The following is a 72,089-nucleotide window of genomic DNA, read 5'->3' as shown; positions in this document are numbered from 1 at the left end:
AATTTCTTTGGATGGTTTTTGTGAAAACCGTGGGGGTGGTAAAGGGTGTAATTTTTTTTGTTTCCCTTGGTGAGTTATAGTGTATGTATTATGGTATCCATCATGAAATGATTTTCTATCCGTTTGCCATGGCCTACCAAGCAGAATATGATAAGCATCCATTGACACAACATCACACAATTGACTATCATGATAGGAACCAATAGAAAAACTAACCATGCATTGCTTTCTAACCCCCGTACTAGAATTTGAATCTAACCAACTCAACTTGTAAGGACTGGAATTTTCGGACTATTCGACCCTTTTGGAAGTGTATGGAAAAACTCCCCCTACCTGGCGCGCCAAATGATGTGTAAACAAGATGGAAAACTTGTTCACAATAAGTATAAAATAAGGGGTCCTTGGGTTTTGTTTAACTTAGGAAAAATGTTTAAATTAATCAAGATAGTTAAGGGGAACTCTCACCCTAAACTTCAGGATATAACAAGGAGGAACACTCACTCACTTATTTGGGTGTAGCTTAGATTAGGGAACTCTCACCAAATCGTCAAATACAAGCTCTAGTTTTAGGAACTCTCACTAAAACTCTAACTCTTCAAATTTGGAACACTCAAATTTGGACAATTAAAATTGACTAAACACAAGTCAAGTTCAATAAACAAACACACGTTTTTCTTTGGCAAATTTCTGGATATCTTTTTCATTCATCAAAGTATGCTATATATAGCATTCTTACATCAAATAATTACAACCTTTCACTTGCCTAAATAAATTCAACAAAAGAAAATAAAAAGACAACAAAATAAAAGAGGATTAAGTGGCTAATCAATGTCCACATTAATCTCCATTACACACACTTAAGACTAATTAAACAAAGCTTAAAACTAGGGAAGAAACGGCCAGCAATTAAACTCTTCACATGGCTCCTTCAAGTGTGCAAAGTAACGTCCAAAACAGCCCATACATTTGTGCCTTGTAACGTCCCATTTACTCCTCCATTCAAGCCTTTTTTATTCTTGCAATAACTCCTAAATTAATCACTTGTAACCCCCAATTAAAGAGGTTAAATATTCAGTCAACTTAAGCCTTAAAAGACGCCCAACATTAAGCTCATTTCAATGCTTCAAACTGCTAGCACTTGTGAAGGAATAACCGTGTAACCGCCACCTTTATTGCTGCACATTTATTGCTTGTATTGCTGCACATTTATTGCTTGTAACCGTCACTCATTCACACGTGTATTGAAGCTTGAAAAACCCCCAATTACTTGATGCTTTCAACAAGGTTAATTACACTAAGTGAAGTGCAACCCCTTGTAAAAACTATTGGACCAAAACCGTGCATAGGATTAAAGAAGGACTTGGAAAAAAATAATTCCCTTGCATTGTTTTGGACTTGGACCTCACCTTGACCACTTGGACCATCTTGAACATTAGGACTTTGACCATATTGGTCATCCTCCTCTTCTTCAAAAGGAATTGCCCTCAATTCGTCATCATCAAAGTAAGGAGCAAGGTCACCAATGTTGAATGTACTTGAGACACCATATTGGCCTCCCAAATCAACCTTGTATGCATTGTCATTGACCTTTCCCACGATCTCAAATGGACTCTTGGCTCTTGGCATTAACTTGTTCTTTCTTTTGCTAGGAAACCTCTCTTTTCTCATGTAAATCCACACTAAGTCACCAACATCAAACTGCTTCACGTTTTTCACTCTTTTGTTGGCTTGCTTTTTGCAGACTTCATTTGCTTTCTCAATATTCTTCCTAACTTCCTTGTGAACCTTTAACATGAACTCGGCTTGTTCCTTAGCACCTCCATGCACAAACTTATCTTGAGGTAGAGCAATAAGATCAATAGGAACATAGGGATTAACCCTGTAGACTACTTCAAAAGGTGAATACTTTGTAGTAGCTTTAGGAGTCCTATTGTAAGCAAACTCGGCATGAGCAAGCTTAACATCCCAATCCTTGGTGCTCTTACTAACCAATGTTCTAAGTAAAGAACCAAGAACTCTATTCACCACCTCGGTTTGACCGTCCGTTTGTGGATGATGTGATGTAGAAAACAGCAACTTAGTTCCCATGAGACGCCATAATGACTTCCAAAAATGACTTAGGAACTTAGTATCACGATCGAACACAATGGTGCGTGGCACCCCATGAAAACGAACCACTTCTTCAAAGTACAACTTAGCCACTTTCATGGCATCTTCAGTTTTATGACATGGAATGAAGTGAGCCATTTTTGAGAACCTATCAACAACCACCATTATTGAATCTTTAACCCTTTGAGTTCTAGGTAAAGCTACAATAAAATCCATACTAATATCTTCCCAAGGTCTCTCGGGAACTAGTAAAGGCTTGTAAAGACCCTTATGGAACACCATCTTTGCCCTTTGACAAGTAGAGCAACGACTAACCACATGATGAACCGTGGCTAACATCTTTGGCCAATAAAAGTGAGCTTGAAGAAGCTCCATTGTCTTTTGAATCCCAAGTGACCAGCTAGACCTCCTCCATGAACTTCATGAATCAACAAACTTCTAATTGGACACTTAGGAATGCATAATTTATTTCCCTTGAAAAGAAAACCATCATGTAAGGAAAATAAATCATAAACTCCATGAACACATTTCTCCATGACGTCATTAAAATCACCATCTTCCTTGTAGTACTCTTTGATCAAATCAAAACCAAGGACCTTTGCTTCAACAACTCCAAGAAAATTATGCCTCCTAGATAAGGCATCCGCAACAACATTAGCCTTTCCACTTTTGTACTTAGAGGAAAAGTTAAAGGTTTGCAGAAATTCAACCCACTTAGCATGTCTTGAATTCAACTTCTTTTGTCCATGAATGAATCTCAAGGACTCATGATCAGAATGCAAGATAAACGGCTGTGGCCTCAAATAATGTGACCAATGATCTAGAGCTCTTACCATGGCATAGAACTCTTTATCATAGGTGGAATAATTCAACTTTCCTTGACTCAACTTTTCACTAAAATATGCAATTGGACGCCCTTCTTGAATCAACACTGCTCCAATTCCCTTCCTACTTGCATCACATAATTGATTATCATGATAAGAACCAATAGAGAAATTAACCATGCATTGCTTTCTAACCCCCGTACTAGAATTAGAATCTAACCAACTCAAATTGTAAGGGTGTGGATGATTAATGGTGGTAAGACCAAGTCTAGACACTTAAGTCTTTGACACAGCATTAGCCTCACTACCCCCGTCAATAATTAAATCACATACCTCGTCACCAATTTTACATTTGGTGATGAAAATGTGTTGTCTTTGTGGCGCCAAAGGCTCCTCCACACGTGCTTGCAATGCCCTTCTAACCACTAAATTGGTTTTGTCCTCCATCTCCGGAAAGCAATCATCTTCCCCATCCTCTTCCTTAGGACTTTCAGTCTTCTCTTCTTCAGTTTCAAATTCCTCCCAATTTATGTTTTGCGTGGCCATAAGCTTAACCTCTTGCATGGTTAAAGCTTTTGAGTTAGGACAATCCTTCTTAAAATGTCCCCTTCCTCCACAGTTGTAACACACAATGTCACTTAGCTTGAAATCCTTCTTGTCCTTCTTAGGTGGGTCATTGGGCTTGTTAAAGGAAGAACCATCCTTCAAAGAGAAAGGTGGTTTGCACACCACTGGAGTAGTGGTAGGCGTTTTCTTCATTTTCCTCCTAGCATCAAACTTGGTCACAAGTTTGCAAGCTTCCACAAACGTGAGGTTAGTGTAACCTTCAAGCTTGTCTTGTAATTCTTGATCCAACCTAGCTACAAAACGCCCCATTTTGAGTTCTTCATTTTCCGTAACCTCACACACAATAGCAAGCCTATCAAACTCCTTGATGTAATCTTCTACTGAATCTCCATTTTGTTGCAAAGTACTCCACTTCACATATTGGCTTTGCTTATAATTGTGAGGAATGAAACTGTCTCTCATCCGTTTCCTCAACTTGTTCCAAGTTGATATGGGAGCTTTACCTCTAAGGGTACGTGCCCTTTGTTCTCCTTGCAACCAACGGTCACCATAGCCCTTCAGTTTCACCTTGGCTATTTTATATTTCTGCACTTCTTCTTGAATATCCTTGTACTCAAAGTACCTTTCCAAGGATTTCTCCCATTCCAAGTACTTCTCTGGATCAAGTGACCCATCAAAGGAAGGGACGTCTACTTTGAGACTCCTATCCTCCCTCCTAGGTGGAGGTTCTTCATCTTGATCTCTCCTATCTTGCTCGCTCAAGAGTCTTGCCATTAAGGCAGCAAGATTCCCTTGTAGATTGGCATTAGTTTCGGCCAACCTTTCTTGACTAGCAATGGAACGATTTAGAGCTTCCAAAGCTACCCTCAAATCTTGATTCTCTCCCATGATATGTAGGTATTCGACCCCTTTGGAAGTATATGGAAAAACTCCCCCTACCTGACGCGCCAAATGATGAGTAAACAAGATGGAAAACTTGTTCACAATAAGTATAAAATAAGGGGTCCTTGGGTTTTGTTTAACTTAGGAAAAAGGTTTAAATTAATCAAGATAATTAAGGGGAACTCTCACCCTAAACTTCAGGATATAACAAGGAGGAACACTCACTCACTTGTTTGGGTGTAGCTTAGATTAGGGAACTCTCACCAAATCGTCAACTACAAGCTCTAGTTTTAGGAACTCTCACTAAAACTCTAACTCTTCAAATTTGGAACACTCAAATTTGGACAATTAAAATTGACTAAACACAAGTCAAGTTCAATAAACAAACACACGTTTTTCTTTGGAAAATTTCTGGATATCTTTTTCATTCATCAAAGTATGCTATATATAGCATTCTTACATCAAATAATTACAACCTTTCACTTGCCTAAATAAATTCAACAAAAGAAAATTAAAAGACAAGAAAATAAAAAAGGATTAAGTGGCTAATCAATGTCCACATTAATCTCCATTACACACACTTAAGACTAATTAAACAAAGCTTAAAACTAGGGAAGAAACGGCCAGCAATTAAACTCTTCACATGGCTCCTTCAAGTGTGCAAAGTAACGTCTAAAACAGCCCATACATTTGTGCCTTGTAACGTCCCATTTACTCCTCCATTCAAGCCTTTTTTATTCTTGCAATAACTCCTAAATTAATCACTTGTAACCCCCTATTAAAGAGGTTAAATATTCAGTCAACATAAGCCTTAAAACACGCCCAACATTCAGCTCATTTCAATGCTTCAAACTGCTAGAACTCGTGAAGGAATAACCGTGTAACCGCCACCTTTATTGCTGCACATTTATTGCTTGTATTGCTGCACATTTATTGCTTGTAACCGCCACTCATTCACACGTGTATTGAAGCTTGAAAAACCCCCAATTACTTGATGCTTTCAACAAGGTTAATTACACTAAGTGAAGTGCAACCCCTTGTAAAAATTATTGGACCAAAACCGTGCATAGGATTAAAGAAGGACTTGGAAAAAAATAATTCCCTTGCATTGTTTTGGACTTGGACCTCACCTTGACCACTTGGACCATCTTGAACATTAGGACTTTGACCATATTGGTCATCTATTGAAAACGATCGCCAAAGATTTACGATGCTAAGAACGAACAACAACGAACAAAACAAAGTTTGACAATGTAACTAAAAAGGACACAAAGATATAAGGAGGTTCACCCAATGATGGCTACGTCCTCCGTGGTGTGTAGTTTCTGTTTATATTATATCAAAAGAATACAAACAACACTTCTTAATGAAGAATTACAATTGAGATAGAGATAACAAACAAAAGGCTATGTGTTTGGCTTAGGGGTTGTGTTTGATGTATTTGATGTGTGAGTATGAGAGCCCTATTTATAGTACTAGGTACATGAAGATGAATAGCTCACTTGAATACATAGTTAATATTGAGTAATGAATACTATGAAATAACTCTAAGGATTTGAAAGGTCGAAAACAAGCATCCCACGCATATCAGAGGATCCGCTCGACCGGATCAGAGAGCTCGCTCGGTCGAGCGGCTCGGTCGAGCGAATATCAGCCAAAACTGGGGTATTCTATCTGACCGCTCGACCCACCAAAATGGCTCGCTCGGTCGAGCGAATGGGTCGAGCGACCTTACAGATTATTTTGTCAAAATCTTGATCGAGCATACATAAATCAAACCCTTTCATTTTCTTCATTAATCTTCATTAACACCCATAATTCTTCATGAATACTCCACACATAATTACACCCATTTAGTTACCACCATCCAAGAGTCACACTCATGAATTCAACCCTTTAATGTGCACTCAAGTCACACACTACCATTCATAACAATCTCCACCTTGACTTGAGTTCACCCAAGTCAAAACATTCATCAATCCACTTCATAATCAAAAACATACACACCTCAAAATGCCCAAGAGGGCATTATTTCAAGCAAGGAGCTAAACCTACCAAGTCAACACATAATTCAAACTTGGTAATGGGTAATGACTTTGTCATCATGTCGGTCGGATTTTCCGTAGTGTCAATCTTCTTCAATAACACCCTTTTGTACTCAACTTCATCCCGGCTGAAATTATACTTAATATCATTGTGCTTGGACCTTCTATGAAATGTATTTTGATTTCTAGCCAAATGAATTGCACTTTGACTATCACAATGCACACTTACCTAACACACCTTATTGCACATTTCACCAACAAGACCTTTAAGCCACTTTGCCTCTTTGAATGACTCGGCCACGGCTATGTACTCCGCTTCGGTTGTAGAGAGAGCAACCACATCTTGCAGCGATGATTGCCAACTTATCGCCGAACCACCCAAAGTAAACACGAACCCACTTGTGGACTTTCTATTATCTAGATCACCACCATAATCCGAGTCACAAAACCCGGTTAACTTGCTTGCATTCTTCCCATACATGAGACAAACATTAGAAGTATCTTTCAAATACCTCAATAACCACTTTAGCGCCTCCCAATGTCCCTTCCCCGGATTAGACATATATCTACTCACCAAACTCACCGCATGAGCAATGTCGGGTCTAGAACATACCATAGCATACATAACGCAACCAACGACACTAGTGTACGGAATTCTTACCATTTCCTCTTCTTTCGCCTTTGTTTGTGGACACAAATTCTTGGATAATTTGAAATGAGAAGCAAGAGGAGTAGACACACCTTTAGCATCATCCATAGAGAAACGTTGCACAACTTTCTCAATGTATTTACTTTGACTAAGGTATAGGATACCTTTAGCCCGATCTCTCAAAATCTCCATCCCAAGAATCTTCTTGGCTTCACCAAGATCTTTCATATCAAATTCACTTGAAAGCAACCCTTTCAAGTTCTCCACCTTAAACAAAGAACTACATGCTATTAGCATGTCATTAACATATAAGAGCAAATATAATAAAGAACCATCTTCAAACTTCTTAAAATATACACAACTATCATAAGAACTTCTAATAAAATCATGTGAAATCATAAAGGAATCAAACCTTTTGTACCATTGCCTTTGAGATTGCTTCAATCCATACAATGACCTCTTCAATCTACACACATGATTCTCCTTACCGGCTACCTCAAAACCTTCCGGTTGCTTCATAAAGATTTCTTCTTCAAGCTCATCGTGAAGAAAAGCCGTTTTTACATCCAATTGATGTAACTCCAAATCCTCCATCGCCACCAAAGCAAGCAATGCCCTTATAGAAGAGTGTTTCACCACCGGTGAGAAAACCTCATGAAAATCAACACCCTCAATTTGAGAGTATCCCTTTGCAACTACCCTTGCTTTGTAGATGGGAGGAATATCACTAGAAGGACCTTCCTTCCTCTTGAATATCCACTTGCACCCCACAATTTTCTTTTTCTTTGGTGCAACAACGATATCCCAAGTTCCATTCTTTGCAAGAGACTCCATCTCTTGCTTCATAGAAATCAACCACTTGCTTGAGTCATTTGAGGCCATAGCCTCCTTGTACGTACTTGGTTCATTTAACCCTTCGACTTCGCTAGCAATGTTGAGAGCATAAACAACATAATCACACTCTTCAATATACCTCCTTGGAGCCACGATCTTCCTTCTTTGCCTAGTTGTGGACAAAGGAGGAGATCTTTGTTGAACATCATCATAATTTTCCTCATCATCAACATTAGAAGGTTGAACCTCCACTTGTGCATCATCATTTACATCATTATCAAAAGATTTTTCAACACTAGATACAAGCATGCTATTTTCATAAAAAACAACATCTCTAAAAACAATTATTTTCTTTGATTCATTACACCACACCCTATACCCCTTTACACCCACTCCATATCCCACAAAAATACCTTTTCTAGCCCTAGGTTCTAACTTACCATCATTTACATGAATATAAGCTGGACAACCAAAAATCCTAAGACTAGAATAGTTTACCGGAGTGTTGTACCACACTTCTTGTGGCGACTTGAATTTCAAGGCGGTATGAGGCGACCGGTTGATCAAATAACATGCCGTAGCCACCGCTTCGGCCCAAAATTGCTTCCCCAAATTAGCTTGTTTTAGCATGCATCTAGCCCTTTCCAATAATGTTTTATTCATCCTCTCCGCAACACCATTTTGTTGAGGACGACCTGCACAAGTTCTATGTCTAACAATACCTTCATTAGAACAATATTTGAGAAATTTATTATCAACAAATTTAAGACCATTGTCGGTTCTTAAGGTCTTGATGCTCATACCGGTTTTCTTTTCAACCATCTTCTTCCATTCCAAGAAGACATCAAAAACTTCATTTTTATGTTTTACAAAATAACACCAAACTTTCCTAGAAAAATCATCAATAAAAGTCAACATGTAATTACAACCACTAAGGGAGGGCATTCGAGAAGGCCCCCACAAATCGGAATGGACATAATCTAAAATTTTCTTAGTGTTGTGAACAGCGGGTTTGAAACTAACTCTCTTGTGTTTCCCATAAATACAATGTTCACAAAAACCAAGGTTCCCAAATTTCTTCCCATCAAATAAACCTTGTTTAGAGAGTTCAAACATACATCTTTCTCCCATGTGACCAAGCCTCAAATGCCAAAGTTTGGTGTCATGATCGGACATTGTGCTTGTGGAAATATTTGCTGAGCCAAGAATGGTTGAACCTTGAAGAGCATACAAACTCCCATTCAACTTACCCTTTATCACAACAAGTGAGCCTTTAGCAACTTTCATAACTCCACCTTCACAAGTGATTCTACACCCGATCTTATCTAGAGTACCCAAAGACAAAAGATTCTTTTTTAAACCCGGGACATACCTAACGTCAGTTAAGGTCCTCACAATCCCATCAAACATTTTTACTCTAATGCTCCCAATCCCAACAACCTTACAAGTAGTGTTGTTTCCCATGGTAACATTTTCCCCATCAACACTTTCAAAAGTATGGAAGAAAGTTTTGTTGGGAGTCATGTGGAATGTGCACTCCGAATCAAGAATCCATTCATTATTATCTTTGTACTCATGAGTGGCAACAAGAACATCACCATCATCACTATCATTCACATAACTAGCATTAGCATTGCTAAATCCTACCCTAGCCTCTTCCTCATTTTTCTTTTTAAGCTTCCAACAATCCTTCTTGATGTGGCCCTTAAGCTTGCAATAATTATAAGTTTTATTTTTATTTGGCCTGATGGACTTGGATCTTCCTTTACCCTTGTTTCCACTCCCACTAGTGGAACCTTTCTCTTGTGACCTCCCTCTCACAAACAAACCATCACTAGCATTGCTTTGTGACTTTTGTGATAATTGTGAATCAATAAGGTCCCTTTGTGTTAAGGCACTCTTTACATCATCACTACTCAAATTATCACTACCATATGATGGCTACCCCCTTCTTATAATAATAATAATAATAATAATAATAATAATAATAATCGCCAAAGATTTACAATGCTAAGAACGAACAACAACGAACAAAACAAAGTTTTACAATGTAACTAAAAAGGACACAAAGATTTAAGGAGGTTCACCCAATGATGGCTACGTCCTCCGTGGTGTGTAGTTTCTGTTTATATTATATCAAAAGAATACAAACAACACTTCTTAATGAAGAATTACAATTGAGATAGAGATAACAAACAAAAGGCTATGTGTTTGGCTTAGGGGTTGTGTTTGATGTATTTGATGTGTGAGTATGAGAGCCCTATTTATAGTACTAGGTACATGAAGATGAATAGCTCACTTGAATACATAGTTAATATTGAGTAATGAATACTATGAAATAACTCTAAGGATTTGAAAGGTCGAAAACAAGCATCCCACGCATATTAGAGGGTCCGCTCGACCGAATCAGAGAGCTCGCTCGGTCGAGCGGCTCGGTCGAGCGAGTATTAGCCAAAACTGGGGCATTCTGTCTGACCGCTCGGTCGAGCGGGTAGGTCGGGCGACCTTACTGCTTCCTCTGTCAGAATTTGATCGAGCATACAATAAATCAAACCCTTTCATTTTCTTCATTAATCTTCATTAACACCCATAATTCTTCATGAATACTCCACACATAATTACACCCATTTAGTTACCATCATCCAAGAGTCATACTCATGAATTCAACCCTTTAATGTGCACTCAAGTCACACACTAACATTCATAACAATCTCCACCTTGACTTGAGTTCACCCAAGTCAAAACATTCATCAATCCACTTCATAATCAAAACATACACACCTCAAAAATGCCCAAAAGAGCATTATTTCAAGCAAGGAGCTAAACCTACCAAGTCAACACATAATTCAAACTTGGTAGTAGGTAATGACTTTGTCATCATGTCGGCCTGATTTTCCGTAGTGTCAATCTTCTTCAATAACACCCTTTTGTGCTCAACTTCATCCCGGATGAAATTATACTTAATATCATTGTGCTTGGACCTTCTATGAAATGTATTTTGATTTCTAGCCAAATGAATTGCACTTTGACTATCACAGTGCACACTTACCTAACACACCTTATTGCACATTTCACCAACAAGACCTTTAAGCCACTTTGCCTCTTTGAATGACTCGGCCACGGCTATGTACTCCGCTTCGGTTGTAGAGAGAGCAACCACATCTTGCAGCGATGATTGCCAACTTATCGCCGAACCACCCAAAGTAAACACGAACCCACTTGTGGACTTTCTATTATCTAGATCACCACCATAATCCGAGTCACAAAACCCGGTTAACTTGCTTGCATTCTTCCCATACATGAGACAAACATTAGAAGTATCTTTCAAATACCTCAATAACCACTTTAGCGCCTCCCAATGTCCCTTCCCCGGATTAGACATATATCTACTCACCAAACTCACCGCATGAGCAATGTCGGGTCTAGAACATACCATAGCATACATAACGCTACCAACGGCACTAGTGTACGGAATTCTTACCATTTGCTCTTCTTCCGCCTTTGTTTGTGGACACAAATTCTTGGATAATTTGAAATGAGAAGCAAGAGGAGTAGACACCCCTTTAGCATCATCCATAGAGAAACGTTGCACAACTTTCTCAATGTATTTACTTTGACTAAGGTATAGGATACCTTTAGCCCGATCTCTCAAAATCTCCATCCCAAGAATCTTCTTGGCTTCACCAAGATCTTTCATATCAAATTCACTTGAAAGCAACCCTTTCAAGTTCTCCACCTTAAACAAAGAACTACATGCTATTAGCATGTCATTAACATATAAGAGCAAATATAATAAAGAACCATCTTCAAACTTCTTAAAATATACACAACTATCATAAGAACTTCTAATAAAATCATGTGAAATCATAAAGGAATCAAACCTTTTGTACCATTGCCTTGGAGATTGCTTCAATCCATACAATGACCTCTTCAATCTACACACATGATTCTCCTTACCGGCTACCTCAAAACCTTCCGGTTGCTTCATAAAGATTTCTTCTTCAAGCTCATCGTGAAGAAAAGCCGTTTTTACATCCAATTGATGTAACTCCAAATCCTCCATCGCCACCAAAGCAAGCAATGCCCTTATAGAAGAGTGTTTCACCACCGGTGAGAAAACCTCATGAAAATCAACACCCTCAATTTGAGAGTATCCCTTTGCAACTACCCTTGCTTTGTAGATGGGAGGAATATCACTAGAAGGACCTTCCTTCGTCTTGAATATCCACTTGCACCCCACAATTTTCTTTTTCTTTGGTGCAACAACGATATCCCAAGTTCTATTCTTTGCAAGAGACTCCATCTCTTGCTTCATAGCAATCAACCACTTGCTTGAGTCATTTGAGGCCATAGCCTCCTTGTACGTACTTGGTTCATTTAACCCTTCGACTTCGCTAGCAATGTTGAGAGCATAAACAACATAATCACACTCTTCAATATACCTCCTTGGAGCCACGATCTTCCTTCTTTGCCTAGTTGTGGACAAAGGAGGAGATCTTTGTTGAACATCATCATAATTTTCCTCATCATCAACATTAGAAGGTTGAACCTCCACTTGTGCATCATCATTTACATCATTATCAAAAGATTTTTCAACACTAGATACAAGCATGCTATTTTCATAAAAAACAACATCTCTAAAAACAATTATTTTCTTTGATTCATTACACCACACCCTATACCCCTTTACACCCACTCCATATCCCACAAAAATACCTTTTCTAGCCCTAGGTTCTAACTTACCATCATTTACATGAATATAAGCTGGACAACCAAAAATCCTAAGACTAGAATAGTTTACCGGAGTGTTGTACCACACTTCTTGTGGCGAATTGAATTTCAAGGCGGTATGAGGCGACCGGTTGATCAAATAACATGCCGTAGCCACCGCTTCGGCCCAAAATTGGTTCCCCAAATTAGCTTGTTTTAGCATGCATCTAGCCCTTTCCAATAATGTTTTATTCATCCTCTCCGCAACACCATTTTGTTGAGGACGACCTGCACAAGTTCTATGTCTAACAATACCTTCATTAGAACAATATTTGAGAAATTTATTATCAACAAATTTAAGACCATTGTCGGTTCTTAAGGTCTTGATGCTCATACCTGTTTTCTTTTCAATCATCATCTTCCATTCCAAGAAGACATCAAAAACTTCATTTTTATGTTTTACAAAATAACACCAAACTTTTCTAGAAAAATCATCAATCAATAGTGGAAAAAACCTCGTTTGCTGCGGTTTTTTTGCCATTATTTGCTGCGGTTTTGGCCCCCAGCAATAGTGATAGCAGCAAATGTCCTACTTTAAATGCTGCGGTTCAAAACCGCAGCAAATAAGGGCATTATTTGCTGCGGTCATGGGCTAAAATCGCAGCAAATACTGTGTGTTATTTGCTGCGGTCAGGGGGAAAAACCGCAGCAATAAGTGTGGAATTATTTGGTGCGGTCAGGCTTAAAACCGCAGCAATAAGTGTCTTTTTTTTTTCTTTTTCCGTTTAATCCTTTTAATAATGCAATAATATTACAATGTAATAACAGTGATTAATCCAATGATAATCACAGATAATCAACATTAATCTCTTTGTAATAATAAACTCTCGCTCGTATATATATATAATATAATATGTACGTACATATATATATATACACATTAAATAAACTATAAAAAATAATCAATAGTAGTAATTACAATTTATCAAGGACAAATATTAGCAAGATACACGGCAATCTTGTCTTTTAATTCGCGCATCTCTTCACTTCTCAAAGCGCGTGTTTCCCTCGGAATGTCGTTTAAAACCTATATTATAATATTAAAATAAAAGCTATTAATATAAAAACATTATATTTTACCAATAATATATTTAATTAAGAACGTAACAAATACTTACGGCATCTATATTTTCGACTCCAAATTCCTTCACGGAATTTATAATATCGTCCATAAACTTCAGCGCGTAGTAGTTGCAGTCAACGGAAGAAGGAGGTTGTTGAAAGCACTAAAAGAAAATAGAAGTTAGTGTCAAAAACGGTTAAAAACGCATAAAATCGCAACTTAACACATAAATTCTAGAATATGACTATGATTTTAAATTCTAACAACTTCTACAAAATAATACATACCAAATAGTGTTGTGTGCCAAGTTTCGTGCAAAACAAACAAAGTTTAGGCTACTTTACGCGCGGAATTGACAAAAACGCTTAAAAACGCATAAAATCGCAACTTAACTTCTAATTTCTAACATATGACTATTATTATCAATTCTAACCATTTCAACACAATAATATATGCCAAATAGTGTTGTGTGCCAAGTTTCGTGCATAACAAACCATGTTTGACCTACTTTACGCGCGAAATTGACAAATAAAAACGCGAAATTGACAGCATCAAACTAGTGACCAGACCACCTTGCACGACACGTGGAGACCAAACCTATGCATCCAGGACCTAGGTTAAAGTGGAAATGGAATCTTGGTACTTGGATCTAGCTATCAAGGTCCTAAAACCATTCTAACAATCCCCGTGGACTCCTAGAAGCTGAGCCGAAGGAGGGCTGGTCGACAGTTTGCTAGATCAGAATTTTGTTAAGTGTTTGTGGTTGTTTCGTGTTATTTTCATGATCATTTGTAGTTTTTGACTGTGTCATTAATAAAAGCTAACGCACAATATTAATCCTTGCATAACCAAGGCCTTAATCAGCCCTGGTTTCGCATCAAAACCAAGTTTGAGTACTTTACGCGCGGAATTGACAAAAACGCTTAAAAACGCATAAAATCGCAACTTAACTTCTAATTTCTAGCATATGACTATTATTATCATGTATAACCATTTCAACATAATAATATATGCCAAATAGTGTTGTGTGCCAAGTTTCGTGCATAACAAACCATGTTTGACCTACGTTACGCGCGAAATTGACAAAAACGCTTAAAAACGCATAAAATCGCAACTTAACTTCTAATTTCTAGCATATGACTATTATTATCAATTCTAACCATTTCAACACAATAATATATGCCAAATAGTGTTGTGTGCCAAGTTTCGTGCACAACAAACCATGTTTGACCTACTTTACGCGCGAAATTGACAAAAACGCTTAAAAACCCATAAAATCGCAACTTAACTTCTAATTTCTAGCATATGACTATTGTTATCAATTCTAACCATTTCAACACAATAATATATGCCAAATAGTGTTGTGTGCCAAGTTTCGTGCATAACAAACCATATTTGACCTATTTTACGCGCGAAATTGACAAATAAAAACGCGAAATTGACAGCATCAAACTAGTGACCAGACCACCTTGCACGACACGTGGAGACCAAACCTATGCATCCAGGACCTAGGCTAAAGTGGAAATGGAATCTTGGTACTTGGATCTAGCTATCAAGGTCGTAAAACCATTCTAACAATCCCCGTGGACTCCTAGAAGCTGAGCCGAAGGAGGGCTGGTCAACAGTTTGCTAGATCAGAATTTTGTTTAAGTGTTTGTGGTTGTTTCGTGTTCTTTTCATGATCATTTGTAGTTTTTGACTGTGTCATTAATCAAAACTTACGCACAACATTAATCCTTGCATAACCAAGGCCTTAATCAGCCCCGGTTTCGCATCAAAACCAAGTTTGAGTACTTTACGCGCGGAATTGACAAAAACGCTTAAAAACGCATAAAATCGCAACTTAACTTCTAATTTCTAGCATATGACTATTATTATCAAGTATAACCATTTCAACACAATAATATATGCCAAATGGTGTTGTGTGCGAAGTTTCGTGCATAACAAACCATGTTTGACCTACTTTACGCGCGAAATTGACAAAAACGCTTAAAAACGCATAAAATTGCAACTTAACTTCTAATTTCTAGCATATGACTATTATTATCAATTCTAACCATTTCAACACAATAATATATGCCAAATAGTGTTGTGTGCCAAGTTTCGTGCATAAAAAACCATGTTTGACCTACTTTACGCGTGAAATTGACAAAAACGCTTAAAAACGCATAAAATCGCAACTTAACTTCTAATTTCTAGCATATGACTATTACCATCAATTCTAACCATTTCAACACAATAATATATGCCAAATAGTGTTGTGTGCCAAGTTTCGTGCATAACATACCATGTTTGACCTACTTTACGCGCGAAATTGACAAATAAAAACGCGAAATTGACAGCATCAAACTAGTGACCAGACCACCTTGCACGACACGTGGAGACCAAACCTATGCATCCAGGACCTAGGCTAAAGTGTAAATGGAATCTTGGTACTTGGATCTAGCTATCAAGGTCCTAAACCCATTCTAACAATCCCCGTGGACTCCTAGAAGCTGAGCCGAAGGAGGGCTGGTCGACAGTTTGCTAGATCAGAATTTTGTTTAAAAACGCATAAAATCGCAACTTAACTTCTAATTTCTAGCATATGACTATTATTATCAAGTATAACCATTTCAACACAATAATATATGCCAAATGGTGTTGTGTGCGAAGTTTCGTGCATAAAAAACCATGTTTGACCTACTTTACGCGCGAAATTGACAAAAACGCTTAAAAACGCATAAAATTGCAACTTAACTTCTAATTTCTAGCATATGACTATTATTATCAATTCTAACCATTTCAACACAATAATATATGCCAAATAGTGTTGTGTGCCAAGTTTCGTGCATAAAAAACCATGTTTGACCTACTTTACGCGTGAAATTGACAAAAACGCTTAAAAACGCATAAAATCGCAACTTAACTTCTAATTTCTAGCATATGACTATTACTATCAATTCTAACCATTTCAACACAATAATATATGCCAAATAGTGTTGTGTGCCAAGTTTCGTGCATAACATACCATGTTTGACCTACTTTACGCGCGAAATTGACAAATAAAAACGCGAAATTGACAGCATCAAACTAGTGACCAGACCACCTTGCACGACACGTGGAGACCAAACCTATGCATCCAGGACCTAGGCTAAAGTGGAAATGGAATCTTGGTACTTGGATCTAGCTATCAAGGTCCTAAAACCATTCTAACAATCCCCGTGGACTCCTAGAAGCTGAGCCGAAGGAGGGCTGGTCGACAGTTTGCTAGATCAGAATTTTGTTTAAGAGTTTGTGGTTGTTTCGTGTTCTTTTCATGATCATTTGTAGTTTTTGACTATGTCATTAATCAAAGCTTACACACAACATTAATCCTTGCATAACCAAGGCCTTAATCAGCCCCGGTTTCGCATCAAAACCAAGTTTGAGTACTTTACGCGCGGAATTGACAAAAACGCTTAAAAACGCATAAAATCGCAACTTAACTTCTAATTTCTAGCATATGACTATTATTATCAAGTATAACCATTTCAACACAATAATATATGCCAAATAGTGTTGTGTGCCAAGTTTCGTGCATAACAAACCATGTTTGACCTACTTTACGCGCGAAATTGACAAAAACTCTTAAAAACGCATAAAATCGCAACTTAACTTCTAATTTCTAGCATATGACTATTATTATCAATTCTAACCATTTCAACACAATAATATATTCCAAATAGTGTTGTGTGCCAAGTTTCGTGCATAACAAACCATGTTTGACCTACTTTACGCACGAAATTGACAAATAAAAACGCGAAATTGACAGCATCAAACTAGTGACCAGACCACCTTGCACGACACGTGGAGACCAAACCTATGCATCCAGGACCTAGGCTAAAGTTGAAATGGAATCTTGGTACTTGGATCTAGCTATCAAGGTCCTATAACCATTCTAACAATCCCCGTGGACTCCTAGAAGCTGAGCCGAAGGAGGGCTGGTCGACAGTTTGCTAGATCTGAAGCTTTACCACGCTTTTCCTAATTAATCAATAGAAATCGAATGTCATGTATTAGTTTAATGACTGAATCAAAAGAAGTAAATTCAAATTGGTAAACTATAATATAATATGAAATACTTACAACTTCTATGGGAGTTGTTCTTTTGGCAACAAAGGCCTCCCAATCCCTCTTCGATATGTGACCCCATATTTCGTAGGGCATCTTCGAAGGTGCTTGCTCTCCACCTTCGTTTCCCGTTTTGACCTTTTTGGTCGTACGGGCACGGGTCTTCGTAATCCAGCCAGTTACTAGCTTGGATTTGAAATCTCTGAATCTTTCAGCAACAGCTGAAAGAAACACATTCTTCTTGTCCTCATCGCTCTCGATGTGGAAAAGATTCTACAAAAAAAATTTATATTTGTTACTGTCAATTAAATTAATTTTAAAATGAAACTAAATGAGTAAAAATAGTAAAGTTGCTTACCACAGTATCATTCCATAGAGAGTTTTTCAAACCCTCTGGAACCTCGTTCCATGCGTGCAATATGGAAATCTTGCGGATACATAGGCCCACTTGTTTTCCATATTGCCTACGCCATTTTCCGCAGGGTTGACCAAATGCATTGTATTCCAAATGCATTGGTTCTGTGACTTTGAGGTTTTTCGTAGGACCTCGCCCTTTTCTTTTCTTACTGGTAGTGGGAGCATCCATTGGTGGGGCGTCTTCAGTCTCAAAATCATTGTCTAGAGGTGGAGCGTCTTCAGCCATACGCTCGAATCTCACAATTTGGTCCTCTTCACTGTCGTAACTACGATGCTCATTATCCGAGGTCTCAATCTCGGGGACAATTTCGTCTCTGAATAGATGCATTATATATCAGTACCTGAAAGAGTATGAATAGAAATATATTAGAACATAAGCTAAGTAATATTAAGAATATGACTATGATTTACAATTCTAATACGTACGTTCAACACAATAATATATAACAAATAAGTGTTTTGTGCAAAGTTTCATGCAAAACAAACCAAGTGCCAAAAAAACTTTTAAAAGCTTTAAATTCATACCTTGTGAATCACTTAATTCAAATGTATTCCTTCCGTGTGATCTACACGCATATAACCAACATCTACATCATCTACATCATCTTGATCCACTGATATTGGATTGATAAAGGGAGGGGAGTCTTCAAAAGCTTCATATTCTTCCTCATCCTCAACATCACCTATACCAAGAATGCTTCTTTTTCCCGGTACAACAATAGACCATTTTTTATCAGACGGGTCTACAATGTAGAATACTTGCTTGGCTTGTGTGGCTAGTATGAATGGCTCCTCACTATCACGCAAACGAGCTAAGTCTACAAGAGTGAATCCACAAGGGTCGTCATTTTTTATGCATCGTCGATTATTATCTACCCACTTACATTTGAAAAGACCAATATTGAAAGTAGAGTAGTCAAGCTCCCATATTTCATGTACCCGCCCGTAGTATACCAATTTAGCATCAACCGGCGCTTGATCCTTCGCACTCGCGTAAAATGTAGATGACGCCAAAATAGAAACCCCACTATTCTGTAGATACGATGACTTCTTGTCTTGACCCTCAGTCCAAAATGTGAAGCCATTGACATCGTAACCCTCATATTTGTTGACATCATCACGAGGACCAAAAGCTAACCACTTAACAATTTCGGATACACCCTTGAGTTCTTCGCATATTACTCGATTATGAAACCAATTAATAAACGTCTTGTTATGCAACTGCATCAATGCCCTATACCCTTTAGAAGGATGTTTTGCGCGCAATATATCAAAATGCTCACTCAAAAAAGGATGAACTTCCGGAATATGATGCAACACATACAAGTGTGCTTGTAGAAGGCTTTCTCGAGGAGGTGTGACCGATTTGGAGCCAATTGTTCCTTTTCCCTCAAGCCTTCCTTCATGTCTAGAGGTGGGAAGTTCAATAGGCTTTGCCATGGCCAAATACTCGGCTATAAAGTTACTAATCTCATCGCTCACAGTGCCTTGAATCATACTCCCCTCGGGTTGTGCTGGATTCCTCACCTTGTTTTGTAAAACACCCATGTGTCTTTCAAAAGGATAACACCACCTTAAAAAAACTGGACCCAAAAGTTTGATCTCACGAACGAGATGGACAATAAGATGAACCATTATGTCAAAGAAAGAAGGTAGAAAATACATCTCAAACTTGCATAAAGTTACAATCACGTCGAGTTGAAGTGCATCAAGTTTAAAGGGATCAAGAACTTTACTACAAATTGTGTTGAAGAACGAACATAGCTCGGTAATAGCATATCTCACATGTTTTGGCAGTATTCCACGGATTGCAATTGGTAAGAACACTTGCATCATTACATGGCAATCGTGAGATTTCATGCTTCCCAACTTCAGCTCACCATTTAGGCTAACAAATCTCTTCATGTTGGATGAGTACCCAGACGGAACCTTAATGCCATACAAACACTCACAAAATGTCCGCTTCTCTGCTTTGGACAATGTGTAGCAAGCTGGAGGCAAATAAACTTTGTCATTAAGCATCTTCTTCTTACTGCCACCAACTTCATCATCAGCTCTATTTCTTTTCTTACTCACCTTAACATGTGCCCACAACTCCGGACGAAGACCCTTACATTCAAACCAATCTCGCACGGCCCTAACATCTTTTGTCTTACCCGGAATGTTCATGAGAGTCCCGAGTATGGCATCGCATACATTTTTCTCTATATGCATAACGTCAAGACAATGCCTAACCTGTAGATCTCTCCAATATGGAAGCTTCCAAAAGATTGATTCTTTTTTCCATAATCGGCCTTCACCTCCTTGCACTTGCTCCGTTTTACCAACTACAGTCTCAACTCCCTTAACCTGTTCATAAACCTCATAACCGGTCAACGGTCGACGAGCTACACGGTCCTCAACCTCCCCATTGAACAACTTCTTCTTCTTACGATATTGGTGGTCTCGTGGGAGGAACTTTCGATGGTGCATGAATACGTGTTTGCACTTAGGAATCCACGTGGATTCCATGTCATCGATACATATCGGGCATGCTTTCTTCCCTTTGTTCTTATACCCCGATAAGTTGCCATATGCCGGAAAATCATTAACGGTGCATAAAAGCATTGCACGCAAGGTGAACTCCTCATTAGCATATGCATCAAACACTGAAACGCCTTCATCCCACATCTTTCTCAAATCCTCAACGAGAGGTGCAAGATACACATCTATGTCATTGCCAGGTTGTTTAGGACCCGAGATAAGAAGCGAAAGCATTATGTACTTACGCTTCATACACAACCAAGGTGGCAAATTATAGATCACTAAAAGTACCGGCCAAGTACTATGTTGAGAACTAAGATTGCCGAACGGGTTCATTCCATCCGTACACAGTCCGAGCCTTAAATTACGAACCTCATCCCCAAAAGTCTTATGCAACCTATCAATACTCTTCCACTCCGGAGAATCAGATGGATGTGTGAGCAAGTGACCTTTCTTCACCCTATCTGCATGCCACCTCAAATTTAACGCATCTTTCTTTATAGAAAACAAGCGCTTGAATCTAGGTATTATTGGAAGATACCACAATACCTTAGCCGGGGGCCCTTTAGCATCCCGAGCCCCTTTACGCTTGTAGCGCGATAACCCACACCTAGGACACTCTTCTAAGTTCTCGTTTTCATTCCGATACAACACACAATCATTCGGACACGCATGAATCTTCTGGTACTCTAAGCCGAAAGGACACATGAGCTTTTTGGCATAATATGTCGACTTTGGAAGTTCATTTCCCTCAGGAAGCAACTCACCTAACGCTTCTAATAACATTGTGAAATTAGCGTCACTCCAATTGAACTTTGACTTAATGTTGAAAATTGTCAACACTGCTGTTAGTTTGGTGAACTTTGTACATCCAGGGTACAAAGGCTTTTGAGAAGCCTCTGTCAACAAGTCAAAAACACGAGGACGTTTTCCTAACTCATCCTCGACTCCCTCCATCATCTCATCAACACGATCCGCATCCTCATCGACATTCTCTTCATCTGTCTCATACCCATCAACATGATCTACTACATCCTCATTGACATCGGCCACATTATTGACGTCCTCAAGAACACTTTTCTCTTTGTAAACTCCCTCCTCACCATGCCAAACCCAAACATGATATTGAGGCCTAAACCCACGTCGAAGTATGTGCTCCCTAAGGATATCAACACTATCTACCTTTGATACATTGCCACAACTGACACATGGGCAATAAAAACCAACTCCCCCCGTCCTAACTTGATGTTCAACCGCAATACTACAAAATTCTAATACGCCATCAATAAATTCCGACGATTCAATGCTTCCATACATCCAAGAACGATCGTTTGTCATCCTAATTAGTGTGATTAATTGATTCAAAACAAAACAATAATTAATAATATTCATATAAAAACAATAAAAATTAGTAATTAATAATGTATTTTAAGATTGTTAATGATGACTTCAATTATACTATAAAAAGTGATCATTTTAAACTTGTAGGTGATTACTTTATAACTATAATTGGCCACTTTAGAATTGCTACAAATTATTTGAAGGTACTTAAACTCTTTGATTATAATAATCTTTCTAAAAATTAAAAAAAAAATATATATATACTAGTAATATTATTTATCAACTAGGAGTATTATTATTTTGTATTAACTATAATAGAAATAACATGAAAAATAAGAATGCAATATTAATATTTTCATATTAAAATTTCACCTATTTCCCTAACCCTCAAGCAAATAAATACAATCATTAAAATACTAGATACTCACTTCAATTCAAAACAGTTATTTCATTTATGTAAGATTTCATTACTTTAATTCTCTATATCAGAATAAGAACAACAAGATTTCATTACTCAAGCAAATAACTATAATTCTCTTTTCATCTTCTTCATGATTGCCCTTTTTTATTTGATGGTTTTATTGATTGTTTGATTGAGTTTACAACAACAAGAACAACAAGATTATATTCGATTTTTTACAACAAGAATAAGCAACAAGAACAACAACGTAACAAGATTTTTTACAAGAACAGCAACAACAAGAAGATGAACATAAACATAATTATATTCGATGAACAGCAACAAGAACAGCAACAAAATTCGAAGTAGGTTTATGAAAATTCGAAGATGAACAAGCCAACAAAATTTTGGTTTCAAACGGTCATATAAAAAAGAGAAATAATACCTTAATTCGTGAGTTTTGAAGATGAACAAGCAAATGCCTTTGGTTTCAAACGCTTTTGAAGAATGCACACACACGCAGATGAACAAGCAAATGCACGAAACAGCAAGCAAACGTTTGTGAAGATTATGTGTTCGAAGTTTATGAAGATTCTAAGTTTGAAGTTTATGAAAAAATAAACAAGAACGGTTTTTATTTTCAATGGAGAAGATGATGAAGTTTGATGAAGATGAAGTTTGAGTATATGGAGAACGAAGATTGCTGTGCGTGTTTTATGAAGAAAAACAGTATATTTCTTTGTGGTTAATGAAACAGGAAGCTTAAGGGTTTTATGAAAATTAACGTTGAGAATTGGGCGCCATAAAATAAGCTACTTGCTGCGGGCCCATCAATAACCGCAGCAATTAGGGTGGATGAGTAAGGGTTATTTGCTGTGGGCCACTCAATAACCGCAGCAATTGAGCTTGCAAGTGATTATTTGCTGCGGTTAGGTCCAAAAACCGCAGCAATTGTTTGGCTTTTTTTTTTTTATTTCATTTCTTATTTATTGCTGCGTATATACAATAACCGCAGCAAATACGTTTTTTTTCACTAGTGAATAAAAGTCAACATGTAATTACAACCACTAAGGGAGGGCATTCGAGAAGGCCCCCACAATCGGAATGGACATAATCTAAAATTCCCTTAGTGTTGTGAACGGCGGGTTTGAAACTAACTCTCTTGTGTTTCCCATAAACACAATGTTCACAAAAATCAAGGTTCCCAAATTTCTTCCCATCAAATAAACCTTGTTTAGAGAGTTCAAACATACCTCTTTCTCCCATGTGACCAAGCCTCAAATGCCAAAGTTTGGTGTCATGATCGGACATTGTGCTTGTGGAAATATTTGCTGAGCCAAGAATGGTTGAACCTTGAAGAGCATACAAACTCCCATTCAACTTACCCTTCATCACAACAAGTGAGCCTTTAGCAACTTTCATAACTCCACCTTCACAAGTGATTCTACACCCGATCTTATCTAGAGTACCCAAAGACAAAAGATTCTTTTTTAAACCCCGGACATACCTAACGTCGGTTAAGGTCCTCACAATCCCATCAAACATTTTTACTCTAATGCTCCCAATCCCAACAACCTTACAAGTAGTGTTGTTTCCCATGGTAACATTTCCCCCATCAACACTTTCAAAAGTATGGAAGAAAGTTTTGTTGGGAGTCATGTGGAATGTGCACCCCGAATCAAGAATCCATTCATTATTATCTTTGTACTCATGAGTGGCAACAAGAACATCACCATCATCACTATCATTCACATAACTAGCATTAGCATTGCTAGTTCCTTCCTTAGCCTCTTCCTCATTTTTCTTTTTAAGCTTCCAACAATCCTTCTTGATGTGGCCCTTAAGCTTGCAATAATTATAAGTTTTATTTTTATTTGGCCTAATGGACTTGAATCTCCCTTTACCCTTGTTTCCACTCCCACTAGTGGAACCTTTCTCTTGTGACCTCCCTCTCACAAACAAACCATCACTAGCATTGCTTTGTGACTTTTGTGATAATTGTGAATCAATAAGGTCCCTTTGTGTTAAGGCACTCTTCACATCATCACTACTCAAATTATCTCTACCATAAAGTAGAGTTTCTCTAAAATTTTTATAAGAAGGGGGTAGAGAATATAAAAGATAAATTGCCAAGTCTTCATCATCAAGATTGACATCAATGTTTTGCAAATCCATAACAATGGAATAAAACTCATCTAAGTGAGGTTTCAAAGGTTTACCTTCCTCCAAGCGTAAATCGTAGAGTCTACTTTTCAAAAGTAGCCTATTGGTAACACTCTTGGCCATGTAGAGTGATTCCAACTTCTCCCATATACTCTTGGTTGTTGTTTCTTTAAAAACCTCTCTTAGAACTTCATTGGAAAGGCATAATTGAATTGCCGATAATGCCTTAGTGTCTATCTCTTCCCATCTCGATGCGGACATTCCTTCCGGCATCTTATCTACACCATCAATGGCCTTATGCACACCATTTTGGATCAAAATGGCTCTCATTTTGACTTGCCATAAGCCAAAATTTACATTTCTATCAAACTTCTCTATGTCGAGCTTCATTGTAGTCATGATTCTCAAATAACAACTTCTAAAACACCGTAAAAAACAACTTGGCTATGATACCAATTGAAAATGATCGCCAAAGATTTACGATGCTAAGAACGAACAAAACAAAGTTTGACAATGTAACTAAAAAGGACACAAAGATTTAAGGAGGTTCACCCAATAATGGCTACGTCCTCCGTGGTGTGTAGTTTCTGTTTAGATTATATCAAAAGAATACAAACAACACTTCTTAATGAAGAATTACAATTGAGATAGAGATAACAAACAAAAGGCTATGTGTTTGGCTTAGGGGTTGTGTTTGATGTGTTTGATGTGTGAGTATCTGCGAAACACGGACACGGCAATCAACTGACGTGTCGCGTGTCCGACACGTGTCGGACACGGACACGCGAAAATCCGTGTCCGACACGCCAAATGAAGTGTCCAATTTTTTAATATTTTTTCGGACACGTGGACACGGCAAGGACACGCGACGGACACGGCAAGGGACACGTGTGTTATTTTAAAAAAAAAAAAATTTGAAAAAGCTGAATATAAACTCCTCAGTTACTCAAAGGTCACGCACTGTACTGGAATTCCATTTCCCTCCCTCTCAAATCTCAATTCCCTCTCTTGCTCTTATCTCACTCCTCTAACCCTAAAAATTCTACGGCTGCTCCTCCACCACGCCACCGCCACCGACGGCTGCTCCTCCATTGCAGACAAACACTCGACGGCTGCTGTAGTGCTGGCTGCTGCTTCGGTGCTTCCCTGAGTGCTGTGGGTCATTGGGTTGTTCGAATAATCCCTAAAAATCGATATTTTTGATTTTGTTTCAGATATTTCACTCTTTATCCTAAATCCTAATATTAATCTTGTTCTAATCTTTAATCTTAGTGTTAATCTTAAATTTTTAATCTTGTTGAGTTGTTTTTTTAACATTTATTTTTAAATCTTGATTGTGGGTTCTTTTTGATTGTGGTTTGCTGCACTGTGAATGTATTCAAGAAATTAAGAGTTCAATTAAGAAATTATTGGATTGTAAATTAAGAAAACGTACTGTATTGGTCTATTGGATTTAGGACTGTGATGGAATTTGTAAATTAAGAAAACGTATTTGAATGTATGACTATTTATTTGGTTTTCTTTGATTTGGTTTGTATGACTATTTTTAAATACTCTTGTTGTTTATTTGGTACTTATTTGAATGTTATGTGAGTTTTATATTTTTAAATTGTTTATTTACAAATATCAAATGAAAGATTGTAAAATTATCTTTAATTTGATATATTTATTATATTACCATTTTCGTGTCCCCGTGTCCACCATTTTTAAGTTGGCGTTTTCCCGTACCCGTGTCGTGTCCGTGTCCGTTTTAGTGCAACCTAGGTGAGTATGAGAGCCCTATTTATAGTACTAGGTACACGAAGATGAATAGCTCACTTGAATACATAGTTAATATTGAGTAATGAATACTATGAAATAACTCTAAGGATTTGAAAGGTCAAAAACAAGCATCCCACGCATATCAGAGGGTCCGCTCGACCGAATCAGAGAGCTCGCTCGGTCGAGCGGCTCGGTCGAGCGAGTATCAGCCAAAACTGGGGCATTCTTTCTGACCGCTCGACCTACCAAAATGACTCGCTCGGTCGAGCGGGTAGGTCGAGCGACCTTACTGCTTCCTCTGTCAGAATTTGATCGAGCATACAATAAATCAAACCCTTTCATTTTCTTCATTAATCTTCATTAAAACCCATAATTCTTCATGAATACTCCACACATAATTACACCCATTAGTTACCATTATCCAAGAGTCATACTCATGAATTCAACCCTTTAATGTGCACTCAAGTCACACACTAACATTCATAACAAGAACATATTAGATTAGATCAAGACAGACCAGACCATACCATATCAGATCAGATCAGATCAGGAAGATTCAGATCAGATCAGACTGAATTAGACCAGATCAAATCAGATCAGATCAGACCTTAGTAAATTCATATCAGATTCAATCAAATCAGACAAAGAGAACATGCCCTTAATGGAGAAAGGAGATAGAGGAGTTGATGTTAAAAGTAAAGAAAGAAAAAAAAAGAGGTGTATTGTAAAAAAAAAATAAAATTGAGTAATCCCTCTTTTATAGAGGACGATCCCTAACTATAAGATATACTTATTATTATCTAGGTTGCACTAAGACGGATACGGACACAGACACAGACACGACACGGGTACGGGAAAACGCCAACTTAAAAATGGCGGACACGGGGACACGAAAATGGTAATATAATAAATATATCAAATTAAAGATAATTTTATAATCTTTCATTTGATATTTGTAAATAAACACTTTAAAACATAAAGCTCACATAAAATGCAAATAAGTACCAAATAAACAACATGAGTATTTAAAAATAGTCATACAAACCAAATCAAAGAAAACCAAATAAATAGGTAAATTTAAGTTTGATCATCACACATCATCCATATGACATCCATCATCATCCTCCGCTACTACAAAAGTAGTTTCCAACTCGGGCTCATCAAGAAAAAGATCCGCCATGCCAAGACAAAGAGAATCTTCTAGATTTTTAAAGTCAAAATTCAAATTACAAACACATTAACAAACATTAACAAATAACAATTAACAAATATTCAAAGAGGATATACAAAAAAATCAAGAACAACATTTCAACTTTTCAAAATTCAAATTACAAACACATTAACAATTTAACATTAATAAATTTTCAATCACTCAAACAACATAAACAAAAAAAAATCAAGAAACAACATTCTAACAAAATTATTACTAAAATTTCAACATTTTCAAATGTTGGTTCAAATTTTCAATAGCTTAGAAACAGTTTGAGTTCACAAATAGAATTCTTAAACCCAATTTTAGGTTTTTTTTAACCCAATTCCAAATTTTTTAAACCCAATTTCAACATTAACAAATTTGAATTCACAAGAAATTAAGATTAAGAATTTAAGATTAACACTAAGATTAAAGATTAGAACAAGATTCATATTAGGATTTAGGATAAAAAGTGAAAATACCTTAAATAAAATCAAAAGAGAGTGCGGCAGTGTTCGTCTGTGATGGTCTGATGGAGGACAGGAGGAGCAGCCGGCGGCGGTGGCGTGGTGCGGGAGTGCAGCGGCGACAGTAGAGGTGGAGGAAGAGTTGTGTAGAGTTTTTAGGGTTAGAGTGAAAGAGAGTTGAGAGGAGTGAGAGGAGAGCAAGAGAGGGAATTGAGAGGGAAGGGAAACTGGGAAAGGGAATTCGTGTATCAGTGACTGTGAGTAACTATTCTGAAATTCAATTTTTTTATTTTTTTTATATATTTTTTTAAAAAACGTGTCCTTGACTTTTGCTGTGTCCCTTCCGTGTTCTTGCCGTGTCCGCGTGTCCGGAAAAATATTAAAATATTGGACACTTCATTTGGCGTGTCGGACACGGATTTTCGTGTGTCCGTGTCCGACACGTGTCCGACACGCGACACGCCTATTCAGTGCCGTGTCCGTGTATCACAGATTATTATTCAGATACTTTAAAATTACATAGAGTAAAGCGCAAATGAAAAATACATTTTATATATGTTATTTAATTATATAAATGCAATACTGATATAAAAATAAAAGTTGTTAAAAAAGCATACAAAACAGACGTATTGGGCAATAAATAAGATAAAATGAGTAATCCTAACTGTACACTTAGGCGATAAAAGCAAAAAACTATTAGCCATCCATTAAGCGGTAAAAAAAAAAAAAAAAAAAAAAAAAAAAAAAAAAAAAACTAACAAAAAGAATAAAGTGTGCCTATCATTCATAAAGGTAGTGTTTTGTCCAATAAATTATTTTATGAGTTGCTTGCAATATTTATTACTTGATGGAGGTTTATTTTCAATTGACAATGCTGGAGTATTATTAGTTGAATGTGTTGTTGAATTGTTTGTAGATCGATACTGTTGGAATATTAGTTACTGAGTAATAATGGATTATTAGCTGGTCGTATATGTGAACAAGTTAGTGATACTTGTGGATTATTAGTTGATCCTATAGATGAAGTACGAGTTGTTTGTATTGGTGGACTAATAGCATTATTGGGATTATATTGTCGGAGGTGATTTAAATTTATCCTTACTGGGTTTGTAGTGAAAGCTATAAAATTATGCTCAATAATAAAATATAAAAATGTGTTGAAAACACCTTGAATGACAATGTTTATACCATTTGATTGTTGGTTCATTTTGTGGGCATTGATGAAAAAATAATAACTTAAGTTTCAGAAAAAAAAATTATCTTCTTGAATTTTGAGGATAAAGCTCTAGTTGATAACGTGTTAAGATTTAAAGAAAATAAGGGAAAGAAAGTAGAATAAATATACATTTGCTACTACACAAATTCAAATATATTTAGAGGTTTGTACCGAATAGTTATCTAAGTAATTAGACATTCACCTATGTGTGAAGGTAATAAATGCCTTTCGTATTAAACATATTCAAATTTTTTAATAAATATTCGTCTTTCTCACCTCTTGATTTGTATTGACATTTTTTTTATCAATTTTTTTACATATATTAATTTTGTGCAAAATTAAATATATTAGAAGAATGTTATTTTTAATTCTTTGCTATAATTTCATAAAACAAGTAGTAACCATAGCAATAAATACACCACAAATAGAAACTCGTACAAAAACAAAACACCAAAACAAAGCCAAGCGCACCTATTTGCCAAATTTGAATTAAGATTATACTTCATTTTTATATGCGAAAATCCTATGGATTAATATGTATTTTCAAAATTGTTTATGTAAGCCAACTAAGTTGTCCAATTCTACTACTACACTGTTTTTGAAAATAATAAACAAATAGTATTAAAAGTAGGCTGCAGTCGTTCAAAAATATAGTTTTTTACATTTATATTCTAAAGAATTTGTTATCACCAGCTAAATTTTCAACTCTTATCACTCGATCAATAATCTTTGCGCACTATAATGAAATACACAGTAACAATAGAACTGAAGTACACGATTATATTGTATATTATGAAAGGTAAAGAGCTACAATACACCAACAATGAAATCAACCAATCCAAACTACAAGACAAGACAAGGAAGTTACACTCTGTAGATAGTTTGCCATTTTGGCACCACCTAAACCTTAGAATGGGAAAACATTTAGCAATAAGTCTCATCCTCTATTTTTTTTTCCTTTTGAAATTCTGTCCACTAGACCAAACATTATTTGTCTCGCAAAAAATAATTGAAGCAAAAATTTTCTTGCTTTTGGTCGTTTATAATGCACTAGAAAGATTTGGTGTGTAACCCATAGCTCGTGCGGAGATACAAGTTGAGCTAAAACTAAACTTCAGCTTATTAATATATAGTTCTTAAGCAATACACTACCTATGTCTTTTTAATACTTAGTATAACAGTGAATGTTGGATTTTATCACATTGCTTAATCATTTCAGGTCATTTACCTAGGCTGGTGCTAAAGTGCCAAGCTTCCAAATTGTTTATTCCAGCTTTCATATATACCAAGTTCATTAGGTGAAACTGACGGCCTGACCTCCTGCAATGCATCTTTAAAATCCTGCAAGAAATAAGCAGGATGAAGACTTTGTTAAATTTGAAAAGACTAATCAAGTCAACATGAACATTGAACACTACATCTCAATCATTTTCCTGACCTGTAGCGTTACTGGTCTCATGTCCTCCTTGTTTAATTTTGTAATTTCTATGCCATGCTTCAAAGCATCTCTAAGTGGGCCCATGGAAGCATCCTTTACAAGATTTTTCATGTCCGATCCAGAGTAGCCTGGTATAGGGGTGAGATATGAGTAGGGGGTGAGATTTGAGTGTAAAGAAATGAAGAAAAAAGAAACATCCAGTCCTCTAATGTCTCTCGAAATTCTTGAATATAAGCAAGAAACCTTCAGTTATTTTGCATATCATATCCATGTCCTCCCTCGAGAGTCTAAACAACCCATCTTTTTCCAGGAGATTTTGTACAATCCAGGCTCTTGCTTCTGTAAAAACAATAGATATTTTTATTAAGTGGTCAGTGATATATGCATAAAAGAGGCAGCAATCACAAATACGGACCTGCTGATGGAAGTGGTATATACAACCGTTTTGTTAGTCGCCTCCTTGCTGCTTCATCAAGTTCTTGGGGCCTATTTGTCGCTCCTGCATAATGTACATTTTTGAGATGGAAATTGCTTCATTCACCATTCAAACTATAAAAGAGATTTCTGGGTACACTGCTTGAGCATAAAGAGCTCTTTCTGTCCTTATGGACACGCAGATGCCACAGGGAAAGCCTTGGTATCCAAGTACATTTTCAATATCAACTTAAAAAATTAGACTATTATTGGGCATGCTTCGAGTTATATTTCATTGCTGATGCGTCATCTTTCAGAGAATATGTACTTCAGAGGAGCTATATGTTGTCAATTGTACCCTTTTGGACACTAGAATAGAAAATCACCTATTAGTAGAATCTGTTCATTTCCACTATCAAAGCCTTCCATCTCTATGAGGAACTGTGTCTTTAGTCTCCTACTTGCTTCATGCTCACCTTCTGATTTACGCTGTCAAAACATAAACCATTTAAAGATTTCTTTAAAATAGCGGATGTTATGTTTGTATGTGAAACTGAAACATCTATAAGGCTGTACTTAGACTTAGTGTGATGCATTACAGATGAAATTGTGAAAGTATAAAAATGGCAGTATTGTCTTAATAAGAGCAGAATAAAGATGAAATTAAGTAATTATCTAAATAATATGGTCCATCTCAGAGACCAGCATTACCTGTGATAGAAGGGAATCTATTTCATCAACGAATATAACAGCTGGTTGACGGCAACTGGCGACTCCAAAAAGTGCTCTCACTAGCTTTTCACCCTCCCCTATCTACATATACCAGCACATATGATCTCAAGAAGCTTCTACTTATAAACTTGCTTGTATAGTCGCATGTAGATTCAATTTCAAGGACAAATCCAACAAGGATTAGTAAAACAATGGCTGATCAAATCTTTATAGCTTCACAATGACAGGTGCCAAGGAAAGATGATTAGTTTCTAAGAACGGTCAAGAATGGTTGGCAAACGATTGTTAGCTGGAGCTGTTAGCTAATTTGACCAGATGGACGTGTTGTTGAAAAGCCAACAATTTAAGCTAGATGTTATGGTTGTTAGTTGTTTATTAGAGAAAAAATATGCCAAAAAGTCAAAAACTAATGTAAAAGCTACCATTAATAGCTTTTTGGTATTGGGTTAATAGCCATTTGCCAAACATTTTTTTTTGTTGTTTGATTGATCAAAAAGCTAAAAAGCCACAAGCCAACTAAAAAGCTCATTGCTAAACACCCCCACTTTTATAAGAATTGTTTATCGTCACAATTAGCAAGAAGGATTAAGGTCAAAACACTCGAGCCATAACCAGAAAGCTACACTTAAGAATGAGCAAGTGATGCTCCACGTGTCTGATACAATATCTTTCCATTCATCAGAAATTTTAGATTCTTAGTGAGAAATGAAATGTCAAAATAATATATATATATATATATATATATATATATATATATATATATATATATATATATATATATATATATTAAAGGTGGGAAGAAAAAGCTAGGGTCTGCAACATAATTGTAAACCTGACGAGCTTTACAGTTACAATAGCGTTTCCCATAGCTTTCAGCAGGCGGTAAACATAATACAAAATATTCACTGCACAGATCTTAAGGTTTAAGGCCTGGAACATACCCACTTGCTAGTCAAAGAACTAGCAGATATGTAGAAAAAGGTTGCCTTAGCTTCTCCAGCTATAGCCTTCCCTATCATTGTCTTGCCAGTTCCCTGAAATGAATGGAGCAAACAAAATATATATAGCAATTCTCTTTACACTACAAAAAATGAGCTATGTTACTCACAGGTGGACCAAAGACTAGTAGGCCTCTTCCTGGAGCACGACATCCTTTGAAAATGTCAGGTCGCAACAGAGGCCAAACCACCATCTCCATCACACATTTCTTGGCATGGTCTAAACCAGCTGTAAAATAAAATACTCAGTACAAGTACCATGACAAAAACATGCTCAACAAGTACTTCAAAAGATAGCAAATTACCAATGTCCTCCCACCGAACATTGGGGTCTCGATCCATGATCTCATTACTAACGTGTTCAATAAGACGAGGCTCCAAATTTCTTAGCTTCTCTGGTAGCTCCCCATCAGGACCACACAACATTTCCAAACTAGAAAAAAATACCAATTGAGCTATTATTAGCAGATAAAAGTTTCCTTCTACAGTTAAGTGACGAAGGAACTAAGTTTCACTACGGAAGCTTTATAATATCTGAATGATGTCAATAGTTTATCACATCAACATTTTGAATGCTAAATCATGGACAAAGTCAGAAATTTAAACTAGGGGGGCAAGTAATGGATACACTAACAAAATAGTTATAGTTAAATAAGCGACATACTAGCAAAATAATTAAATAAAAACAAGTTAAAATTCTAATGTTTTTAAATACGAAAATTTTAAAATTTAAGACAAAAGTCTGTTAAGTTATAACAAAATGTTAAATTTATACAAATGTGAAACACAAACCTTATGCTTATATCTGATACTTTGACCAATGAACTTTACTTAGTTTTGTGATATTTAATCGGCCCTTATATCATATAATGTAAATTAGTATGGGGGCCGAATTAGAAATACAACATGCGCACGTTTGGACCAGAAGTTGTGCGTCCCCCAGCCCCTAGTGGGGCTTCGCCGCTATGCTAAATGCAAAGTGTTATTAAAACAAAGAAAACAAAATAACGCATCTTAAAGTATTATGATGACTAGGGATAAAGCATGATCACAACTAGAAGCATGTATCTATTCAGAATAATATAAAAAAAATATCATGGTGTCTCTTTTTTTGAAACAAAAGATCGAGACAAAAGTAAAAGGCATTCCTCTAAGACATGGTTATAAGAAAGCAATTAGGAATGTCAAATTTCTACCAACAAAAAATGTTAATTGTGAAGCAATAATTTGCATGATACTAGTTCTCAATATAAGTTTAATAATACATATGCAAAATAATAATACCATTTTTTGGTTGAGTCCTCTAAAGCATCATCACCCTTTCCACCATTTCTTGCGGTCATTCCGGTATTGTTCCCATTAGACCTTATCGGAGGAATAAAATTACCACGAACTCCACGACGTGATACACCATAAGATTTTCCACCATAATAACGAGTGTTGGAATTGTAATCATTGTGGGGAGAAAGAGAATAGTTTGGTGAACCCCCCAATCCTCTTCTTTGCTTCATTTCCATTTCCTGTCATTGGAAAGAGGATATAGAGTTTAACAAAAGAATCTAGAAGTAACACTAGTTGTAATATTTTGTGAAGGAAGTGACCATGATTTCAAATATGTGCTTTCAAAATAGTGGAATTCCAAGGTACCCTTGCCAACAACTAATGGATTAATCACAAGATGTAGGCTTATTTAGATGATACCAATTTTGTTTTGGCGGTAACAAATGCATTCCCTGAGACTTCTCTGTTGGTATCCTTGTTGTTCAAAGGTGATCGGATGCATTCATTTCTGGGGCTCCTTGTATCCATATGAGGGCGCTTTACTCCCAAATGGTTACCAATTGTTCTTTCTTCTTCAGCATGAGCAAGCATGGAGTTCCCTCGAGGATGGTTTGATGCATAAACCTTTTGCAAAACATCAATGTCATCAAAATCATTATTTTTGGATGTACATGAGCTACTTTGACCATCATTATTTCTGGACATCTTGTTGTTTCCCTCACTGGTGCTTCCGGGCATGTTTTTAGTCAATCTGACATTCGTATCCTGTTGGCCTCCCTGCATATGGCCAGGATGTGACAAAATGAACATGGACTACTAGGACTGTAGGCAATAGAAAATCTACATCATACATACACATTAACTCACGGATTTTATAACTTAGCAAGGTGCTTTGGCAGACAATTGGAACACTTTGATATGAATTAAAAGATTTAGCTTTTATAATTTAGAATTCCGAAGCTACTATTACAAAAAAAACAGGAGAGATGACTATTTATAAATTGAAACAAAATTGTATAGACAGCAGTGAGTCACTTGAAGCAAAAAATTAAACGCCCCTTATTGAATACTTACCACTTCACTTGTTTCCGCTTTAGATGAATGCTGTGTAAGGGCTTGAAAATACTTTGATTGTATGATCTTGTCAACATCTACATTCATGGAGAATATTTTTCCTTGAGGAACACCTGCGGCTTCAAATGCTTGGCTGTCACACAAAAGGCACATATATAAGCAATAGTATGCAAAGAATACAAATCTCTACGGGATGATAAATGTTGATCTAGTTGGAGAAAAAATGATTAACTATATATTCTTCCAAGAACAATCTCAATGAATTTCGTTTGATCTTACAATGAAATGCAAAAATAAATGAAGCATCCCTTAGCACCTTATTGTACCATGTGTTTAAAATGTGTGCAAAGATTTATAAAATTTTGCCTGTAATACATGGCTTCAAGAGAGTACTGTACAACTCTCCATTCGCAAGTTAAATCTTGTTCTCATGCGTGCATAATGCAAAGATACGGTTTAGGTCATAATTGTAATTATGCTTGCGAAACAGATTTACCATTCTCTTGATGAAGGATGATCACCATGAAAATCTTCTTGAATGAGGTAGCTTTAATGGAGAAAAAGGGCTGTTGGAAAATGCTATTGCCTATAAATTAGTCATTCTACCTCGAATATTCTCGACACCTTTTTATCATACAAAGCTTTCACATTTTTACTACAAAGTTCGAGATGGTTACTAGTTTACATCATTACTAGTGGGCACACACTAAGTGTGGGTGAGTGTGTTAACTTGAGGACGATTTTGATTCTATGTTGTAATCTAGATACTTCGGAAATCTATTTCGTGACACACTAATCCAAACTTCAAAACAAAAAGCATTTCCTCTTTCTAATTACCAAAGTTTTTCCATAAAAGCATATAGTTTCCAAAAGTCACGACCTATATTTAAGTTTGCGGTAAGCTAAAAAATGTTTACAATACACTAGATACACAATGATGCGGTCGTATCTTTTGCATTATTCATCCATGTGAGATCAATACTTCTCAATGGTGGCAAACTAAACATACAAATTGTAAAATAATAAACACCACAATAATTAGCAACGTTTATATCTTTATAAGAAGGGTGATAAAAAATTGGAAAAATTACCTAGAATAATCCAACCTTTTCATGATTTTCCTACAATAATTTCACCTATTGATTAACCATGAATAATCCCAACTTTAAGGGGTATTTGCCTATAGCAAACTCGGGTAACCGGATGCCTGCTATAGCAAAATTTTATATTTTTTAAAAAAAAAAGATAAATAAAATAACTGCCAAAAATATGTTAAAAAATGTTTAAATTCTTTTTAGAATTTTTTATGTAAATTTTCAAAATTTTTCTCTAACTTTATATTTATTTTTAGTTTACTTTTTTGGTAAATTACCTACTATAGCAGGTCATCCGAATACTTAAGTTTACTCTAAGAAATTACCCTATAAAGTTGAAATTATTCATGATTATCAATAGTTGAGATTATTATAGGAAAATCATAAAAAGTTTGAATTATTCTAGGTAATTTTTCCTAAAACATTTAGATTTACAAGAGAAGGGCAGCTTATTTCTGGTTGGTTCTTAAAGCATGTCAATACCAAACAGTTTCTAATCTTAAGATGACCACACTTGAACGCCATTTTTCAGGAGTCATTATAGTATCCTTGGAAATGCCTCTTCACCTCATGGCTTAAAAATGTCCTTTTTCTTCATAACTTGTATGATGTTCAACTATTCCTCCTCGGATTCAAGCATTTGCTTCCAGATTAATACCAAACAGTTTTAATCAACAATGTGTTGTTAACAATATCCTGTTATAATAAATGCAAACCAATAATAAGAACTGTAAATTTTAGACCACTATTACTGAACTGCTAACCTCTTAAACCTTTCACCATTCAAGTTCTTTATATCATATTTGTCATTGACTTTAATTTCTACATGACAAATTACTTTGAAATGCAACTGTATTTGTTAACAAAAAGTCATTGTTTTGTTGTAATTAATCATCGTCATCAAAGGGGTATCACAGGCATGACGACATCGAGAAATTGCTCAGGGCTCCAGATTCAAGGGACAAAAGACTATTTACATTTTTAATGTATCTTTATATATAAGGACAATGTCAATGTTGATTGTTGAATTTAAAAATAAAAATATTATCATTGAAATAATTTAAAATTTATTGGTTGCATTTTCGTTTGAATTATTAATTAGTTATTGAAAATATAGGATTGTGGTTTTGTATAATGTAGTAGCTTTATAAGACTTAACACAGCCATAAGTATTCAAAACGACTCATCAACATAATACTCTACAATCATTATTGTTCATTACCAATTCAACGACAGTAGTAATCAATTTTGATTTTTTTTCACAAACAAACGAAATCGAAATGCAGCTCAAAGTAACCAAATGAACTCGTAGCCGCAATCAATTTTCTTGTCATAATTATTATCGAACTATGATAATTACTAAATCAACCACAGAGAGTTTTCATATTAATACTTTCTCCCAAATAGATAGGTTGCAAGATTAGAAAAACTGAAAACTGATAAATTTAAATTACCGATCGGAACCAGGAGTAAGTTCACGTCGAGCAGCAGCAAGCTTGGATAAGGCATCGCGACGAATAGGATGAAGAAACGAAGCATCGACGTCGTTTTGAGAGTGAGATTCAAGGAATCCGAGGAGACGAAGATTGAGAAGATGTGCGGAAGAAAAATCACGATTTTTTGAAGCCAAATCAGCGCCGAAAATAAGAGATTGAAGTCTTTTGACATTAGTATCAACTTCTTTTCTCCAATTTTGTTGGTTATCTTCCATTTCTGCTGGTTTCGCCATTTTTCTGCGTGTTTGAAGCTTGTTTTGTGACTGTGAAACCTCTAAGGTTGAGGATGAATGGAAAAATATCGCAAAATTGGTGTTTCCTTGTTATATAATTCCCGCCAAATAGAATTTTGTAATTGGATAATTGTGCGTGTCCGTTTGCGCCACGTACACTTATAAAAAAAAGCACCAAAGTATTAAAAAACAAATGGATAGTGAAATGAGCAGTTAAATGATAAGGGTTTGCTTGGATTGAACATAGTTATTTAAGAGTGAAAAAGTTAAAAGAGTAAGATAAAATTAAATAGATATGCAAATAAAGTATTTGAAATAATTATAAACTAAGTAGAATGAGAGTAAATAAAAAATTTAATTAAAAGAAAGAGGATGATTCTCTTCATTTGAAGGAAAAGTATTCATCCATTCTTTCCTGGAGTAACTTTATATCCAAATAAGGGAACTTATTGTTATTTCATCTCTTTTTATTAGCTTGTAATCAATTTTTCACCTTTCTAATAATCAAATTCCATTAATCTCCTATTTAAATAGTTTTGTTTTTTCTAGTTTGAATTTTATTTACTCCTTAAATATTTATACTTAATCAAAGCAAGCCCTAAGAAGAGAATAAATTTGTGTAAAAAATTTAAGTAATGAAAGTAAGACCATTGCTCAAAATGAAAAAGGTTTAAAATCATAAGAATAAAAAAAAAATGAAAAATTGTGCTAATTGTGATGGACAAAGCGTACTAATATCCCTCGTTCGAGTTCTTTGGTTTTAAACATAAAAATTATATGTACCTCTCATTTATGTGAAGTTGTAATGATTTTCGGTATTAAGAATACATCTTTGTTATTACTAATTGTGGAGCCGTGTGCGACGCATACAGTCCCCCAAATTACACAAGCGAATTTTCAAATGTTATTTTATACATTTTTTTAACAATACAAATGAAAACGTTAAATCTCAATGTCGTAGTACGAAGAGAGTATAATGACATCTTATTAGCTGAAATTGTCTTGCACATGCAACACGAAACATATACGAGGAAAATTACTTGCAGCAAGAAAGATCTTAGTTTTACAAACATTCAAACGCTATGCAATATTTATTTTAAAATTATTGACCAATAAAATTGTGTGTAATTAAAATTTTCACTTGGATTAAATATGTGCAAGTCATTAGAACTATTAATTAATGGTTTATCAGCAAATGATAAAGAACAAGAAATATACAAAGCTGAAAATTCAACAACAGCTAATTGATCGAAGAACATGAACCTTGCATTACATGGGAATTCCTCAAAAAGACTATAAGCGGCAAATGATTGAAATCTATTAGTAACAAGTATGAACAAGGGTAATCAATATTACCCCTTGAATTCCTTTCCTAACCAACTCTTTTAGCTTCTTTTCCCAGCTATTATCTAACCTTGCTTATAATGTTGATGAGTTTGCGAAGATAATGGTGCATACAGTCAATTAAGAAGCCCCGAAATATAGTGAATCCTGTAAAGAAAGCAATGTTCATCAACATTTGTCGAATGAATTCAAAATTGTAAGATATAAAACACTCGAAAATTGAATGTGAGCTCTGGTGAGCATTGTGAAAAAATTAAAATGCCCAAACTCTCAGAGCTAACCAAAAGAATGCAACAAATTGAAATCCATAGAAAAAACTTACAAGGTTAGATCGAGTGTAGACTCCATGGTTCCAAATAAAAGGGGTATATTTGAGTAATGAAAAGAGAATAAATAATAAGAATAATACCAATGTATTGCAAATAATATCCTCCACATATATTGCAAATGTCGATAAATATATAGTCGATGTCATATGGTATATATAACAACTTAAACAGTACGACAGGAATAAACTTCATGACAACTGGATCCTATCATTTTGCTTTACTCTCCAAAGTATGGGGCGACAAACCACATTATACTAAGTTACAATTTAGGGGTTATATCCGATTTGCAATTAAAAAAGAAAGAAATTTGATTTTAAAATCTTGGGTACCGATATGGTTCAATACTTTAAATTTTCATTTTTATAATTATTTGATTCTAAACCGCAATTATAAATGTTTGTAACCTTATTTAGTTTGTACCAAAGTATCAAAGCCAAAAATGTTCGAGGATCGCTTTTAGTATCAGTAATTGGGTTTAAAAATTAATTTTGCTAATATTTACATGTATCTAAATAGTACGGAAAAGTAAAAAGTAGCAAACCCACCAAATGAAATTGTTTTAAAGTAGCTTGGTCCAGTTTTAGGTGTTGAGAGGTTTGTTGCAATTTGAAAAAAAAATATAATTTAACCTATATTTCAACGCGGTTTGTTTAACGTATCAAGTTGCACCGTGCTCACTCATATTTGTAACATTGCACAAGAATAACTATAGAAGAGCATACCTGATGCATCCTCGCCTGCTCCCTGAAAAGTAAGCTTTGATAACTCTGTACATTATATTTCAAATAACAAAGTCTCAATGAATGGTGGAATGAGAGTAGAGTTAACACCTGTGAGTAGATTTTCCGAGCAGCTTCTAACTGAGACATCTTTGTATCCAATTTGTTGACCATCTCCAGAACGTCTTGTGTGCCAACAAATTGTACAAATCTAGTAGATAAAGTTGCAATACATCAACAGATATACTTGATAACAACTAATAGAGCAATGCACTTATCTTTAGACTCATTAGCATACCTATATATCTAGTAAATCCCACTTATAGAAGTTATGATCACGATTTCGGGAAGGTGAATAATAAAAAATATAACCTTATACAAAAAAATAAGGAGGTTGCAGCAAGTGAGCCCCTTAGCTCAAGAAGCACTTATCTTTAAAAGAATAATAAAAAATATGCTAACCTCTCAAGAGTTCACCACGTTTCAGCATTTTATTTTTTTCGACCTCGAGTTTAATTGATTTCACAGCCAAACCAATTTTCTCCTCTGCAACCTTTAAGTGAGTAACAAAAGGTTTACAAGTCCAGAGGTTTGTGGTGCCATCATAAGAAACGAGCAATTCACAACTGCCAGAAGAACACTGATCAAAATTATTATGATAAAAAACCGATTCCTCTACATTCAAAAATCTATAAAATGCAAATCCTCACAGAGACCGTCTAGGAGACAATTGAACTCGATCAATGGATAGTTGGATACCACCTATGACTATACCAAGTAAAAAGATATCTAGACACTGCATGCATTGTTAAATGCAAACCAAACTGGATGACTTGTATAAATAATGTATATAATTCTATCTAACCATATAGTTTTATGTAAAAGATGTATTAGAATTTCATGAAAATTAAAATACATAATATATATGTTTAGTGCAACCTAATGGTGTGGGACTTCAAAAATAATAACCAAGAAACAGAAGCAGTACCACATTATCTAAATTACACTCTACTCCATATTTGCGAATTCTTTTTTATTTTTTGACTCTATATCCATTCGCAAATAGTTTCTATGCCTTCATCTTCTATTCACTCTTCTAACAGAAAGTTAATGTAATTCCATCATCCTTGGATAGTCAATGTATATCTCATTTATTTATCTATGGTTTAGGCAGTGCACAGGACCAAGACAACGCGTAGCATAAGCATGGTTGTACTGTCACCAGTCACTAAACGCCATATGCTACTTAAGCTAAAGATGACATATAATACCCTTAGAAAGTATGTTTTGATGGCCCATTTGATTGTGGATAGTTGGTACTAAAGGGTGGTAATGAGAATAATTGTTAGTGTAAATTTTTGTTAAAAAAACATATTATTCCCATGGTGACGAAACTTTGATGATAAAAAAGTTTTTTTCTTCAAAATTTTCATTACCTAACCCCAACTTTTCTCAATCAATCTGTGTTGCTTATTAACTAAAAAACCATGTAACCAAATACTACAAGATGCAAAAGAAGAACATTTCATCTCCATATCTTTCCCAAATTAATTTCCAATGATCAGAATTTCTCACCTGGCCTGCTGCATTTAGTGCCTTCATCCACTTGTGAAGGCTAGGATATTTCTTCGCTGCAACAGAACCAAGTACAGCAGCTCCCAGTAGTACAGATTCATTTTCTCGAGGAAAAATTACCGGGTATCCTTTGAAAGATATAATGGGTTAGAAATGCAAAAGTCATTCTAAGATATTATTTGTACTAAGAAAACAAGAATATTGCATTATCATGAGAATAAAACATTGACATTGCATTTGCAGTGTGCTCATATGACATATATCATACTGAAAAACATTCCTGCTCATAACGCAAGTTGAGCTAATAATGATATAACTAAATTTGGAAGGGTAGGTGAGAATTGAGTATTGTATCAATTACAACATGTACTATTTTTTTCAAGATCATGAGTTTGATTTTCATTGCCCTCCTCTCTTTTACTTAGCCTATCCTGTACTCATAATATATATTTAGAAGGTAGGCTAAAAATTGATTCATGATAGTTTACGCTGTGAATTTATTATGAGTGTTTTCATGCTGGGACAAGATAACTGTGTTTTACCACTTCCAGTCTCTGCAGCAACAAATCTATCATTTCCCGATGATGGATGGAATGCAAGATGCCTGAACGACAAGGTAAAATCCAGTAAGTCAGAAAACAACATGGTGCAAACAGTACCATCCACACAATCACCCCAACTCCTTTCAGAGGATTTTTTACCTAATGACATATAGGAACAGAGTGCAGACAACCTTTAGCCAACAATTATAGAGGCCATTTGTTAGCAAGTGTACTATTCATTTTCAACAGAGAGTAGACAACAGCCAAAAAATTAATAAAATACAAATAGATCAATTCCTTTTACAATTCAAACAAACAACCTCACAAGATTAATCATACACAAAAATTAAGAAATAAACCCTATCAAATCTAAATTTATCAAAAAAAAAACAAGCAGATCATCAAATCTTCAAGAAAATAAAGAACCAAAAGTAATACTTGAACATTTAAATATTTTAATTAAGTCAGCTCACACAACAATTGTAGCAAACGAGGTCATCAATGAGTCAATCATAGCTGTGATAGCTCATCGTTAGGTCAGGCTAGCAGCTCACCTATCACCATTCAAACCAGTCGCGACACCAGCTTGAAGAAAAAACGAAATCACAGGTACAAAATCAAAAGCGACACGTGAAGGATGAAGATTAGAAAATCATATACAAAACCAAAAACAAAACCAAAAACAAAACCAATGAAAATCAAGAGAAGAACCGAAAATTAAACCAACAAACTATAAAACAATTAGACAAGCATAAAATGAACAACTTCACAAACTAAACCAAAATAACATGAACTAAACCCAAAAATCATTAATCTATCGGAACAACTTCTTTAACTCATCTTTTCTATTGCGTTTTTAATCCAATTCACTTCTACCTCTCTACAACAATCAATTACCACATATCAGAATAGCTCAATTAAATTCAGGAAGTAAAAAACGAACCTTTAATAATCAATTGAACTTTAGGTAGGAATTGAATGTAAGCCATTGAATAATGATGTTGCTGCTATAAATAGAGTGTTGGAGGCGCCATTCTTGAGCTGTGGGAGGAGTGAGGCGCCATTCTTGAGTTGTGGGAGAAGTGAGCCGCCCTAAAAATCTCTAGAAATAAATGAAGAGAGAAGGTGAGAGATGGTAGAAGAAACAACAAGAATCAGCATTTGGATATCCTTGCTTGTGGGTATTAACAAGTAGGTAGAAGAAGAGAGGTAGGATGTAAAGCAAGAAGAGAGAAACGTCTGTGAAGGGAAGTAGTCCAACAGTTAGCAATTAAAGGGAAGAGATGAAATGGCAGGTGTAGGCAACATGTGGCAGTGTATGTCTGAAGTGGCAAACCATGTGGCAAAACCACTGTTCATGATGAACAGTATTACTGCTTTGCAGGTATTTTACGTTAGAGGATTAACGTAATGATTAGGGCTGCCAAAAGTTAGTCTAAGAGCATCCTTACTCGTGAACTAATAAAAGGCTCATTTTACTATTTCACAACTTTTCTCTCTCCTAAAAATTTATCTTTTAACTTAATTTTATTAACAATGATCTCTTTTGAAAGGTCATTATTCTTTCTTTTTTATTTTTTTTCTACCCCACCATAATTTCTCAACTTTAATTTATCTAATATTTATCTTTATTTTTTTATAATAATATTTTCATGTACAAAATTAATATAATTTTTTATTTGATTCAAATAGATCTACTTTTTTATTAATTTAAAAAATAATATTTTAATAAAACTAATATTTTTTTAATAAATATAAATACAAACATTAATAATAATTAAGGAAAATTCGCTAAATTCAAATAAAGATTATTTTTTAATAAATATAAATGTAGACATTAATAATTTTTTTAGGGATTTTTGAAATGATTATTTTGGTTTTTTTTTTAACAAAAAAGTAGGAAAATAAGAAGAAAATATGTAAATAAAAAATAATGCCAAAAAATATCAATATGGGTCTCATTTTATAGATCTCGAAAAAATATGACCGTTGGTATAATTTTTTTAAAAAAAAATTAATTAAATACGAAAATAGCCGTTAATTAAAAAAACCGGGTATTTTTTTGCACCCAATCACAACACAGCAGGTGGAAGTAGGGGCTGACGCGTGTCAGAGCAGCAGGGAGCTACTTTTCCTCACCCAATCAGAAGCCGACACGTGGCGAAATTTTTTTTAAAAAAAATGGGGTGACCGTTCACATGAATGGGTCACCCATTGGCCCAATTGCCCAATCTTTTCCCCAATCCACCTATTATTAGGTCACCATTATATGCATTTTACCATGACTTTGGTCATATGACATCTAAAAAAGTCACCATTATTGATGCTCTAAATCGTAAATCACATTGCTATAAACTCTATATTTGTTTATTTGTCCGATTAAAATCCAAAAAAAAAATATGATTTGTTTCTTAAAAAAATTACGGATTAACAGTTAAAGTCTAATTTGTAAAAATATACACTAGACTAAATGTTAAATTGTAATTTTTCCGATTTGACTATTTAACAGAAAACCAAAACTATTGAACCATATTTAAGAAAAATCAAATAACTTAAAAATCAACTCATCTCATCTCATATGAGTCCATATTTATAATAGGGAGGCTCATTAGTTTAATTATGATAAAGAAAAATCATTTCAACTAATAGAAATGAATAAAGAAATGTTCTATTTTCATATACTCATTTGTTCCAGGGTAATTGAGATGATGAGTTGTTTTTTGAAAGATGATTGATTGATGTTGTATTTGGTGGAATTGAGATTATTTCGTCAAAGTGGAGTTTTGTTGTGTTGTAGCTCATTATCTCATATGTTAGTAGTTTGATGTTAAGTGGAATATATAGTGCTTGGGTAAGTATGAAGGCTATTTTCAAAGTGGTAAAGATTAGAAGCAATGGGGGCTGCTGACTCGATCAGAGCTGTAGGCCACTCGACCCAAGTAGCATAGCTCGACCTGGTCGAGTAAAGGCCAGCCTTGAGCACGCGTGATTCTTATTTTGGCTATGTGATGCACATGGTTTAATTGTTTTCATCCTTTGTTCTTAACATTATAAATACTCTTTGTAAATATCATTAATTTATTGATGTATTGTGAGAGATTATTGTAATATTCTTGTAATCCTTCAAGAAGTGAGATTGATCTAGATAGACAGCGAGTCACAAATTAGGGTTCATAGGGTGTATATTAAGGGTTTTCAATTTTTCTTTGTAATCTCTATAATTTCTAATCTCCATTGTTAGAGTTGGATTAAATTATATTTTTAAACAAACTTGGACAGGATAACATTAGCTCTTATGCACACAAGTCCTCTAAGCTCTTGTTTTACATCAACCATATTACACAAAAGTGTAATCAAACTATCTGCTTTGTTAAAAGGCTTGTTATGAGGTCTTAAAAACATGCGAAGTATGCAGGAAATTGTGTTGCCTTTAATGCTGTTATATTATTGTTTTTATCATTCAAAGAGTATGATAAAATAAATCTAAGTACTCATTAGCTTACTGTGCGTGCTGAGTATGGCTGGCACAGCTACTTAAATGGTCGTTAATGTCCGTGGGGTTGTTGTATTTGTGCACCTCTTATCGGATGTTTTTCTACTTGTAGATGCTTAAAGCCACACCCAAAACAAGTTACATTAAACTTTTTTTTTTTTTTTTTTTTTTTGCTAAATGGTGTGTAACTATATCAATCAAAAGCCAAGAACAGCAACATTTGTAATTCATTTTAAAGTAGTTCATTTAGAACCGAAAACTAATTTTCGATCTATACTTGTTTTGAACGTCATGTGTGGTTATTCTTGAGGGTAAATTTACTATTGCTTGATCTTACGCATATTAAATCCATGCCTTTCTTGTTTTAATTGCTTTTGTTTTACGTGATTCTATATTTTCGAATTTTTAAATTAGAAGCTATTGTGAAATTGGATCGTTTAGTGCGCTTCCTTATTTTACTAACTTTTGCATTCATGCAGATCATCGCAACCATGAAGGAAAAATACTCTACATTCAACAAGCTATCAGTCAAGGAAAATATCATAAGTTCAAGATAAAAGTGATAGAAAAATCTAGGCCTTTTCAATCACTTGGAAAAAAAAAACCAAAGCCTTGTGTTCGAAGATGAAAATGTATGACTCTAATTATGCCATATACATTTGCATACATAAAATCTTTAAACACGTTCTAAATATTAATCTTATTTCATTGTTGGAAGATGAAATTAAAGCATATAAGGACCTAATTCAACAAAATAATGAATATTTTATATCAACCCCACAACACGTAGTGTGGAAGAGAGGTACCATTTAAAATCAGGCGAGTACCAGATGACCTTAAACAGTCACACAACCCACCAACCCACTAGTTTTGCATCCCAGTTTCCGGTCCGCGCTATTATACAATTTCAACAATTTCGCGCATGTCCGATGTTTATAACAAAATCGGTAGGCGCATCATTTTTTGCTTGTTTCTTGAATGATCACCCTATCACTTATATCAGGCAGTACCCTTTGTTATTCTTATGCTTGGCATGTTTATATATATCCTAGGTGTTGTCCTTTTCGTTGGAGATACTCGCACTATTAATAGAGCTTATGATCAAAAGAATACCATTTTTGAAATTATAATTATAGATCATAGGTATTATCTTACCATATAAAACTTTTTACAACACATTTTTTTAATTAGTTTTTTTACAACACATTTTTTTAATTAGGTATTTATCATAGGTATTATAGGTATTATGTATTTTTGATTTCACTTCTTTCTTCCTCACTTCACAGAAAAGTTAAACCTAAATACTTACTACAATATACAAGTTATTTCTCCATGCCAACACCTATTACTTTGTTTGCTTAATAATAACTTATTTTACGATTATTAGAGTTTTGGATTATCAACCACGATGTCGTTAACAATTAAGACAGCACCGACTGGTGAAAAAGCAGATTTGCTAAGACACTAGTACAACAATCAAAACAATGAAGCCTACCTCACAAGTAAATTATGCTTTCCATTTATATAAGGCTTCTTCTCATGTAGGATTACTTTATGAACGCAAAGAAAAGCTTCTAAAGAGTTTTTATTTTTATTTTTATTTTATTTTTGTAAATTTTTTCAGTTCTCTGTGTGTTTAACTCTTTGCAAATTTATGCTTTTTTTTATTGTAACGTATTCAGGGTTTTCGACATGCTTAAGTATGACCGACAATATCAGAATACATTTAATGAAATCATTGATAACCAGCTTAAACACAAATACAACACTGATGTTTCCAAATTAAGGACATTAAAAACAGCCGGAATTACCGTTCTCAAGGAAAAATAAATTACTTTCCGCAACGATCAATATTTTAGATCTAAGTTTAGTGTTAATGGAAACTTTAATGGTGTGGATGTTAGCACCACGTTCATTGTCAAATATGATCCATCTATTTTAAAGTCTATTTTTAAATGATAAAATATGATGACATCAAACAACCCTATTTGAAACATATTAATAAGTAACTAAATAGATTCTCATGTGAATCACGGTTTATTACTTTATTAAATAAAAAACTACTAATCTTATATATATAATTAAGTTATTACATGACTCTCGAAAATAAAAAATGAAAAAAATAAAAGAAAAAAACATTATAATTGTTATGATTGGTGTGACTTGAGTGCACATTTGGTGTGTGCATTCATGTGGTGACTCTTGGGATGGAATCCCATAAGTATGTCATGAATGGGTGTATTAAGATGAGTCTTAATATTTGTGGTTTATGATGATGATTAAGGTATGAATTAATGAGTTAATCAAGGGAGTTATGGGACTTAATGAAGAAGTTCAAAGGTTTAATTCAAGATGCTCAATTATGCAAGTCGAGCAATACTGTCAGAAGCCCTCTGAAGTGTCGAGCGAGCTTCAGAATGGGTCGAACGAGCAGACAGAATGCAACCAGAAACTTCCTGTAGTTCGCTCGACCAGGCCGCTCGACCGAGCGAGCCTCTGCTTTGGTCGAGCGATGTCTCTGATGCTCCTAAGATACAGTTTTTGACTCTTCAAGTTCTTGGGGATGTTTCATTATCATTTATTCGTAGCTTTAATATACTTAATGTTACTTAGTGTGATTTCTCCTATAAATAGAGAGCTCTCATTGTAATGATACACATCCACAAAATATACCCCAAGCCAAACACTAGCCTATATCTCTTCTCTATTGTAATTGTCCATATTTGAGAGTTCTTTGAACTCCTTTGATAATATAAGAGATACTACACACCGGAGGACGTAGCCTTAGTTGGGTGAACCTCGTTAAATCTTTCTGTCGTTTTATTGCTTTACTTTCTCCTACAAACATCGATATCATTGATAGCGTAATTTGTTTGTCACTAAACTTCATATACTCGATCTTGGCAATATTAGAGTTTGAAACACATTGTTCGAACTCTAATACATCATCGTTTCAATAATTAAAATAAATTGATAAACTAAATAATAAAATTATCCATAAAACTTTAATAGTTAACAAAAAAATTTGATGTTGCAGAAAACTTATTAAAAAATACGGACATCAATTTTACGCAAGAAACACAGATTTATCTTATTAGTCAAATAGATTAGGTCGCTATGGAGTTTGACTAACCTAAATTCACAACATCAACATGTGTTCCCTAAATAACCAGTAGTAACTCCAATGAACGATAATATAATACTGAGGATCAAGTCAACTCAGAGTCAGATAGTGGAATTATCTCCAAAATCAATATCTAGTCAAAGTCTAGCAATGAATCTCCATCCGATCTACGCAGCTAAATACCAGCAGTCCAAAAACACAATATAAAGTTTAAACTAATAACATAACTAAGGACGACTAATACTAGATAAAAATACTAATCAACCAAAACCAACATATATACAATATCTAACCAAATCACAAAAAACTTATTAATAAGATCAGGGGAGAGAAGGAAGACGGCAACACATACTCTAAAGGAGGATGCGGTCAAAGAGTCCCCCGACTCAAAACTGATCCTGCGAAGAAGTTTTTTTTCTGTCTTTACTCGCCGACTTGCACCATAAGTTTGACCTATAATAATAATTAACAAATAAATATACATAAAAAATAAGCATATAAAATTAAGCATACAAAACTAAACATATTAAATAAAGGAAAAGTAAAAACTAAGTAAAAAGAGTCAAAGAGCGATATATGAAAGGTAAGGGAACAAGGACATCAACAAGTAAAGGGAAAGTCTCAGTAATCAAAGATATGAATACGACGCTTTAAGGACCCCTATTCCTAGTCAGGTCCGCAGAGAGTTATAACTCATGCAGGTCCCTTTTTATATGTTCCTCCCATGTTCTCTTAGGTCTTCCTTAACTTCTCTTATTCTCCACTATGATGCTTTCGATCCTTCTTACGGGGGCATAATATGACTTTCTTTTCATATGTCCAAACCATCTCAACCTATTTTTACGCATCTTTGCAGAAAAAGGGGCAACCTAACTTCTCTCTGATCTCCTGGTTCCTTATTCTATCCATAATTGTGTGATCGCACAAGCACCTCAGCATACGCAAATCTGTAACTTTCATCTTATGTTCAAACGTCTTTTTTACTGACCAACATTCCGTCCCATACATCATAGCAATTTACCTTTAAATCTACTAGGAAACTTCCTATCACATAGCATCCCAGTGGCAGCTCGCCATTTAAGCCAACCCGCTTGTATACGATTAGTAACATCTCCATCAATCTCTCTATTACTCTGAATCATCGATCCTAAATACCTGAACTTAGTCGTACATGCAACAACTTCACCACCTATGGTCACCTTAGGTTCACTTATCGACTCTGTCCCACTAAAGTAGCATCGCAAATATTCAATCTTCTTACGACTTATGAACAACCCTTTATCTTCTAAAACTGCCCTCCACTCGTCCAATTTTCTATTAACCTTCCCCTTAGTTTCTGCTACCAGCACGATGTCATCCGCAAATAGTATGATATCATGTTGGTGACAGACTCTAAGGAGGAGTATGATATATAAAAAAATCTTGTCTATTTAATGCTCGTAGTACGTAAATTTGTATAAATTACTATCTTTTGATACCAATTAGATGGGTGATTATATTTTTAAGGTTATTGTTTTCTAGTCAATAAAGAGTTAATTGTACATGATAAGAAGAGTATTATTTAAATACAAACTAACAATTTTTAAATTGAATTCATATAATTTGTTGTTTTCTACAAGCATTTGACATTTAGCATATCTCTTGAATAAATGACATGTGGATGTTTACAGCTCTTTTAATAACATTTATGATATGATAATTTGTTAGAAAATCTACTTTTTCAACAATGCTTCCATACAACGTAGGATCTAACAAAGTTTTTTAAAAAGAAGATAATCTCAAGTTGAGAGGTAAAAGTGTAACAAGCCTTTTAAACTTTCATGCCACAAGATTGCAAGAGCGCTTTAGTGGTGAAGTTCTCTAGGAAAGGACTCTTCAAAGTAGCAAAGCTCGACTTCATATACCTGTTATGCAAGTACATACTAATACACTGCAACGAACAGCCTCCGAGTATGGCTTTAAGTAAATGAAAACACTGGGTGCAACAGCTGAAGTGAAGAGCACCACCATGGCATAAGGCACAACTAGTAATTTAGAATGAGCCGCAGGTCTTCACACCAATTATCAAAGCATGATTTAGTAATGGAACTACCATAGTCGGTTCCAAAAGAATATTACAGCCACAGTATGTATCAACATGAAACAAACACTTTCCTGAGACACACTACAGTTATCCTAAATCTACAAAAGTATCGATATAGAAATTTCTATGAGCATAACAAAACCTTCATAAGCATTATCACATCAACACTAAATCACTCTTGCGATCTTTAATATTGCAAAGAAAAAACAAAGGCCAAAAGCTTGACTTCACCCACTTGAGCAGGTGCTGCAAATTTTGCATGTACTTCATCTTAAGCTCAGTCAGGCAGAACCCGTACTCTATGCCTGTGACGAAAGAAAGTTCATGTAAGTACAAACAATCATACAAATTAACAATCAGGAATATGTTACACTTTCTCTACCTCTTTAGTTTTCCTACAAGTAAACAATGTTACTTAATTACATTTTAGTTGAACAAAAACAAATCGGAAAATATGTGGATGAGATGAAGACATAATGAGTTTGTGGATGAGATAAAAGTATAAACTTGTGAATGAAATGGAAAGAGAAAATGTTAGACCATCGCCAAAAATAAAAATGTTGCAAAATCAAAAAGAAAAGTCATCATAAAAACACTAGCAAAATCAAAGGGAAGAGGGAATATTGAATTTTTATCATAAAAGGATAAAAAGAACACCTTGTTGGCAATGTTATTGGACAGCCAGTCCAATCCCTCATATAAACCTTCACCTGAAGTAGCACATGTGCTTTGGATATACCTACGAAAAATTAAATTCTAAACTTAATGCTCTCGAAGTTCAATTCCAGTTAGGGTATACAGTAAGGAAAAACATTGTAATGCAAAGCACCGAGAAAAAACTTACCAGTGACGCTGGCGGAGGGAGTGGAGACCAAGTTTGTCGGTAATCTCAGCAGCAGTCATTGCATTTGGAAGATCTTGTTTGTTGGCAAATACCAGCAGGACAGCATCCCTCAGCTCATCCTACATTAATGAAGTGGTCACAATATCCATCAATCATTAGAGAAGAAACCAACAAAAAAATGTTCAATTTCAAATTGCAGTCAGTGCTTACTTCATTCAACATCCTATGCAGTTCATCCCTCGCCTCAACAACACGATCACGATCATTGCTATCCACCACAAAGATGAGACCTTGGGTGTTTTGGAAATAATGCCTCCACAAAGGTCGAATCTAGAAATTCAACAAAAGCATTACATAAACATTATCAAGCCCACGACTCAGGAAAAATACCACAATGAAAGTTGTTAAAGTGTTAATGCAAAAGTAGATGGGAAATGTGGGCACTAGCATGAGTTCCACATTTCTGTAGCCAAAAGCAGGGAACTCACAAAGACACCCATATTTATCTAGCTTATGAAGACGCAGAGTGCAAATTCAACGGCTAAAAATCAGTACTCGACCATACATAAGCATTCTCCGTGTGTTTAAGTAGATAAGCTAATCAAGGTATGAGGACTATATTGCACAAACTGATTCTTTCATTAAAGATGGCAAAAGAAATAGCAAGCATATATAGCTTAAGCTATAGTAGTGAGCACACGACGGCAAAAGTTAGCTCCACAAGCATTACACATTTTATAAGATTAATGTTAGTAGCTTGAAGAAACTACCATCTGCAACAACATGCAGCATGGATAACATTACCATTCATCAAAAGAGAATAAATTGTAAGACAAGGCAATGTCACTTATGATCCAAAAGTGCTGCTAGAAGAACAAGTAAAGAGTATAACATTGCTCATTAGCATACACATCAAAAATGACAATAGATCAACACATAACTCGAGTGGTCATAAATGAGTGATAGTTTCTCCTTTAATTTAGGCAGCTGAAAAGCTGAAAATTTAACCAGCTACACAGCCTTAAGATTTTTCTTATTTAGAAGGGCAGCAAGATATGAGGCAAGCCACATATGGATAGCTTTCCATCAAGATATAAAAGAAAACATGATTAAAATCAGTCTCAGATCAATGTGGCTTATAATTTTTTTGAGTGCTTGAGAGTCGGTGGAGAAAGGATAATCAGCACAACACCATCAATAAGCACAAAAATCTGAGTATACTTCAGCTACATTCTTCTGCTAAAGAAGTAGGTTTTTTTTACAAACAATTTTACACTTATCATGTAAAGGGACATCAAAAGTGCTGCCAGACACAAACCAGAAAGACAAGGAAGCAAGATTATTACAGCTCAAGATAGCATTGACTGATGACAGAGAAAGGAAGACATGAGTGGAAGAAAAAAATTGCCTTTCCTTGCCTCACACAAGAAAATATCAAACAAGATGCAAAAATAGCTTATACTCATACCAAGTGCTGTAAGTACATCAATATCCTATTAAGTATTAGAGCCTAGAGGTGTCATTGATTAGTATCTAATCGTCAATCACAAGACAAAGTGAAAGTGTAACTAAGGAATGGAAGTGGATCATTACCTTGTCTTGACCTCCAACATCCCACACGGTAAAGCTAATGTTTTTGTATTCAACAGTCTCTACATTGAATCCTATACAGGTAACAAATGGAAATCGTCAACATTCTTGCTAAGATCCGCATGATGAACAAAATGAATACAACATGAGCGAACAGAACAGTGGCAAATATAATATTAATCACTCAAACTATCTTTGTAAAACCGAATTAGAGCAATCAAATAACATAATCGCTTAACATTTTGCTAGCAATGCACAGAATCAACTCAATATGACATCACAAGCTAAAAAAAGGAAAATAACTCAAGATCCGATTTCCCCATTACCCAACAGTAACAAAAGGTGAACAATGGCACATAATCCCTCCACTTCATTCGCAGCTGTGGAAACTCTTTAGTTGATTTTCTGATCAACCACATGGCTCGTTATCAAATACTCCATCCTATAGATTAATCTGCAATGTTTCCACTCCCTGAAACACTACTTGATCACTACAAGAGATCAAGAAAAAGTTTACATTTCGCAAATATGCACCAGAAAACGAATTTAGTCGATTGGCTCGAACATGGACAAGGTTACTAAATGAATAGTTCTAAACAAGCTAAATTGCAATCGGAAATTGAAAGAAAAGTTAATATATCCAACATAACATGGAAATTTCATAACATTATCAAGATATAATCATCATTCATCATCAAATCTAACAGAACTATTATAATGAAAATCTAAAAATGCAAAAAAGATTCAAATCACAGAACAGAGTGAAGAATCTCACCAATAGTAGGAATGGTAGTAACAATCTCTCCAAGCTTAAGCTTGTACAAAATAGTGGTCTTACCAGCCGCATCAAGACCGACCATCAAAATTCTCATTTCTTTCTTCGCAAATAACCTACTGAACAACTTTCCGAACGAAAGCCCCATTTCCCTTCAAATCTACATCAAATTAGAAACAAAAACACACAAATCAAACCTAAAATCTTCGCGATTAACAAACACAGCAACGGATTCTAAAAATTTGCGAAGAAACGCTAGATCGACATGAAGAATCGCAAGTTTCGAGAAATCAAATCATAACGTTTACCGAATTTTAAATTTATAAAGAAAGATCTGAAATTGGTTGATTGAAATGACTGAAAATCTGAAGAGAGAGAAAGTGAGCTTACATAGAGGAAAGAGAAAATTAGGGGTTCAACAGTGGACGGCGGGCAGAAGATGGAAGCTGCCCGAGTTTGATGTTACAACGATATCAACGGTCCGTCAACAGGACATGTGATTGTGCTTGCGAATTTATAGACGGGTCGGGTTTGACATAGGCACACTTGAAGGCATTATAATATTAACAAGTTTTGTATGAGACCGTCTCATCGTGATACAAGCCCATTAGCAAAAAAAAATAGAAAAACTATGAAATCTAAATTCACACTTATCATCATCACCATCATCATATCCAATATTCCGCTCGAAAGTAGGGTCTGGGTGAGAGAAGGGGACAGACAATTCATACCCGTTTCTTCCTTCACAAGGAAGACTAGAGGAAATCGGTCAGTTTTACCCCATATAGTAAGAGCCTTGCAAAATGAGGATATGAGTGGCAACATTGTCTCAAGAATGCAACTACTAGTAGAAAAAGACAACACAAGCAGATTTTAGGTTTATGTGATATCTCAGATTAAGTTAAAAAAAAGGATTGATAGACTACTCATATCAATAAGGTGCATCTTTTTTTCATGGGAGACCATTTGCGAAGAACTCCACGATTAAGCGTGATTGGTTGGGAGCAATCTTAGGATGGGTGACCTCCTGTGAAGTTTCTCTAGGTGTGTACGAGTGAGGCCAAAGTGCGCTAGAAAAACTTGTGTTGGTTTGTAGGGCCAGTCTACAGTCTCCCTGAGCAATTACCGGCGGTTCGAGGGGCTGGAGTGTTACAAATAGTATCAAAGCAACCCTTCAATCGTGGCTGATTGTGTGTTTAGTGCACTTAGCGGGGTAAAAGATCCTGAAACTACGGTCTAACGAGGACGTTATATTATTAAGTGGCGGTGGGTGTGATACCCCAAATTTAGCTTAAAAAAATATTGATATACTACTTATACCAACAAGGTGCATCTTCTTTTTATGGGAGCCCATTTGTTAAGAAGTTCAATGTTAAACATGCTTGGTGGGGAGCAATTTTAAGATTGGTGACCACCTAGGAAGTTTTCCTAAGTGCGCATGATTCAGGCCAAAGTGCGTTGGAAAGACTTGTGTTAGTCTGTGGGGCAAGTCTACAGTCTCCATGAGTAGTCACTAGTGGTACGAGGGGCCGGGCTGTTATAGTCTAACCAAAAAAGAAAATAAAATAAGAAATAAATAAATAAAATAAAGAAACAAAGCGTGTAAGAAGCAACTAGACCCTAGGGCAGGGGGTAACTAAAGAAACTATTAGTAGTCAAAAATATAGATCTGACGTCTCCAACTATTCCTATCCCCAGTCAGGTCCGCGGAGAGGCGCAACTCACTTAAGTCGTTCTTGATTTGCTCCACCCACGTTTAAGTCTTCCTCGACTTCTATTACCCTCCACTATGATGCATTCTATCCTTTTAACGGGGAGAATCGAAATCCTTTCTTTGCATATGTCCAAACCATCTTAGCTTAATTTCAAGCATTTTGGCAACTAGTAGGGCAACACCCAGCTTCTCTCAAAACTCCTGACTCTGGATTCTATCCATACTTGTGTTACCGCACATCTACCCCAGCATATGCATCTCTGCTACTTACATCTTTTGTTCATGAATCTTCTTAAGGGGCCAACACTCTGTCTCATACAACATAGTTGGTCTAATGACAACTCTGTAGAATTTACCTTTCAGTCTCCTTCAATCTCACCGGTAGACGCTCGCCACTTAAGCCAACCTGCTTGTATACGATGCATAACATCTTCTTCAATCTTACCAGTACTTTGGATAATAGACCCTAGATACTTGAAATTTTTCGTACTTGTAACTACATCTTCTCCGATTGTTATATCTTGACCAACATCTTGCTCATAGGAAACAACTTTTTTTAAGAGTTTGGCTAACTCAATTGAGGCCATCTCACGGTAAGACAGTCTAAATAAAGAATTAGTGTTATAAAATTCACTCCAACTTACCATAATTGTCTCCTTAGGATTGGGCACCATAAGTAAGAATGGAAAATTCCATATGGTAACCCTGAGGTATTTTGTTTTCCGCGTGGTAACCAAATTTTTTTTAAATCCAAGCGATAACACTAAGGTTTATCCAATTAAACCTTCGTGACCCTTTTACCCAAAAAAACATTTGAAAATCATCTATTAGTAAAGGTTGTCATGTTTTCGAGATTCAAACATCGAAATCATCCCAAAGAACACATTTCCCCCAATTTCATAACCCTCATCATCATACCCAGTGTATCCCACTCATAGAAAACTATGATCAGGGTCTGGGGAGGGAATAACGACGGTAGCTCATACCCATAGAGGAGAGTGCGGTCAAAGAGTCCCTCGGCTCGAGAAAGGTCTTCAAGGAGAGAGAAACATGTAACTTACAAATAGAACAAATAGAATACATAAGTTTGACAACACATAACCCTAATTCCCCGATTTCTCTAATTTTTAACTCCTAATTCCCTCATTTCTAAAAGTTTGACAACAAATTTTGAGAACTCAGCTGTTAATAGATGAATTTCAAAAGTTTCTGGGTTAATTTCATTTGGTTTACCCAAGAATTTCGTTTGGTTTTGCAAGTAATAAAGGTGAGTAACTTTATTTTAAGGAGTTTTGGAAATTTCTTGTCAAACTTTGAGAAATTGGAGAATTAGGGGTTGAGAAATTAAAGAAATTGAGAAAATAGGGTTAGAAAATTAGGAAAAATTTGATATTTGGGATGATTTTCGATGTTTGAATCTCAGAAACATAGCAACCCATTATTTGGCTTTATTGTATTGGGATTTTGCATAATAATGCTTACTTTATTTTGGATTTTATGCTTGGTTGGGTATTTTGGTGTTTTTGTGCATTTTAGGTAATATTCGTCAAAACCAATCACAAACCAAGTACATTTGGCGCATACAATACTCATCGAACTCTGAAAGCTCAAGTAATCAAAGCCTTGATGACCCATGTCAAGGAAACAAGGCCAAAATGAGCTAAAGTAGACCATTCTAAAGCCAGTCGGCCAAAATTGGATCGAGCCAAGCTTGCTCGAGCATACAAAAAACTTGTATTAGAGATCGAAGCTGAGCAGGACCATCCTGAAGGCCGCTCGACCCGGTGGAGCGATGTTGGCTCAGATCGAGCGAAATTACTATTCACTTCCGGTAGCTTTAGAATGTCAACAGAAGCATTTTCAATGGGTCGAGCGAGCTCGCTAGGTCGAGCGGTGCCTTTTTTTGTGACTACTCTGTTTTTAAAGATTTTAACCTGTGTACCTGATGCTTGCTAGACCAGGTCGAGCGGATTGGCTCGGGTCGAGCGATTTGGGCGGTCATAAATAATTACGCTTTTAAAAGCTGCTGATTGGATGCTCTACCCATTTCTTCTACCTCTCATACTCTGCTGCTCCACCACCCCTATTTGCCACCCATCTATAGCCTACCCATCTCACACATAGGGTGGTGGAGAAATCATGAAGCCACCACCCACCACTTGTCCTCCCTCCTATAAATAGAGAAGAAGGCTCAAACAAATCATCTAGTCCTTCTAGAACTCATTTTTCAGTACTTCAAGCTTTCTTTGGTATTTGTTAGTTTTAAACTTCCTTATGTACTTTCCATGATTCTAGTCTTGTATTCTTAATTGCATTTTTCTACTCAAAAACTTATTAGATAGTTCAAGCTTTTGATTTATCATTGAAGATCATTTGATACATTAATGTAATTGAGATTAAGTTAATTCTATTGAAGCATTTCATCAAGCATTTGAATTGCAATTAAAGCTTTATGGAGTTTATCATTGGTATTAATTAATTCTTCATTTGTTTGTCTTCCTTAAATTGAATTCCAAGCTAGTAATTCCTATTCTCTACACTTTGTTGCTTTTTTTGTTGTTATTTATCATGAATTCAATGTATTTAGTTGTGTTCAATTTTAATATGAGTGAGTAGTTCAATTTGGCTTAGGCTAGATATATCACCATGTATGTAGTCTAAATTTCTTTTCTTACCTTTGGCTTGGTTATGTTGTTTATGGTTTGAGATGGATTTTGCTATCATTGTAGTGTCATTGGATAGAGGGCGAGAGTCGATTTCTAATGATAGTCTATGCTTGAAAATTGAATTATCTCCATGAGAATAGGTAGATGTTTTGATTGGAAATCATGAATGTGTGCTCCCTATCTTAAAATATGCTTAGGTCCATGAGAATAGGTAGTTGAGTATGTTTTAGGAACCTTTTGTTGCTTAAGAGAGAACGTTAGTATCCAAGATGCGTTCTTCCCCAAAACCCATATCCCCATGACCTTAGGTTGAAGATTAGTAAACACAACTTTGGTGAGAAAGCCTAGCCTTTGCCTCTTCATCATCATATTACCTTTTGATGTGTTTGTATTGCCTTTGATCTTATGTTCTTAGTTAATTATCATCTTTACTTGTTTTATACTTTGTTTTAGCTTTAGTCTTTATTTGCTTGTTTTAGTTAATTACAGCAACAAACATATATATATACATTGTTGAACCAACTAATTAATTGAGAATCCCTTGATATACACTCCACTCCCTGTGAATTCGACCCGTACTTGCCGACGTACTACGCTACACCGTTCACTTGCGGTATTACTATTGAAGGACGTAAATTCCCGATCACACTCAATTATTCGAAATAAATATAAACATAGCTACAAAATAAATATAAACACTTCCTAAGTAGTTGAAAAGTATTTGCATCAAAAACATCGGCTAGACCAAATAAGTCTAATTTTCTCAGCTTGTGACAGATCCATAATTTATATTTTTCCTTGAGCTCTACAAGGTATGCTTCAAGTTTAAACTCACATCTACATACATATAAAATACCTAACATGTCTTGAGATAAAGTGAAAATACCGATTGGAAAGGAAAATTATTGTATACATTTCATTTATTACCATTATTTCTAAGAAGTCTCCGTAAGTCTTTTTTTTTTGAAAATTGGGAATATATTGAATAAAGAACATTGTAGACGGATAGACCAAGATCGCCAGCATAAAAAACCCCTGCGAGGGGAAAAAATCATTGGACGGGAACATAATACAAGCGACACAAAAAGCAAAATGCATAGGAGTTTACTATGCAATACAAACATCAATTCGTTTACAAGCTCCCAAAGAGGCACATAAGCCTAACAAGGCTATAGTAACAGTAAAAACATACACCACTACTTAATATCAGAGTACTAACGATACAGTAAAGCACCACGATATGCACACATTTTTTGTTGTCTTACTTAATTCTCACGCCAAGATATCCACTACTTATTAGTGTACTAATAAATCCTTGTAAGCCAATTTAAAGTTATAATAACAGAATTAATTCTGACGGTAAAGTCCAACGTTCAAAATCCTTAAATGTTGTTTCCTAAATGAACAATTATCAATTTAGGATACCAAAATTCAAGTTTTCCAGAAAAAAAAAAATCATTATTTGAAACTAAAAAGAGGATGTTTTTCGTTTGATATGTGTCTCATGATTCAAAAACTGCACATATTTAGAAAAATCATAGGGAAAATAAAATGAATAGGGTCAAGGATATAATTATCATAGGAAAAAAATGTATTAATAGCACAAAACTTATTTGAAGACTTTCAACCTCAACACCATCAGGTAAACCACCAAAATTTTCAATGCAAACATAAACAAAATTAGCAAACCTATATTTATAACATAAAAGTAACAATAACAACATAATAACTAAAGAACACATTATAGAAGTATTAGTTAAAGGACCCAAGTATGAATAATTATTAACTGACTACCTGTAACTAGGGCCCGATCTGGATTATCCGATTTTCAAAACCAGATAATTTAACCGATTTTCACAAATCGAATAATCCGGATCGGGTACCCAGTTTTAAATCCGGATTCGGGTCACATATTTTTGAAAACCGGATATCCAGTATCCGGTTTTATTTATTTATGTATTTTTTTCGTAAATAAATGTTGATGGTATCTCTTAAGCCAACTTTGGATTAAATATTTTTAGATAGTTAGTATTAGAATTTTATGATTGTTCTTACTTAAACCAATGAACAATAATATTATTCTTTAATTTTCTTAATTAATCGTTTATGATTAATTAAGTTAAATATTTTTAGAGAGTTTGTATTTGAATTTTATATAAAAAAATATTTTAAGTAAAAATAGAGATAACACAACGTATGTTTGAACGACAAAAAGACAAAAAAAAATAAAAAACAAAAAAAAAGTTCTAATAAATACGGGTATTGGGATCCAACCCGGGTCGCATTTTTAGGTATCCAAAAAATCGGATACCCGGATTTTCGGATCTGGGTCGACCCAGTATTCGATTTTGAACACCCCTACCTGTAACACCTCGTCATTTTATTACATCATTATTAATTTGTAATAATAATTTTTGAAAAGTTGTTTTATTTTAATAATTATTTTGAATTATTTTATATCGATTATTTATATATGAATATGAATGCCTACATATTTATATTAAGAGTACATTTATAATTACTTAATTAAAGATGTTCAAATTAAACTTACACTTGTAATTTAAAATTTTGCTTGCATATTGAAAGTTGTCTTAATTTGAGCTTGTAAATAAATATATGATTATATAAATGGGTTAGATCGTTTTGAATTAGGAAAAATAAAAATAAAGAAAGAAATAAATAAAAGAACTCCAAAACCCTAAATCTTCCTCACGCTTCCGTCCCTCTCTTTTTCATTCTCAACACCAAGAACCAAAAGAAAAAAAAAAACACAACCAACAGCTGCCGTCAGCAGCCACAGACAGCAGTAGTTGACGGCCACCATAACTCGTCACAACCGACCAGCCGTAGTACCCACTGCAGTCCTCCACAGGCGCCTCTTTCTTTTCTTCCCTTAATTTTGTGAGCTTCCCTTTCTTGTTAATTTAGTGCTTTAATAATAAAGCTTTAGATAAATTCATGAAACTAAAACCACGATCTATGTTTGACATGATGTTTTAGAAGCTGGCGACGAATCATTCCTCCATGATACATACTTATGGCCAACATGGCCTTCTAGTTATTATTTTTTATATACTATTTATGTATCATTTCATAGGCCAACTTTTAGGGTAGATCCTGCCGAAATTTGTACTTACATTCTTAAAGCTTATTATTATTTTATTATTTTATTATTTTATTTTAATGTAACATCCGAATTTTCTCTCGTCCCTTGCGGTTTTGGTTCTGCATTTCAGGGGTGTTACAGGTGGGTGCCAGAGCCAGTGGTTCCTATTTTGACGCCTTTTGTTTTTAAATTTATTTCAAAATAGTTTTGTATGTTAAAGCTATTCGTGAGAGTTGGAGTAGACTTGGGATAGGAGCATCATTTGTGTTATAAGTTTTGTTATCGTTGCACGTGCATAATACCTACATGATTTGATTGGTATGTTATAAGATCAGAGATCATGTGTGTTATTGTGTTATTATTAATTTTCTCATGCATTGTATTATAAATATGAAGTACTAGAGTAAGCCTTATACATGAATAGCCCTTCAACTTACAATGGTATAGATGTATAGAACTAAGTTATTATTAGATGTTAAGTACAATTCCCTTAATGATAGAATTTCATTATTTTTACTTGGAGTTGAAATGATTCCTTTATATATGACTTTAAGTTTATATTTAAGTTACAAGTGGGTCTTGTAAACCCCAAGGTTCTCATTGATAGTAAGAGTATTATTGAGTTATCAGTGGGTCTTGCAAACCCCATGGTTCTCATTGATGGCAAGAGTATATTTGAGTTACTGACAGGTCTTGCAAACCCTAAGGTTCTCATTGATAGCAAGAGTATGTGTGAGTTACCGTTGGATCTTGCAAACCCCATGGTTCTCATTGATGGCAAGAGTATGTTTGAGTTACCAATGGGTCTTGCAAACCCCAAGGTTCTCATTGATAGCAAGAGTATGTTTGAGATATGGGTGGCTCTTGCAAACCCTATGGTTCTCATTGATAGAGAGTTTATACATTGGTACAAGATTTATAGTGAGAAGTGCCCTATGTTAGTTACTGATGTGTGTGCATCTTTGTGTTTATGTTTGATTGTTTTATGACTTTCTATGATTGTTCTACTATGATACATTGGCCTTTGGTCTATTGTTGAGCAGCAGGAGGATCATAAACTAGCGTACTAGGTATTTGGAGCATCTTTTGCATTGCTTTGGGAGAGTGGAGAGTCCGAAGAATAACTCGTGTTATGCAAACGTCTTTTGATTTTGTAGTTCTTATGTCTTTTGCAAACTTTGGTTGTATATGTTTTTGATATGAGGCCTTACATCTTCTTGTGTATTATTTACATTTTCCTCTGCATAGGTTATGGGTTTGTATGGTTTTAAAGTATTTTATTAAATTTTTTAAAACGCAAGCATCGACACTAGAACCATGATCCATACTTAGCATGATGTTTTAGAAGCTGGCGATGAATCATTTTGCCATGATACATTACTTATGGCCAACATAGCCTTCTAGTTATTTTTTCATATACTATATATGTATCATTTCATAGGCCCAACTTTCGGGGTAAATGCTGTCGAATTTTCCAGTCACATTGTTAAAGCTTATTATTATTTTATTTCTTTTATTTTAATGTAACACCCGAATTTTCTCCTGTCCCTTGCGATTTTGGTTCTGTATAAGGGGTCGGAAATTCAAAGGTGTTATACTACCTGAAAAAGACACTTTAAGAATAGGACTTGGTAGTTTCTATATTAGAGGAAGTAATTCTTTCTAATATGACCCACCATTCAATAATAAGAAGTCTTTGAGGTTAATTCTGTTGAAGAGGAAGAGATACACTTCTTATATTTCATGTATTCTTTCGAATATGGATTGGGTGATTCGCCTTCATATAATTTCTCAATTGCGGAGGTATTTACGTCTAGAAACTTACATCAATTATCCCTTATTACTTGAATCAGAAAGAGAACTATTCTACTTGTAGAAGGTCAGATCCAGGCATCAAAGGGGCATTTCCTATATCACCGCTTTGGCTAGATTTGAATTGGGTGATTTACCATCATATAGCTATTGAGCCATGCCCAATAAGTGATTATAACTAGACGTGTTCAAAATCGGATACCGGGTCGATTCGGATCCGGAAAACCAAATATAGAGTTGTTGAGAGATAAAAATCATAATCCAGTTACGATCCTAAAAGAATCAGATATTCGATTTGGATTTTCCGGTTTTAAAATCAAATACCGGATATTTCGGATAGGATTATTCATATCGGATATTTTTAAACACCCCTAATTATAGCTACATAAGCAATCGTACAAGAACAATATCAAAGACATGTGTAGGCAATTTTTTTTTTTTCAAATAAAACTCTACGTGTGTTAGTTTGTGTTTAAACAACACCATCATGTATGATTTTAGCTTCTTCAAGGAATTTGTTCACATTGTCGCCTGATAATAACATTGAGACATGCTAACTAATCAATATGAGTTTATTCAATAAAAATAAAAATATATAGGAGTTTAAATTCAATAAAAATAAATGAACTTTAGAAGATATAAATTGAGCTTAGTAAAATTGTATAGAGAAGAATGAAGGAATTTAAATATAGAAGAAACAAATGAAATCAGAAAGAAAAATAAAGCAAATGCATATAAGTAGCTAGATTGTATTTCATTCATTTTGTGCTTTTTACGCTTTTTGGTATATATAATATATAGAAATAAAATAAGTGTTAAAATAAAAGAAGACTCAACAAGATTTTGCCACATTTCTTGAGCAGTCTTGAAAAAGAAAACACTTTTAGCAATAACTGGACTTAAAGATTTGAGAATCCATCCTCTGATCATATCATTGCATCGTATCCATGCTTGATATGTTGGAGCAGTGGGTGATAGTTTGTGGTGAGAGCCATCAACAAAACACATTTAATTTTTTGTAGAGAGACCAATGATCATAGAAGATTTCCAGGTTATGAAATTTTGCCCTTCAAATTTGTCAGAGACGAAGGATTGGGCAGTAGTGTCAGAGGGATGGATGTAAAAAACTGTGCTAGGATCAACGGTAAGATCTAGGGTTCGAGAATTGATATTGTTTGAGGTGAAATCATTGATTGTATCAGCAGACATGGTTAGAAAGAAAGAAGAAAAAAAATTAGGGTTGATTGTAGAAAGAGAGATGATGAAAAATCAAAAAATCGAAGGCTAGGGGAAACAATTTTGACATGCAATGAAGAAAACAAATGGAAGAAATGCTACTGGAATCAAAATCAAGAGGAAGGCATGAAGGAAAAACAAGATTCATAAAGAAATAGAAGAACACAGGAGCAAAGGAGATCGACAACAATACAGAAAACCAATAACAGAAACAGGATAAAGATACTAACAGGGAATGAGAGATCTTCAAAGAAAACACCAAAGCAACAGAGACTTTCCTGATGAAGAAGAAATCAAGACGAAAAAGAGAATGTAAATCAATCGTTGATGAGGTAAACAGGAATGATGGAATCGGTAGTATCGAAAGAGAAGGTGGGAGAAGAAGACATTAAACCATTAATGAAACAAAGGCAGAAGGAAGGATCAATCCGGCTGATACCATGTTAAAATAAAAGAAGACTAAACAAGATATGAAGAAAGAATTCCTTTTCTATTATGAAAGATCCAAAAAAACAAAAATCAACTCTATTACAATTGACAAAATAGACAAGGGTATGAACGGTAATTATGGCGCATGTTCATTGGTATAGGTGGTAGCATTCTTAACAATAAGAGGCTAAAAATACAATCATAATCATAAGGATGTAGAAAAATAACAAGGCATCAAATAGAGTTTAAAAAAAACCATAACAAAATGTGCAGGGTAAAGGAAAATTTTCTATTACGACAACTATATTTTGACGAATATGAGATCTAGATAAGAAAGTGCATACTAGTAAGCTCACTATGCTGCTAAAGATTTATGATTATGTTACTGACTATATTGATGAGCGTGAACTCTATGTCAATACCTTTTACACACTCTATTCCCTATACCTTTTGAAAGATAACCAAGATGTTTTGTGCTTGGATTATTCGAAATAATTACTTAATAATTTTACACACTCTATGTCAATACCTTTTGAAAGATAACCAAGATGTTTTGTGCTTGGGTTATTCAATAAAAAATTATTTTGAATTTTTTTTATTATATAACCAATACTATTAATTCGATAAAAGAATTAAACTATTGATGCGCATAAACGACATAAACTACGACTTTAGTGTACAAATAATGAAGTGGAGATACTTTTAGGATAGAAGATACTATGACATGTCCATTAAACTCATACAAAAAAAAAATCAAACTAAATTGCATACAAAGTTGATACATTCCAATTTTCACCAAAATTTCTTCAATATTTTGAATCCAAATTGTCATTGTAATTGCCTTTAAGATCCACAAATTGTTCTTGATTTTCCAAATCATCCTTTCTTACTTCATTGAATATGTCCTGATCTTGAGTGTTAATGCATCCATTTGACTTACTTTGATTGTTATCATAGATTACTTCTTTGTTCTTACCCCATAGAACTGCATAGAGGCCCAACACTATCAATATTGATCCTATAGCCCTGTAAATTGGACCACACCATTAACACAAGGGTTATTCTACATTTTAAGTATATTATAGATCGAGCACTCTTTCTACTATATGTGTACAAAATATATTATCATCTTCATCGTACCTTGTGTCTTCCATTTATAGGAAATGATCAGGGTCGGGGAGGGAAGAAAGGCAGTAACCCATACCCATAAAGGAGCATGTGGCCAAAAGATGCCCTCCGCTCCAAAAAGATCCTCATAAAGTGTGTAAAATATTGTATATGTTATACAATTCAATATTATCAAGATTTTTTAATGAAATGAACACATTATTTCCTAGGCAACTATTGGCCCAAGGGTGGAGCAAAATTGATAAATGCTTAGAAGGCCTTATGCAATTTATGATATTTTTCTAACAACTTTCTATCTTTCAACAGTTAACGTATACTACATAATTAATATTAATGCCTCGAACTTTTTGGGGCACTATGCGGTTGAACATGTTGAACATGCTCAGAACCTCTCTTGCATTGGCCTAAGTTCCCTAAATAATTTAATTTTTGATCCTATAGTTTTGCAATTGTTTTTCTAAGTAGCAAATATGTGAGCCCCTACCACAATTTTTATGCATTATCAAGTTTAGCTAAAAGGGTTTTTATTATTGACCTTGTGTATATTTATGTGGAAGTGATAGCAAAATAATAATGTGAACAATAAAATTTAAAGTGATATCGAACAACTAATGCTTAAATTAATACTAATAGCACTAGAAACATATAAGATTACGATATATACTACTACTATATTTGTAGTAGGTCACTCGTATTCTTACAATAACTCACTCTAAAATATTGCTCTCACTTTTGCTTTACTATTTAAGGATGTTGTGGTGAGATGAGAAAAATATATGTGATGAGCACCATATTTATACTACTAGAAATGCTCTAAAATTCTACAAAGGTTGGCAAGTAATCAAAGCTTATACAGTTAGCTTAATAGGGAGGGGGTTATAAGAGTAGAATTTTACCACCCTTAGTTGTAAATTTTTGACTAATTTATGCATTGATAAAAGAGAAGTGGTTGGTGATTTTGTTTAACACTCCCCCTCAACAACAACTCTCCCTCAGAGTAAGCCTTGAGGTCATACCAAGTTGTTTACGAAACTTCTCAAACTTCGGTCCTCCAAGACCCTTTGTGAAAATGTCAGCAACTTGGTCATCTTTTTTCACTTGCTCAAGATGGATTTCACCTCGTAGAACCTTTTCTCGAAGAAAGTGATAATGTACCCCCATGTGCTTAGTCCTAGCATAAAACACTAGATTTTCAACTAGTCGTATAGCTAATTAATTATCGCAACTTAACTTGACACCATAGTCAATAGGCTGATGCAAATCCTTTTGTAGCTGGGTGAGCCATAAACATTATTGTGTTGCCATCGCTGATGCTCGGTACTCTGCTTCCGTACTTGACAATGACATTGTTGGTTGTCTCTTACTACACCATGAAACTGCTCCAGAACCCAGCTTGAACACATAACTAGTAGTTGATCGACGTGTATCAAGATCTTTAGCATAATCCCTAGCAACTTCAAATTTTCTATCATTACGGTAAAGGATACCATAATCAATACTTCCTTTGACATACCTCAATATTTGTTTTATAGCTTCTAGGTGAGGTTTTTTTGGTTTCTGCATGAACTGACTAATCACACTAACTGCATAGGTAATATCTGGTCGGGTTAGCGTGAGAAAGATTAGACTTCCTACTAATTGTCTATACATTGTCACGTCTTCTAATTCCTTGCCTATTGTCGAACATAGTTTTGCATTGACCTCCATTGGAGTTGAGATAGGCTTGCAGTCAAACATTTCATATTTATCCAAAAGATCTTAGGCATATTTATATTGGCGAAGAAAGATCCCATCATTGGTTGCTCCACTTCTAGACCAAGAAAATGCTTCAATTCTCCAAGCTCTTTCATATGAAATCAAACTGAGAGATTTGATTTTGTCTGTTGGATCTCCTATTCATCATCTCCAATAATGATGAGATCATCAACATAAACAAGAACTATCGCCAACTTTTCATCTTAAGCTTTTACAAACAAACTTGAATCAGCTGGTGCAACTGAGTAACCACTTTGTAGTAAGAATTTTGCTATTTTCCATACCATACTCGTGGTGTTTGCTTCAAATCATAAAGCGCCTTCTTCTGCTTGCACACATAGTTTGGATGAGATTGACTCTCAAACCCTTTAGGTTGATCCATGTAGATATCTCTATCCAGTTCACTTTGTAAAAATGCGTTCTTAACATCCATTTTGCCAAAGCTTCCAAGAGTGACTAGCCGCAAGTGCTAGTAAAAACACATATTGTAGTAATCTTTGCCACTGGACTAAAGGTTTCATCATAGTCTAACCCATATTGCTAAGAAAATCCTCGAGCTACCAGTCGTGCTTTGTACCTTTTAATGGAACCATCGGGTTTAGTCTTCACCTTGTACACCCATTTACAGAAAATAGGTTGAACATCCTTGGGCATTGTTACTAACTCCCAAGTATTATTTTGGTGTAGAGCTTGAATTTCCTCCTCCATAGCTTTCCTCCAATCTTTGCTTCGAGCTGCTTCATCATAGCTAGTTAGCTCTTTGACATCCTCAACCATTGCAGAATCAGCATATTATGGATTAGGCTTTCAAGGTATAATCGATCTACGCAGGACTAAACTAGGTTCCTCTTCTTTGAGATCTTCTATCTGACTTGGCCTTTCTTCTTTAGAACTTCTATGATCTATTCGTGTGCTCCATGGACTTTTCTCTTTTGCTTTTGGTGAAGTTTGTGAACTTTCACCTTTTAGATCACCATCTTAAGTAGACTGATCCTCTATTTTCTCTTGAAGCTTTTCCTCGATCTCCTTTTAGTCTAGCAATAATATAACTTGTGGTGACCACCAAGAAGATGCTTCCTCAAACACCACATTTCTTGATATGTGACACTTATTTGTAGTTGGATCACAACATTCCAACCTTTCCTTTGATCATCATATCCTACAAAGATACATCTTATGGCCTTCTTGTCAAATTTGTTGCGTAGGTGCTCGGGAACGAACATAGCATACATATCCGAAAACTCAAAAATGGCTCACCACTGGCTTCATCTTCCACAACTTCTCGTACAATGAGATAAACTCTAGCCTCGCTTGTGGTAGCCTATTTGTCACATGTGTTGTTTTCATACATTCAACCCAAAAATGTGGTGGCACGTTTTTCGCATGTAGCATGCTTCTACATGTCTCTGCTGGGTGTCGATTCTTTCTCCCTACTACTCCATTTTGATGTGGAGTGTTTGGACAAGTGAGCTGGCGTCGTATTTTGCAATCTTGCAAATACTGAGAGAATTCAGCTGATGTATATTCTCCCCCATTGTCTGTTCTTAGACATTGCCCTTTTCTACCACCTTTTTTCACTGCTTCCTGAACTGCTGGAACTTGCTGAATGCTTCTGATTTCTCCTTCATGAATTATACCCAGATATATTTAGAATAATCATCTATGAAGGTGATCATATATCGTAGGTCATTTACTGAATATTGCTTGACTGGCCCAAAAACGTCTGAGTGAATAAGTTTTAGTGGTGCCTGAGACTTAAACTTTGAGTCTTCATATGGTAGCTTGTGTGCTTTACCGAATTGACATCCTACACAAATTATATCTTCCTTGACATACAATTCAGAAAGACCCTTGAGCATCGGTTTCTTCATCATCACTTTTAGCTTGTTATAGCTCACGTGAGCCAAGCGTGCAAGCCACAAGTCAGTTGTTTGATTTTTCCTTGTCTTGTCTACATATGCTGTTTGAACAGACATTACATAGATAGATTCCAAACGTTGTTCCTCTAATATCGGTGTTGAATTATCCTCCAAATTCTGGTACACCTTTACATCTCGAGGTCCAAAGAGCACATAGTTTCTTGAGGCAATCAGTTGTGATACTGACAATAAATTCTTTGTCATACCTAGAACATGGTAGACATTATCCAGCCGAACTTGCTTGTTGCTAAATTGCGAAGTTATAACCGCTTTGCCAATATGAGTAATTGGCAACTCTGAGTTGTTTGCTGTAATAACAACTCGACCACGCTTATACTCGGACATACTCACAAACTTTTCTTTATCTTCAGTCATGTGATTCGAACAACCAGAGTCGATGATCCAATCATCCTTGTAGTTGATCATCTTATCATTTGTTGTGGCAAATGCAATTTCCTTTGCCTCGGTGTTGCAGGTTGACACAACCATCATGTCGAAAGACTGTTCTTCCACATCTAGTTCACATTTTGAACTAGACTCTTCAACTATATATGAAGCTTGAAAATCCCATTCTTTTTCGCTTTGGCTTTCTGGCTCTACCGAAGTTGTAGCATTCCATTCTACTGACTTAGACCAGCATTCTCGAGCATAATGTCCCCCTTTACTACACTTGTAGCACACAACCTCTCGTCGTGTCGGGTCTTATCTTTATTCTGATTTTCTTGTTGATCTCGAGCTCCCCCTTGATGGAAGCCTCCTTTTCTTCGTCCTTCTCAAAATCCTCATCACTTTTGATTTGACTTGTCAGGTAATGGATTACTCGACTGAGCAATCTTCTCGCCACTCTTATTTGGATTTTTGTTTCCAAATAGAGCAGTCTCTTCATCTTTGATAGAAACTCCGGACATTTGATTATTTAGAGCTTCCTTATTAGCTAACACATTTTCAAACTCGATTAGAGTTGGTGTTGTAGCCCAACCTCGGATGGCCGTGACAAGACCATTAAGACTTGACTTCAAGCCGTGCACAATGATCCTTCGCATCTTAGTCTCCGTGATCGGATTCTCCGGATCCAAGTTTGTGATTTGCTCACACAAAGTCTTGACTTTAGTGAAATATTTGTTCATCGTCTATTTCTTTTGTTGGATCGACATTAATTCGTTTTCTAGTATCTGGAGTTAAGCATCGTTCTTCTTTGAGAACAACCCTGACAATGTGTCCCATGCCTCCTTGGGTGTCTTTGCATCCTTGATGCGGTGCAACAATTTTTCTTCTACAGTTGCTGCCAACACGTACATCGCCTTTCCGACTTTAATCTTCCACTTCTTTGACTCTTTTACATTAGTTGGTACAGTGGTATCACCACCACCGACTATACCCCAAAGGTCTTGACTCAACAAATAAAATTGCATACGTATGCTCCACGTACTGTAATTATTATTGTTGAGTTTCTCAATATTACCAGATGTACTCGCAATATTCGGCATATATGACTTAGTTACGTCTCTCACGTAATAAGTAAGTTTGGTCTCTCACCAAAAACTTCACAATTCCAGATTGCACACAGATGGAATTTCAATGTGATCACTTGATCACTCGGGTAGCCAAAATTATTTTGACTAATTTTTACCAGTTACTGACTGATAATTTACCAAAGTGAGTCTCACAATAGACCGTTTGGCTCTGATACTAATTTTAGAGAATTTTAGGTATATTTATGTGGAAGGGATAACAAAATAATAATGTGGACAACAAAATTTAGAGTAGTATTGAACAACTGATGCTTAAAGTAATAATAATAGCACTAGAAATATATAAGATTACAATATAT

The 72,089-nt window shown here is 35.3% G+C and overlaps 4 protein-coding genes and 1 long non-coding RNA gene across 7 annotated transcripts in view; all 5 read right to left on the bottom strand.

The window, feature by feature from the left end:
* Positions 1-30,075: 30,075 nt before the first annotated feature.
* LOC130817844 (ATPase family AAA domain-containing protein FIGL1) lies at positions 30,076-38,355 on the bottom strand. The gene is made up of 13 exons (XM_057683786.1): positions 37,801-38,355; positions 35,253-35,385; positions 34,599-34,955; positions 34,182-34,417; positions 33,203-33,330; positions 33,008-33,126; positions 32,841-32,933; positions 31,879-31,980; positions 31,554-31,656; positions 31,169-31,252; positions 30,997-31,092; positions 30,754-30,881; positions 30,076-30,656 (listed from the first exon to the last, which is right to left on the bottom strand). Exons 1-13 carry the CDS (start codon positions 38,073-38,075, stop codon positions 30,555-30,557), a joined length of 1,956 nt encoding a protein of 651 aa, XP_057539769.1. The 5' UTR covers positions 38,076-38,355; the 3' UTR covers positions 30,076-30,554.
* Positions 38,356-39,196: 841 nt separating this feature from the next.
* On the bottom strand, positions 39,197-43,919 carry LOC130817843 (uncharacterized). 2 transcript variants are annotated; one of them, XR_009043867.1, is made up of 6 exons: positions 43,528-43,919; positions 42,585-42,646; positions 42,043-42,170; positions 40,930-41,093; positions 39,742-40,678; positions 39,197-39,566 (listed from the first exon to the last, which is right to left on the bottom strand). It is a non-coding gene; the product is annotated as an uncharacterized LOC130817843 (long non-coding RNA). The 2 variants fall into 2 exon arrangements; XR_009043866.1 differs by having other exon boundaries at positions 39,197-40,678.
* A 6,122-nt stretch (positions 43,920-50,041) lies between these two features.
* Positions 50,042-51,211, bottom strand: LOC130818559 (uncharacterized). Its single transcript, XM_057684723.1, has 3 exons — positions 51,106-51,211; positions 50,223-50,537; positions 50,042-50,148 (listed from the first exon to the last, which is right to left on the bottom strand). The coding sequence occupies exons 1-3, from the start codon at positions 51,209-51,211 to the stop codon at positions 50,042-50,044; spliced, it is 528 nt and encodes a 175-aa protein (XP_057540706.1).
* Positions 51,212-51,252: 41 nt separating this feature from the next.
* Positions 51,253-55,006, bottom strand: LOC130817842 (ADP-ribosylation factor 1-like). Of its 2 annotated transcripts, none has more exons than XM_057683784.1 (7): positions 54,884-55,006; positions 54,494-54,653; positions 53,722-53,792; positions 52,339-52,458; positions 52,129-52,247; positions 51,942-52,023; positions 51,253-51,589 (listed from the first exon to the last, which is right to left on the bottom strand). In XM_057683784.1, the coding sequence occupies exons 2-7, from the start codon at positions 54,639-54,641 to the stop codon at positions 51,584-51,586; spliced, it is 546 nt and encodes a 181-aa protein (XP_057539767.1). In that variant the 5' UTR covers positions 54,642-54,653; positions 54,884-55,006; the 3' UTR covers positions 51,253-51,583. The 2 variants fall into 2 exon arrangements, with proteins under 2 accessions (XP_057539767.1, XP_057539768.1); XM_057683785.1 differs by having other exon boundaries at positions 54,802-54,942.
* An 11,214-nt stretch (positions 55,007-66,220) lies between these two features.
* The window catches only part of LOC130817841 (WAT1-related protein At1g09380), a 13,836-nt gene continuing 7,967 nt past the window's right edge, over positions 66,221-72,089 (bottom strand). Inside the window, exon 7 of the mRNA XM_057683783.1 lies at positions 66,221-66,482. Within this exon, the coding sequence (XP_057539766.1) occupies positions 66,263-66,482 (220 nt within the window). The 3' untranslated portion in view covers positions 66,221-66,262. The remainder of the gene's footprint in view (positions 66,483-72,089) is intronic.

The sequence above is a fragment of the Amaranthus tricolor genome, chromosome 7 (genome assembly GCF_026212465.1).
Source record: "Amaranthus tricolor cultivar Red isolate AtriRed21 chromosome 7, ASM2621246v1, whole genome shotgun sequence".
NCBI classification, from domain to species: Eukaryota; Viridiplantae; Streptophyta; class Magnoliopsida; order Caryophyllales; family Amaranthaceae; genus Amaranthus; species Amaranthus tricolor.
Note: the sequence above shows the minus strand (reverse complement) of the source record. Positions and strands in the feature narration are given on the sequence as shown.

What these genes read in the sequence shown, in the direction of transcription:
- LOC130817844 (XM_057683786.1), bottom strand. Translation starts at nt 38,075, where the DNA reads ATGGCGAAACCAGCAGAAATGGAAGATAACCAACAAAATTGGAGAAAA. An exon ending in CTTACTCCTGGTTCCGATCG is followed by an intron (nt 35,386 to 37,800) that starts GTAATTTAAATT and finishes TTTGTGTGACAG; the next exon opens with CCAAGCATTTGAAGCCGCAG. An exon ending in TGAACAGATTCTACTAATAG is followed by an intron (nt 31,253 to 31,553) that starts GTGATTTTCTAT and finishes TACATTATGCAG; the next exon opens with GAGCGACAAATAGGCCCCAA.
- LOC130818559 (XM_057684723.1), bottom strand. Translation starts at nt 51,211, where the DNA reads ATGGTGGTGCTCTTCACTTCAGCTGTTGCACCCAGTGTTTTCATTTAC. An exon ending in AGTATGTACTTGCATAACAG is followed by an intron (nt 50,538 to 51,105) that starts GTATATGAAGTC and finishes TGCTGGTAGCAG; the next exon opens with AAACTAAGGGGAAGGTTAAT. An exon ending in GTTTCCTAGTAGATTTAAAG is followed by an intron (nt 50,149 to 50,222) that starts GTAAATTGCTAT and finishes TGAAAGTTACAG; the next exon opens with ATTTGCGTATGCTGAGGTGC.
- LOC130817842 (XM_057683784.1), bottom strand. Translation starts at nt 54,641, where the DNA reads ATGGGGCTTTCGTTCGGAAAGTTGTTCAGTAGGTTATTTGCGAAGAAA. An exon ending in TACTACCATTCCTACTATTG is followed by an intron (nt 53,793 to 54,493) that starts GTGAGATTCTTC and finishes TTACCTGTATAG; the next exon opens with GATTCAATGTAGAGACTGTT. An exon ending in TCCCTCCGCCAGCGTCACTG is followed by an intron (nt 52,024 to 52,128) that starts GTAAGTTTTTTC and finishes AATTTTTCGTAG; the next exon opens with GTATATCCAAAGCACATGTG.